We start from the raw sequence: 72,089 nt of genomic DNA on the forward strand, positions 1-72,089 counted from the left end.
TGTAAGTAAGTAAGTATCAGCCTCACAACACAGAATATGATTATGAATACTGTTCATTTATATTTTGATTAGTAGCCAGGTTCGTTTAAAGTATTTTATTTGTCAAGAATAGGTTACACTTTATTGATCAATGTGGAGGGAAATGTTCTCTCTTTATTCTGCATCCATCATTGCCCCGGGGACAACCTGTCATGAGCATCTTAAGGCTTGGTCAGGATCGACTGGAGGACTTTCCCTATTGTGCATTTAGGGCAGAGGTGTCCAAACTTTTTTCACCGAGGGCTGCATTTTGAAACTTATACGGATCAGAGGGCCACAAACAGCCCGACAATTCAAAATGTTGCATTTGACATAGTTTTGATGCACTTTCCACCTTTAATAAGACTTGGAACATTAATATTAGATTGGTATAACATCAAAATAATTTATATTTTCCAATTTTACAGTAAAAAGTAGTACTTGTTGGATGAACTTAGCAGGAAGATGGGGCCCAACCAAAATTAGTTTGAGGGCCACATTTGGCCCCCGGGCCGTAGTTTGGACATGCCTGATTTAGGGTGATGGTTGAAACTGAAGTGCCTGGAGAGAACCCACCCAGGCAACATTTACATCTAAAGCCACGTTTCAACTGGCCCCGATCCTCCAAACCTGAATTATACTTTTTAATAATGGGACCAATCCGAGCAATCGTGTTATCATTGTGCCAGCTCAGTACAACCTCCATAAGTGCTCACAGCGCCACATAAGTCTGTGGCGCTGTGAGACGTGGCTGGAGCTGGAGTAAACAAGAATAAACAGCCTTTTCATTTATTTCCCTTCTATGCGCTTCTACTGCACATTTGAATGCCTCTTTATGTAATGCATAGGTTTGGATAATGTAAAATGTAGAATACACTGGAATATTTTTGGTCTGGATACAAGTGTTGTGCATTGATCCCGATCTCGTCACTTCTTGTAGTAGATGGCACACCGCTGGAACACCAGGTGCCACAGGAGGGCGCTAGAGGAAATGTTAGAGGAAATGCTAGAGGCAAGACATTTCACCCACAATGCCCAGTAAAGCGCTTTGAGTGTGGAAAAGAGCCGTGTAAATACACTGTAATCGAAATACCAGATCAAGTCAGAGCCTGGTGAGAAATGGCTATTGTGTCTGAGTCTTTTTACCTAAATCTGTCTTATCTCTTATCCAATCATCAAAAGCATTCCGGGGAGCACATCGTTCTGGAAGCTCGTACCTCCCACGGCCCGTCGGAATCGCTTGAATAAACCAGTACTTCTCACTTAAGACAGCGGAGACGCTCTCGAAAAACAAACCACGCCAAAGTCAACCAGTGGAAACGCACCTCAACGATGATCCCCTTACACCCACAGCCCTCCTGGTCACTCCACATGGCCTTTTCTTTTTACATACAGCCCCATTATGCACGAAACACGCAAAAGGTGAGCGTGCCAGCCGAGCCGAGCGCTTTAGATCAACAACGCAAACTCATTTCTTTCCGTTTACCAGCCCGACGCGCGCGGGCCGGGTTAACACGGTTTGAATAGGAGGCCGCGCTGACATTTTAGCTGTTTACTTAGCATGCGCCGGCACACGCAATAACAGGAAGAAACAACCCCTCGAAACACATATTTTTTCCGCTTAGCCCGCATAAGGAAAGAGCCACCGCAGTATTACGGGACGTCTCGCATAATAATGGCGTGTCGGAGCAGGGCCGAGCGGGGGCACGACGGGCGGATGTCATGGCAGCTGCTCACCTTTCACTTGGGTTTGTCTTTAATTATTGTCGGGAGGGAACACACAGACCAGCTCATCAACTGGATAAATATTTGACCGCTGTTCACATAAATTGGCGCTGGGGGTTTTGTTTTAACGACGGTCCGAATGACATTATGCCACCGAGTGACGCGGCGCGAATTGGCTCTCGGCAGGTGACCGCAGCTTCGGCGCCGCGTGAGGTAAATTAAAAACTCAGATTTGGGAGGAGGGAAATGAGAGATTTTTATGCACTTCCAGAATTTGTTTAATTACGACCTATGTGGAGGCCTAATCTGGGCAGCTTAGGCGGGGCACGCAATTAATCAAGGAATAGGTGTGTTTGTGGAGCAGGGAGCAAGCGAAGGAGAGCGAGGGATGTTTAGGTCATTGTGTTTTTATTGTTGGAAAGTCTTGTGTCAGAAAAAAGAGCGATGAAAACGGCAAATTCCAAAAAAAGAAAGTCATTATTTTGGTTTTGGTTTGTTCAGGGGAAATCGGGAGGTATAGGGGATAGGGATAGCAGCTGTAGAATAAGATATACCGTATTTTCCGGACTATGAGTTACACCTTTTTTCATAGTTTTGGCCAGGGTGCGACTTATGTTTTTTTCTTCTCTATAATGCTTTTTTTTTTTTTTTCGGAAAATACGGTAATGTAGGTGGTTTTGAAAGGAAAAGTAGAGCAAAAGATAACATGGCTGACCATTCAATGATTAGTTTAAATTGCACTGTTGGACTAGATAAATAGAATCACAATGCAAATATTACATAAAAATACGTAAAATAGTAACAAATAATAACTTTTCTATGGTTCTTTGGTACAATCAATGAAAATTCACCAAAAAAAATCAAACAACTGGAGAGAAAGGTAAGATAAGATAATATAAGGTATTTTGCAGACTATAAGTTGCACCTTTTTTCATAGTTTTTGCCGGGGTGCGACTTAAACTAATATTTATACTTATATACTTATACTCCGGAGCGACTTATATGTGATATTATTTGTTATTTTCACAATTGTAACTGCATTTCATACTCCAGTGCAACTTATAAATGTTTTTTTCTTCTCTATTATGCATTTTTTGGCTTATACTCCGGTGCATCTTATAGTCCGGAAAATACGGTAACCTTTATTTGTCGCAAAATAGGGAAATTTCTATGTTGCAACACAGATCAGGCACAGAAGTATAATAATAAAGAAACAGATTTCTTATTAAAAAAAAACACTAAAAAGATAAAAATAAATAAATAAAGTTACATATTTATTAGCATTTCAATGTCTTTAATTCTTGCTCACTAGTATAAACTCGTTAAATGCACCTTTTTTGGGCGCAGTTTGATGTAGGTGACTGCTGGTGCCTTTGGGAAACGTTCGAGGGCGGTTTACCAACAGGACTTAACATCCTGATTCAATGTGAGAAGGCTCAAAGCAGGACACGCGAGGTACGAAACATCACGCCTCGCCAAATAAGCCCCCCGCCGTGAATTTAGCCACTTTAGCTCATGGTTTATGCAAATCTGCGAAGGATCATACAAATCCACGCTGTCTGACATTTTTGATTATCCTGCCACGTCCCACAACAAAGGCAACAAAGGACAAAAGTATAAGCAGCAAACTTTTTACAGACGTTTGTGTATTTTTTTCCCTTCTTTTTCCCGGAGAATTTGCGGCAACACAAATGACAACAAATGACTTTTCTCTCAGCGATCTTGACAGCGTCTCAGGGAAGAAGAAAAAAAACGCTCAGATCACGTAAAGCGGCGCGCGCAGGCGTTAGCGCTGTCACCGACTTGCGGCGTCGTATCACTTGTCACAATAATGGCGGAGTCACTAATATGCCTGTGAGCCTGAGTGGCGTTTGTGTAATGTTAAGTGGCAGGTATTAGCTCATAAATGTCAGAATGCATAATGTGTTTGTGTTGTGATGCAGGATTCACAAAGAGCCGAGCCGCTGAAGAAGGCTATAATATCATCACTCGAGATTCTATTTATAAAGCCGCGTTTCAACTATATTATCTGAGCAGCAGTCACCGGCGTCCACTGTATATCACACCGCACGATGCATCAGGGTGTTAGTGCTTCCGGAGCAGTGAAGCGTGCACGTTACAAAGTATGGATGTTCAGAGATTTATTTTATTTTTTTCCCATAAACTTTGAAACTACTGAAAGTAATGGCAGTGATTTTGAACCTGAAGTGGACTTTAATTCATTGTAATGCACATTAAAGTCCGTATGACAGGTCGGACGACTCATTGAACTAAAAATGTAGTTAGTGTAGTTAGAGATAAATATATTTTAAAATTTTGCTAATTTTTTTTTTTTTTAAATGTTATCACAGAATAAAACATTTTTAAGGTTTATAATTTTACTTCCTGGTTAGGATTGATGACATCACACTAGGAAATTACCCAGCAAACACTGGGCAAAAACTTGTTTAACATCACAATTATAAAAATATAATTATGAGAGCGCCTTGTTGAATTAACAGTTTAGTGCAGGGGTCCCCAACCACCGGGCCGGGGCCCAAAACCGGGCCCCGGGCCATCTGCTACCGGGCCCCAGAGGCAAATGCATTTTTTTTTTTTTTTTTTTAAGTCTGTTGCTAAGTCTCAATATTAGATGTATTTTAATCAAGAAAATATAGAGTAAATTACTCAAACATAAGGATTTTAAAAGAAATCTTGTGATCGTACCAGTCCTTGCGAGGAAAAAGATTGGGGACTGCTGGTTTAGAAGATCGAAGAAGTTGTTGTGTAAATTATGGATAAGTTTTGACTGGAATGAGTGTCCCAAGTAAGTGTGACGTCACTTCCTGTCACGTTTCTACAGATTTTTCGACTTTTCTCCACAAATACCTACTCGGTTGATGTAAAACTATAATGTCTATGTATTCATATACACCAAATAAAGTCAAAATTGGAAAATCATAAAAACCTGTCATACTGTCATTAAAGCCACTAGGGGCACTTTTCCACTGGATCGCTTCAGTAGTGGCTCAAAACATATGCAGAACACGGCGATGTCTTGCGTACTTTTGGCTTTCGAGCGAGATGATTGGACAAGAGAGAACGCAGACTCGGGTGAAATAAAAGACGGCACAAAATCAGATCTACGAAAAAACAAAATTCTAGCTTGATCTTGTCATAAACCGCCTGACCTAGCGCACATTATCATCAGCGGTTTCCTCTTTAACGATGCACGTCGCTTGTGTTAATGAAAAAAATATTATATTCCCAGCGCATAATGCATCCAACCTCAGCTAAACCCAATGCATAACATGAAGAGGCGCTAAAATGTGGGGTGAGGTGCAGAGACGTTACATAAATTCAGATAAATGGTCTTAAAAATACTTAATTGTCCCCTTAGGAAAACGTCTCTCCTGCAGTTTTCTCTTCCTTTTTTTGGTGCTGCTTCAACTAAACATTAATTAGCATTTTAATTCAGCACATTTCCTGTCAGATGCCCTTACCGAAGCAAACCTTTACCTCGGCTTGAAAGACCCTCTGAGACGGTTTGGTTTTATACCATGTCATTAATAAAGAAAGTCATATTTTTTTAACTTCACGCATCTTCACTTCCAAAAAATCTTAACAAGTGCGTCGCTGTATCAACTATTTGTTTGTTCTAAAAACTTGGAAGAAAGTCTTTCATATAAACCCACAAAACTATTTATCAGAAAAATCTAATCACCATCTGCTTTTTTGAGTTTTCATCAGTGCGCCAAAAAATACAAAGTCCGACAGTTTTTGACCAATAAAAGGTTTAAATGTTTTGATCAAGCCGCCTCAAACAATTCCAAAAAAGAAAAAGAAAGAAAGAAAAAAATCCCTCTGACTTTGCCATAATGCTATTAATCATGCGAGGGCGTCGGGGTTCAGCCGGAGTCACGGTCAGCTTCAAAAAGACCTTACTTATTAACTTCTGCTCACTCCGGGCTGACGCTGTGTAAAACGTTTGAAGATTTGATCAGGTACAGGTGCCGTTGCCTCGCCGTTCAAAGCCGTGGCGCATCTCGCGATCGGCCATTCAACTCCCGGCAGAAGGCCAAGCGCGGGTCACGTTTAGCATTTCTGTCGCACCGCGGAGAGAGAAAAAGCTCATTAGGTGTAATTACGGGTATTTTGTTCTTCCCCACGGCCGCGTTTCCTTTTAAGAAAAAGCCTGGAAAAAAAGTTTTTTACGCTGCAACTCGACGCAGCGGTTTGTGGAAAGTCTGCGGTGAAATGAGAGGTTTGTGGTGGCGGTCACAGGTGGAGGGACGCGAGAAAGTTGCTGCGTTTAATCCGATTTTGACTGTGGGAATTATGCCTCAATAATATTAATAACATGCATTTTTTTTATTGGTTTGACGTCTGTGTAGTTTTTTTTGTAATATTATTCATACTGCTGTTAACCAGGTTTAATTGTGCATGTAAAAAAATACAGGTGAGGAAACATGTTATAAATGTAGTCAATGGAAATCCAGTGATTAAAGGAACCCAATAAATCATTAGCAATTAAAGTAATAATTCAATATTGGAGCAGATACTCTACAGTGGCCAGACCAAACCATTAAAGAATATTTTAATGTTAATTTGCCTTAACTTGCTTTCATATTGTTGTATTATTGTGAAATAATAAAAATTAAATAAATCACAGGCCTCAAGTCTTTTCTCATCATCGGTCGCTTGTGATTTAGATCAAAATCAAACTTTCATCTGCAAAAATCTACAATATTTTTTCCTTTTTTGTGTGCAATATTTGTTCTGACAGTAACTGGCCATGTATGTCGCTGATTGGCCAATCCACCTGCCAATCAAACCCGACTGAATTCGGACACACATGACCCGACTCACATCTTCATATTGTATATTCTGTTTCCCGGGAAAACATCTAAATTTCTTAAAAAGCTGTAAATCAGACTAGAGTAGCTCTCGAACATAATCACAGAACTCACAATTAAAACAACATTTTAACGCCTGAAATGTGTTGCTTCGTCACATTTCCGGGCGCACGACTGGCAAAGGATCGACTGCTCCCATATTTGACCACTAGAGGCAGACAAAAACAGACTCAAAACGTGCAAATCAAAAACGCAACTCCGACTAAGCCAACGATGAAAAAAGTCGATACGTCTCCTTTAAATGTGCACAATCCATGTCACATTATCGAGGCGTTCTAACTTGAGCTCGACATCACAACTTCCCTGAGCTCGAAGACAGATCGGAGGATTAAACCTTGGCACATATGCGGGTGGAGGGTGTGTGTTCGGCGAGTGGCGTCTGGTGGCATTAGCGCAGTGGCGGAGACAAAGATGCATGTTTGTTTTTTGAGCCCACCATCCGAGCGAGCGAAGGGGGGATTAGGCCTGTCTGCAGCCACCGAGCCGGCGTCCCCGCTCCGCCACTAGACGCTCCGGCAAATCGGGAAGGAAGCTGCCGCCAAACAAACAGATGAAGTCAACAGAGAGATGCTTTTTTCCCCTCCTTGCGCCCGGCGAGATGTGACTGTAGCAGTGTTGACACTGGAGTTGACACCGCGTGACTGCTCCGCCGCGCATCCACAGCCGCTTTGACTCGCGGCGCAGAGGGGTTTTTGTCGGGGGGGGGGGGGGGGGGGGTCCTGACACGCCGCACTTGATCACGCCGCGGATAATGTTTGTCAGCGGCGGTGTCGCGGAGTCGACGGCGGGAAGAGGAGGTTGATTTCATGGTCGGGTCGTGTTGAGTGTGCCGCTCCGAGACGTTGGAAACTCTTTGCGCCCGAGTCGGGTAATCACCGGCCTTTTCCCGAGCGCGGGTGCGTTTGGCATTTCGGGAATATTTGCATCACCCATTATGTATCTATGGTCACGGATCTGATGCGGAATGCAACGTGAAGACAAAAAATCTAAATCAAACCAATTAGGAACGGATAAAATGTATTCTAAAATGGCTGTAAATTGAATTGTGAATACCAGCGATGCACACTGCCGTTCAGAAAGACACGGGTTAGACTGTGTGATTGCAGTATTAATCAACTGAATAATTAATGTTGAGTATTAAAAAGCACTATTCAAAAGTGATTGTTTAGAGTTTATGCAGATGACATCACAACAGTTTGCGTGTCGATGGTGAGTGAATGAGATTTTCTACTTTAAAAGCTGAAAACACATCTAAAATGTGAAAGAGCTGCTGCAGACTGAACAAATGTTTAGTTTCCCTGACATCATACAAAACAAAGTCAGTAGAAAACCAGATAAACAAACAGGAACACCACTTTGCTCACTTATCACTGATGCAGAATGTTTAATCACCTTTCCTTTCCTTAAATAATATGTTTCTGAATCCAGAGCGCTGCAAACAAACTAGTTCTCAAGTGGACTACAGTGGCTTTAAAGACGTTAGCAGTATTTAATAAGTTGGTTTGTGTAACATGAGCTTTCCAGTGCCACTCGTGTTGACTCGTGTCCTCAGCTGCAGATTGGCCTGTCCTGGAGGCGGAGAACAACTGCTTGGGCCCTGCTTGTTCCGCCTCTTCAGCACATGCACGGTTTTACATGGCAACCACACTTATTTATGTCTTGTTGATTATACTTTTTTACCTTCACAGCGCATAATTCAGACCCTGACAACAAGTAAAATACAGAAGTTGTTTTGAAATAACTGCTTCACAAGAAAGCCCAACAGTTGTGTCAAACACAAACATTTTTAAGTGTCTAAAAGTCGCCTTGACACAGTTTGGGTTAAAGTAGTTTCTTTTCTCTGCTGCTGTTTGGTTTCTGTACAAATGTCCTTAGTGATCAGGAGCTAAATTACATATATTTTAGAACATAAATTACTGACACTTTCAAAACTTCGGACGACTCATTGAACTAAAAGATAAGATAAGATATTCCTTTATTGTCCCACATGGGGAAATTTCATTGATGCAACGCAGGTAGATACAGAGGAAAAGGACAGATAACTTATAGGAAGTTTGAAAAACACTTTCAGTAGAAGATCTCCTATAAACAAAAACTCCCATAGACAAATAAATAAATACATAAATACAATTGCATGTGATCACGACAGTAATTGCACATATGACAGAATTGCACATGGTTAGGTCAGTATTGCACATGTTCAGGACTAACAGTGTTTGCTATAAAGTCTGACAGCAGCAGGAAGGAAAGACCTGTGAAAGCTTTCCTTCACACAGCGAGGGTGGATCAGTCTCTCACTGAAGCTGCTCTTCAGAGCGGACAGAGTGTCCTGCAGGGGGCGACACTCATGGTCCAGCATAGATGTGAATCTAGCCAGGACCCTCCTGTCCCCCACCTCCTGCACCGAGTCCAGAGCACAGCCCAGGACGGAGCTGGACTTCTTGATGACTCTGTCCAGCCTCTTCCTCTCCCTCTCTGTGATGCTGCTGCTCCAGCAGGCCACACCATACAGGAGGGCCGATGCCACCACAGAGTCGTAGAAGGTCTCCAGGAGTGGCCCTGTCACTCCAAAAGACCTGAGTCTCCTCAGGAGGTAGAGCCGACTCTGGCTCTTCCTGTACAGTGCGTCTGTGTTATGAGTCCAGTCCAGTTTGTGGTTCAGATGAACACCCAGGTACTTGTATGAGTCCACTCTCTCAATGTCCTGTCCCTGGATGTTCACTGGTGAGGGGGCAGTGGGGTGGCGTCTGTGGAAGTCCACCACCATCTCCTTGGTCTGCAGGTAAGATAAACATACGTAGAATTTTGTAAAAAAATTACCAAAATGTTATCCCAGAATAGCAAATTTTTTTGGTTTATAATTTCACTTCCTGTTTATAATTGATGACATCACACAATGAATACTCATCTAATGTTTCAATTTATTTTAATTTGACAAATAAACTAATATGAGAGCAGCTTTACATTGTTGAATTAATGTTTAGAGTCAAAAAAGTAGTTTTTTTTATGTAAATTATGCATTAACTGGAATGAGTGTCCCTAGTGTGATGTCACTTCCTGTTATTTTCTACATATTTTTCAAAATGTTCTCCACTAATACATGCTCAATTGACGTTAAACTATAATTTATACGTACAACAGGTATAAATACACCAAATAAAGTCAAAATTAGAAAAACATAAAAACCTGTCATACCCTTTAAGGTCGTGATGGTGATTAAAAGGCGTAATTTCGTCTCCTTGATTACACAGTGAAGTCACACTTTCTGAGCCGGGGTCAGCACACTAAAGAAAGTTTCCCACTAAACATTTATCCAGCTCTGCCTCAGTCTGCGATCGGGTTTGTATCAATTTCCAGATTTGCAATTTGATCCAATCTCGGAGGTGAGCGGCGACTGCAAGGTCAAATTCTTTTCAGGACACAATTTCGCTCTTTCTTTTCGGGGCCACATCCCTCAAATATATATATCCTGCCACCCACACCGTCGAGCTAAAGCGCCGGTTTTAACGGGAGTTCTCGGCGTCAAGCAGCTCTGCGGGCTGGAGTGAGGGAGTATCTGTATTCAGGTAATTACAGTTTGTGGGGCACCGGGGTCCTCTGTGATTACACATCAGCCTTGTAATGGATTCAACACTTATAGACGGAGAGAAAGAGAGAGAGAGCACCTACCCGTCGCTAAGGCAGGGGTGAGGCGGGGTGTAGCTAGGTATATCCGCAAGATGGATTACGCGGGGTTTGCCGAGTTCAACATTGACACAGATTCATCGTAAATCATTATGCCGGGGACCCGCAGTGATTTCTGCATTAGGAGCAGAAAATGGAGTTCAGCCAGTCAATGAGGGAGGGCATATTTCACATCAATCACCGGCGCGCTCCCGTGTTAGCCCAGCGCAAATCTCACTCACGCCGTCGCCAATGCGGTCCGATGGCCGCGGCGGCAATCAGGCAAGACGCCAACGGCGGTGGGTGCCACGTGCGGACGGAGGGGCGCGCGCTTTCGAATACGCACGGCTCTGGGCTAAAGTAGAAGCGCTGTTTCTTATTTGTAACGGTAAGTTCTGAAAGCAAAGAGCGGTTCACGGGCTGCGCGGTCGGGTCCCAAGCAAGTGAAACGATGACTTCTGCGCGCGAGAGGGTTTCTGTGACCGATTTACAGCCCGATTTGACTCTCCGAGAGTTCAGGGAGGCGTGGCCCAAGCGGCGGTTCTTAAAAGTACATATCAGACTTCAGAAAAGGTTTATTGCCAAGGAACACAATTCACAAACAGGAACGTGCTTTGGTGATTCGGTGCAGCATACGACATTGAACTAAACCTTCATTCATTCATTCATGTTCTACTGCTTCCCGTTCGGGGTCGCGGGTGACTGGAGCCTGTCCCAGAGACTTTGGGCCTTAGGCGGGGCACAGCCTGGACAGGGGCCAGCTCGTCGCAAGGTTAACACTTGAACAAAACAACTTATATAAAATAAAAAAGGCCATGCATTAAAGAAAAACGATTTAAATGTTCTATAGGATGAAAAATAGGATAGTGTAGGATGTTTGTGGTGGCACTGCTCATGTCTGTGGAATCAACGTGATTCTATTGTTGCTGTTGCAGCCAGACAAATGAAACCAACACACGTTAGTTTTATTCGTTCTAAACAAGTGCGAATCCAAACTTTTTTCACAAAGGCCGCTTTTTGAAACTTGTTCGGAGCAGAAGGCCACGAACAACCCGACAATGTTTAATTTGACAAAGTTATTAATTTACAATTTTATTTTTGGCATAGTTTCGATGCCTCCACACCTTTTATAAGACTTGTAACATTAATATTAGGTTAGTATAACATCAAAATGTTTGAATTTTTTTTCTAATTTTACAGAAATTTTACAAAATTACTACTTTTTGTTGTTTTGACCAACTTAGCAGGAAGCCGGAGGACCAACAAAAATGTGTCTGCGGGCCGCATTTGGCCCTCGGGCCGTAGTTTGGACATGCCTGCATTACGCAGTTCGATCCCGTGACACGAGTGTGTGGCTGTGCGTCATGTGAGTGTGAGACAAACAAGTGTTGCCAAATGTCTTCATGCCTGTGGTGAGCAAACTGTGTCACGTCTTAAAAGCACAGAGGATCAAAAATACTTCTTGACAGACAAAGTTTGAAGAACTATCGAGGGCAAAATATTGTCTAAGTAACAATTAAAATCTGAACATAAGAACACAACCTGGATTAGACCAAGGACTTTTCAACTTTTCATTCACTTTTTTGTACGTTTAACTGTATGAAAAACAATATGTATTTATGTGATAGAGACAGTGCATTTTAAATGAATATGTAACAGTTACAGTGTAAATATGACGAATTATAGATGGACAGAAAAGTGCTGAAACATGTCGTTAAATTGAATTGATTGAGGTTTAAGTATCAGACTAAGGAGAATAAACTATAAAATTAGGTGACGCAGAGACCATGGGCAGGTGATGCTGGGCAGGTGACGCAGAGACCCTTACAAACATGTGATTTCATAGTGGACAGTGATGGATGTTCTCTTCTTGTAAAAGGAAGAAACTAAATAAAAACAACTTTTAAAATTGTATTGAAAACAGATGCACAGTATATATATATATATATATATATATATATATATATATATATATATATATATATATATATATATACATACACTTACAGTAACAGTATGCAACTTTCATGGAGATAGACGCTGTGGATGATTATAGCCAAAGGAAGACCATTTCCATGGAAACAAGCAAGTACGAGTCAGGTTTGTGGAGATGCGAGCCTGATTGCAGTAAAGAATGCATGTTTACGTTTTTCAGTGCAATAAAAAGATCCAAAATGAAAAATGATAGATAAAGCTTCAACTACATTCTGCCGCGGGTAAATGCCATCCCCACGTGACGTCCCATGCATGCTACAAATGAATATGAACACACATCTCCAAGTGTAATAGTTAAAACACATGGGTTCTTTATGAGAAAGAGAGAGAGAGAGAGAGAGAGAGAGAGAGAGAGAGAGGCTGGAGCTTCACTGCAGGAATCCGGATATGATGAAAAAGTTTGAGAACTACAACTTTCCTCTGCAAACTGCCGCCACAGCGCGTCGAAGGCGTCGCGACGATCACTGTTGTTGTTTGTCAGCGCGTCAGCGGCGTTTCCAAGCGGCGCAGCGGCGCACGCCAAACTTCTAGAAGACTTTCTGGAGACGGGCGACTCTTTCACCTACTTTGCGTCTTTGTATCTTTTCTTTCTTTCCTTCCAAACGTTTCAGGCGCGCGTTGGAGGAAGGAAGGATGGAAATAATTCAGATTTGAAGCGAGGGAGTTGTCATGTTTGAAAGGTAAGTTCTATAAAAGTGTTATAAACAGTGCGTCCCGATGCGGCACTTCTTTCTTCTTCTTTTTTTTTGCACAAAGGGAAGCGAGGTGTGGGAACTGAAATCTGGACTGCATATGGAAACCCTCAGCACGTTTATGTAAAAAGCGAGTGAAGGGAAATTTCCACTAAGTTTTTACTGCGGCTCCACGTCACTTTGCGTGTGAATAAGCGGCTTCTTCTCCTCTCAGGGTCAGACGCGCTGCTGCTTTGTCTAAAACTCTATCAAACTCATGCTGACGCGTTGATTTTCTGTGTTTTTTGTATATATAGTGCAGACGGGTGAGGACGAGGAGGAACTGGTACTAAGCGTGTCCCCCCCCCCCCCCCGAGAGAGAGGACTGTCCCATGTCCAAGGAGAGCGCGCGTCCGCCGGATGGGCCAGCGGCGGGGCCGGGACAGGGCCCTGAGCCGGAGACGAGACCCCTGCTGTCCACTGCACACGGTGAGACCATTACACGCACCGGTCAGGAACAGAAACGTGCAGAAACTTGGTATTCCTACTCAAATGCACTGATTTTGTGAGTTACTATTGGTAAAAAGAGCATTTTCTATGGGGAAAACACAAAATAATACATAAAAGTAACATCAATGTTCACTGGGTGTTATCTTTTTCTTTTATAGTTACCAATTAGAGACATTTTTATAATTTATGGTTTTATTAGCAAACAGAACATTCATTATTTTACATCAGTGCTAGTACATGGAGAAATATGAACATTTATCAGGCTGTCTTCTGTTGTATAATGATGCTATACATGAATGCATATATTATATAGGTTGATATTCACAAAAATGAACAGGGTAATGGGTTTACATCAGAAATATTACACACAGGAGTTGGTATTCCTACTCAAACGCACTGATTTTGTGAGTTACTATTGGTAAAAGGGACAGTACAAATACAGTATGTACATTTTCTATGGGGAAAACACAAAATAATACATAAACGTAGCAACAATGTTCACTGGATGTTTGTGTTATAGCTGCAAATTAGAGACATTTTTATCATTTAGGGTTTTATTAGCAAAAATTAAAGCATTCATTATTTTACATCAGTGCTAGTGTTATTAGCAAAATGCATGGAAAATATGAACATTTATCAGGCTGTCTTCTGCTGTATAATGATGCTATACATGAATGCATATATTATATAGGTTGCTATTCACTCAAATGAACAGGGTAATGGGTTTACATCAGAAATATTACACACAGGAGTTGGTTTTCCTACTCAAATGTACAGGTTTGTGAGTTACTACTGGTAAAAAGAAACAGTACAGACACAGTATGTTCACTTTCCATGGGGAAAACACAAATTAATATGTATAAGTAGGAACTGTTTACTGTTTAGTTAAAGAAGCTGCAGATTCAAGTCGTAACTGGAATCAGAAAGTATGGTGAGGCGCCAGGACGGGGCTGTGTACTTGTGTTCTTGTGTACTTGTGTACTTGTGTACTTGTGTTCTTGTGTACTTGTGTACTTGTATACTTGTGTACTGGCAGAAAACGCTGTGTCATCGGACTTGGGCTCACACACTCCAAAACTCTTCATTTATTTATATTTTTCTGCTCACGTCACAGATTAGCACAAGATGATTTGAAAGCTACACAAGCGATTTTAAACTGCAAATAACTAAACGTGACGCTTTGTAGTTTAGCCTTCTCAATTATATACATATATATTTGGCATTATTTCAATAACGATATTCAGACTGCGCCAACTTTTACCTGTAAACGTCTCGATTGAGGTTTATGCATCACGCCAAACACCGTAAAATGAACCTCAAAATGGCCGAAATATCAGTTTAACTTATTATTTGGAGGATTACACTAGCTAGCAGTCTCTTTTTCAGGTTGTTTTTAATCGTTTTTTACTAAATACGATGCGCTCGATACCTCAAAAACAACAATCGTGTTAATATCCATTTTTCAATAGTCTTCACTGTATCTCTCGTTGGTAAATGCGCCCTAATGTCGAGAGCTGCTCGTGTTTTTGCTTTGTTCCCCGCTTCTTCCGTCCGGATAAACGCTCTGATGACTATTAACAGCAACCACAGCCAATTATACTTTTTTAATTAACTTCCCAGTTGCCCCTCAGATTATCACATGTGGCATAAGCTTATATTCCACACCCTTTTCCCCATTTTTTTCTTCAAACAAGCAACGGACCGTTAACAATCCTATTTATACCGAGCGTCATTACGGCACTGTCAAAAAATAGCAAAGTAGGACAAAGTAAGCAATCAGCGCGGCTGCCGGAGTGCCAATGGATTTTCAGTGGCCCTTCAAAGGCGCTCGTGTCGTTAAGACGGTCCCTCCGATGCTCTCCGGGGGCACGAGGATGTTTCTGAGGAGAGAGCGGTTTATTTCTAAGTGAAAAACACCGCGATGCGACTCGGGGGAGAGTGCCGTATCCGACCAGGGTCCCGACGTTCCCGCTGGCCGTCCCGTCGACCGCTCACCGACGCGACGTGCACCACTTTGGGGCGAGAGGCCGGCGAGGTGACAAGATGCCGGGTGTTGGTGTGAAAATCAGCTAGTTTTGTGATCGAAGGATTGTTAAGTTGTGTGTACATGGGTTCCAGAGCGTGTTATGAACTGGGAAAAGTTGTTTTATGACTGAAATTGAACAGTAATTCTGTGAAAATTGCGTGGAAATTGCATGTATTTGATGAAAACATTAAATTTGTCCATAAATGTGCTACACCAAGTCCACAAACAGCTTCAGTTCAGCTTCAACTAAACTCAAATGTGGTAAACAGCTTTTCATTACGTGACTTTTGCGTGCCAAACAATAATCGATTCATCAAAAAAATAAACACTAGACTAGTTGATTTAGAAAAATGTGTTAGTTGCAGCCTAAAATCCGTAAAACTAATTTAATTCAACCTACTCTGTTGCTGTCATATTGAAATTGATTAAGGTTTTGTGGGGTTACTTGTTTTGTTTTGTTTGATTAATTTACCTTTTATTTTAGGGCTGAAAAAGATTATTGAGAAAAAAATATTGAGAACGTCTAATCTGGACTGTAAACAGACTCCAAAACCTGCTGTTTATGATGAAGCAAGAATGACATCTTAATGACTCAAAAACATTTAGTGTTTGCAGTGGAAAAATTATTAGTCTTTAAGTTGTTACGTGTCAAGTTTTGTCCGTGTCTCATATTCAGGGGCTTTTTGCAAAGATAAATAAATTTACTGAAAACATATTTTTTACAGGAAAATATGTTCTTTCATTTTAGTTTCAGCCTCACGCGTTTTCTTTGCTCCGAAAACAGAATATGAAGTTTATGACAAAGCACTAACCCTAACCCTAACCCTAACCCTAACCCATTATTTATTATTATTATTAGATTTAGTCAAAGCCTCAACATCCACAGCCCTTTCTCAATCTAAACAACAAATCAATCAGAAGAAGAATCAGCGAAATGCTCATTAGCTGCAGCCCTATTTTACTTAATCGTGAGAGTCCCAATGAGATTAAAACCTGTTTTTCAAGGGAGTCCTGGCCATGATACCACAAAGTTCAACAACACACAAACAAAAACTGAAATAACGTGAACAAAATGAACAAAAAACTTTGCTCCTTGTTGAGTTTTGTCCTGTTGAAATGGTCCAAGGATTCTGGACTTTTCACCACAGCTGAGCACATCCCAAACACAGCATTCTGGGAGAAAAAAAACACAAAAAAGAATGACATGTCGCTTTCAGAGGAGTGCGACTCAAGTTCGGCTGAGTCATAGCTAAATGTTATTTCAAAGGGATAAGTTTAAGCAGGAATTTGGCACGAAACGGTGAATAAAACGACCGGCTGAACAAAGCGCTACTGTCGAATAACCAAAAAAGAGTGTTATTTTGAGGCGGACGCCGTACGGAGATGAGTGGAAGTGTCTCTCCTGCTTTTTGCGCAGCTATCAGGCTACAGCTTTGCTCACTAACTTTTTCCAATGCACATGAATGCCGCCTTTATGGCAGTAAAAAAAAAAAAAAAAAGAAGGGAGCTTGGCAGGTAGAGCACACCCGGGAGCGAGCGCGAGGAGAGAAAATGAGATCCAGATTCTGGCAGGCCTTTACCTGAACAGCCCGGGCCTCGTACTGTGCATTGTACTGTGTGTCAGACTGTTGAACAAACACATGAAACGCCACCAAAGCATCTCGCAGTCGCTCGGGGGGGAAATCATTGTCTTATCAAAGTTTGAGTTGACTATGTTGCAAATGTAACAGATTTTCACCCTCTAAAATCTTAGTGAAGTCTTGTTTTAAACTGTTTTCAGCTGTCCAAAGATACTCCTCACGTTCTCACATATTCTGAACATTATAGAAGTGATGTAGAAGCCCTTTTCTCAACTTTCAGAGGACAGAGCGAGTCAGGGGAAAGCTAACAACAACTAGCATGTTAACAACAACTAGCATGCCAACAATAACTAGTATGCTAACAACAACTAGCATGCCAACAACAACTAGCATGCTAACAACAACTAGCATGTTAACAACAACTAGCATGCCAACAACAACTAGCATGCTAACAACAACTAGCATGTTAACAACAACTAGCATGCCAACAATAACTAGTATGCTAACAACAACTAGCATGCCAACAACAACTAGCATGCTAACAACAACTAGCATGTTAACAACAACTAGCATGCCAACAACAACTAGCATGCCAACAATAACTAGTATGCTAACAACAACTAGCATGCCAACAACAACTAGCATGCTAACAACAACTAGCATGTTAACAACAACTAGCATGCCAACAACAACTAGCATGCTAACAACAACTAGCATGTTAACAACAACTAGCATGCCAACAATAACTAGTATGCTAACAACAACTAGCATGCCAACAACAACTAGCATGCTAACAACAACTAGCATGTTAACAACAACTAGCATGCCAACAACAACTAGCATGCCAACAATAACTAGTATGCTAACAACAACTAGCATGCCAACAACAACTAGCATGCTAACAACAACTAGCATGTTAACAACAACTAGCATGCCAACAACAACTAGCATGCTAACAACAACTAGCATGTTAACAACAACTAGCATGCTAACAACAACTAGCATGTTAACAACAACTAGCATGCCAACAACAACTAGCATGCTAACAACAACTAGCATGTTAACAATAACTAGCATGCCAACAATAACTAGTATGCTAACAACAACTAGCATGCCAACAACAACTAGCATGCTAACAACAACTAGCATGTTAACAACAACTAGCATGCCAACAACAACTAGCATGCTAACAACAACTAGCATGCCAATAACAACTAGCATGCTAACAACAACTAGCATGTTAACAATAACTAGCATGCCAACAATAACTAGTATGCTAACAACAACTAGCATGTTAACAACAACTAGCATGCCAACAACAACTAGCATGTTAACAACAACTAGCATGCCAACAACAACTAGCACGTTAACAACAACTAGGATGCTAACAACAACTAGCATGTTAACAACAACTAGCTTGCCAACAATAGCTAGTATGCTAACAACAACTAGCATGCCAACAACAACTAGCATGCTAACAACAACTAGCATGCTAACAACAACTAGTATGCTAACAACAACTAGAATGCCAACAACTAGTGTGCTAACAACAACTAGCATGCCAACAACAACTAGCATGCTAACAACAACTAGCATGTTAACAACAACTAGAATGCTAACAACAACTAGCATATTAACAACAACTAGGATGCTAACAACAACTAGCATGTTAACAACAACTAGCATGCCAACAATAACTAGTATGCCAACAACAACTAGTATGCTAACAACAACTAGCATGCTAAAAACGCACTTCCTGGAGATTATTAGGTTAATCGACAATTGTGATGATTTAGGTCACAATGTAATCAGAAGTACTAAAACATTATAATTGTGACTCTTTTCGAACAATAAGTCAGTTTTTCATTGTTAAAATATAAAGTATATATATATATATTTTTATTTTTAAATCTGGCTGTTTTGTCACATTTACAAACAAACGCCTTATTAACTATAATGGGCCCTTTTAACAAAACCGACTGGGCACTTCCTGTTGCCTTAAAACTGCGGCGCTCCACTTCCTGTTACATTCATTCCTTATGGGGAATTAGCAGAGTCTCGCTAAAATAAATAATTATTAATTAACACAACGCAAAGAGCGAGTTACAGATGGATAATCACAAGCAGCATGTTAATACTTCCACTGAATACTTCACCTGGAGATCTATATGTTTATAAAAGTAAGTGGTTTTGTCGCTAAGCTAATGCTAACATACAATGAATCTAATCAAAACTGTTAAAACAACTCCACAAGCTGAACTAACCTGTTTACAAAAACACTTTTATCAAGTTTGTCTGTTTTAAATTTATGTTAATGTATGTTACTCGCTCTCCGCCGTGAGATCTATTTTTATTTATTTGAGCGTGACTCGGCTAATTCCCACAGAGAATGAGCGCAAAAAGAAGTGAAGATCTGGACTTTTTAACCGCAACTGGAACTCGCCCATTGTGAAAAGCGCTACGTTTGGCGTGTATTTTGAGCGTACTTTAATCCTCCGCTGACATATAAGAAGTACAAACACGAAACTCTTTGTGTGGTTTTGTTGCTCATATCTAAATGTTCATGTTTATAAGACGTTTGGCTAATTGTCGACAATCGCGTGTGACCCTAGATGTTTCCGACATCGACTCAACTGGAAGAAGCCCGTCGTCACGGAAACCACTCTCAGAAGGTCATGTGACGGAGGAAAGGACCAATCACCGCGAGCCCATTAGAAGTAAGTTTAACAACCTGGGAAAACTGTGGGATTTCTGTGTTTTTTTACAGTAAGCAAACCACTACGGGCCGTTAAAACGTAGCGGGAGTGGTTACTGAGTACTACTACTACTTCTACTACTACTACTACTTCTACTACTACTTCTACTACTACTACTACTACTACTACTACTACCGAGTCATGTAGCGATTGACAAAGTGTGCAAGGTGTGTATTTGGGATTAGGAGCTTCTAATTTCAGCTTCCTTTTAACATTTTCCAGCTGTCGTGGTGCGTGTTGTCACACGAGAACACGCAAAGGACAGGCTGAGTTTACAGTTTAAAAAAAGACATCAACATGTTTTTGCCTTTCCTGTTAAATGGATGACTCATTAACCTAAAAAGATAAATATATTTAGAATTTTGTTATATATGTTTTGAATTGTGTTAAATATCTTTTGAGTTTTATTAAAAAGTATTCAAATATTATCACAGAATTGCAGATTTTTTAGGTCTTTAATTTTACTTCCTGGTTAGGATTGATGACATCACACCAGGAAATCACCCAGCAAACACTCGGCAAAAACTCGTCTAATGTCACAATTTCTTTAATTTGACAAATACAAAAAAATGAGTGTGACTTTATTCTGTTGAATTAATGTTAAGAAGGTCAAAAAAGTTGTTATTTTGTGTAAATTATGCATACAGTGTCCCTAGTGTGACGTCACTTCCTGTCATTTTCTACAGATTTTTCAACGTTTTATCCACAAATAACTGCTCGATTGGGGTAAAACTATAATTTATATGTACAACTGGTATAAATACGCAAGATAAAGTATAGAAACCTGTCATGGGCACTTTAAGGCCGATAATTGGGCCTATACTTGTTCACTCCTGTTCTACTAAACCTTTGATGATACTTTTTATTGCTATAGGCGACGTGCAATCTTGGCTTCTCTTGTGTTTTGGTTCGGCAAGAGAAATCTCCAATGAAACGGTTGTGAAAAAACACCTCGAAATGTTCGCAAAGAAAAGGACATTAGTTTCTTTATGTTTCTTTAAATGGAGACGAGTAAATATAAGTAAAACGCTGCATTACCATATTTTACAGACTCTAAGTAGCACCTTTTTTCATAGTTTGTCATACTCCGGAGCGACTTATATGTGATATTATTTGTTATTTTCACACTGACAACCACAAGAGGGCGCTCTAGGCTCTAAGCGACACAGACGAAGAATCAGCACTTCCTCTACCTCTGGAGTTTGTGGAGTTGTTTAGAAGTGACACAGAGGAAGAAGAATTCAATGGATTTAGTGATTTGGGGTAAAACTGATGCTTTGGTAAACTTGTTAGCATGTTCTTTATGCTATAGTTATCTGAATAACTGTTCATATGTTACGTTAACATACCAGACACTTACCACAGTTCTGTCTGTGCCTCATGTAGCTGAAGGTGTTAGCGTTAGCATACGTACACCTATTCACCATGTTCTCTCATCTGTTATTATTTTAAATTGCGTTTCAAGTTTAAAAGTCTGTTCTTGGTCTTGGATTTCATCAAATACATTTCCCCAAAAAATCCAACTTATACTCCAGTGCGACTTATATATGTTTTTTTCTTCTTTATGGAGCATTTTCTGGCTGGTGCGACTTATAGCGCGGAAAATACGGTACATTGATATTTTGCACTACGTTTTTATGCTTCTGTTGCTCCATAAAAGGGTTAAACGACTCGCTCCAAACAGCAGCTGATTGCTTCCATCAGTTTGTGGATTGCGTTTGAACTTGACGCAACAACTGCTTTTTGTTTGTTTCTCTGTTGTTAACTTTTCCAGACGGCGTTTCTTTCCTGGCTCTCCGTCGGTTTTGAAAGCCTCGCCAGTGGCTTGTTTACTGAACGACGATTTGGTTGCTAAAATGAAGCGTGCGTGTTTGAGGACGTCCCCCCCGTGGCTCCGCAGGTGTTTCTTCCGGAGGCGCGTCTTGTCTTTCATGCGAGCAGATACGGGCCTCCGCGATGACAGTTTTGTGTTGTTATTGATGTCGCCCGTCGCCGTTTACGCACACTTTTCCTGCTTCTATCGTTCGGCGGCGTCTGAGGGATTTATGATGATACAGAGATACGGAAGCTCGTGAAATATTCAACAAACCTAAGTGTAAAAGTGTGGCGTTTATTTTTGTGAGATTAAGTGGTATGAGGTGTAAGAGAAAATTGAATACGACTTGTGAAAACCGGCTGCAATGGCTGGTATTATGGATGTGCAATTACCGTATTTTCTGCACTATAAGGCGCACTTAAAAGCCTTTAATTTTCTCAAAAAACGACAGTGCGCCTTATATATGGATTAATTCTGGTTGTGCTTACTGACCTCAAGACAATTTTGTGTGGTACACGTTTTGTTTCACTTATTGCGCCTTATATATGAAAAATTTTCGAAAATATACCATTCATTGACAGTGCGCCTTATAGTGCGGAAAATACGTTAATCAAGAGCTCTAATCTTCAATGATAAACTTGGGATCTTTGCTCAGAAAAAGCATGTGGTTTGGTGTAGGTTAGTTTGTATTTTTATTTTTAATGGCAGTTTTTAAAAGTATGTCTTATTTATAATCAGGAAATGAACTCTGAAAGCCATTTTATTTGTTGTTGATAAGAGAAAATGAAATAGAATTGAAAATCGTGACTGATCAATAGGAAAAAACAAATATTATTGTTACTATTGGTGTTATATTTTGACATCCCTGACTGATATTTACTCTCCCTGTTAAAAAAGTAAAAAAAAGAAATTGAACACATTTTATTTTAATAGCTTAATGGACTTTATGGACACGTCTTGTCTTAAAATTGTTGAGCTCTTGTTTGTCTTGTACCCGATTTTGTTTTTCTCCAAAATCTGCGTTTCCCCAGTACAATACAGATATATTGTAAAAGCAGCTTCCAGGGTCAAAATGAGCCCGCAGTGCGCTGTCTGCACCTGATTACACAGCAATTTTACTTTCCGAAACCCAGGAAGTGTGCTGTTAGCAAGCTAGTTGTTATTTTCTAGCTTATCCGTGACAACATACGGCTTTTGAAAGTTGTGAAAGCGCTTACAGACTCCAATAATTACTTTGCTCGCAATATGTGAGAATGTGAGGAACACTGTATCACTACAAACTGTTTAAAAAAAATGAAAAAATAATAATAATCTAGTGCCTTTCAATAAACAAAAGGGATTTTACAGGTTGTTGTTGACATCCCTTAATTGTAAATGTGTCAAATGTGGAATGTTGTGATGAAAAACTACAGTATTATAATTATAATAGCTAAACATGTGCTTATTATGTGTCCTTAGCTCATATTTTTCACTTCTTAAGCCACACCGTTGTCATAATATGTCCTGGATATCCGCATAAGAAGGTAAACGAGTGAATAAAGCTGGTCTGTCGTCTGTGGAACGTATTTATGCCACGAGCCATAAATTTTGCTTACCATCCCAAACCATTTCCTCTCCAGGCATCTCGTAACATCCCTTGCCGACAGCGATAATTGAGCGTCTTCTTTAGCGCACAAACAGGAAATCAATAGGAAACCCTCCTCCTGCCTGAGTCGTGCCCCCCAGCGCTCTGGCTCTGAACCTGAGGGAGCGCTCGAGCCGAGAGTTGCACCACCAAAATAAATCCCGTCTAATGTTTCAATAATCCTGTTTTGACAAGCGCATTTCCTTACAAAGGGGTAAACATATAAAAAGTGTATGCGTAACTGTCCATTTTAAATTTCACCATTGACCAATTGTATAAAAACAACGAGTATAACGTAGGTTCGGCTTTCCCAGACCCGGTGGGGATGGATCATATCTTATTTATGATTATGTTGAGAAAAAAAACCCTCATTACGAGCGCCGTGAACAAACAACAGTCAATTCCTGACTTTTCTTTCATTCGCATTGTCTAAAAGATCATTTTATATCCAGTATGTGACCGTATGCCATACAAAACATAACATTTTACATTTAGGTTGATGATTTGGGGGCATAGATTGGTCTGGAAATACTATAATAATCCGGATTGTTCCTTTATAAATCCCTTTATTTGTGGAGATGACGTGTGTTTCCATCCGTTTTAAACAGTTTAAAAGTCTAAAAGCTTCAGCGTTCTCCAGATTTACACTGTAAAATACCTACAATGGGAACAATTGAATCCATGTCTTCTATGTAAGAATGCAAAGTACAAGTGACGAGTGATTTGACATGAGAAATAAAGGTGCTGTTTCATCAATAAGGCTTATTTAACTATTATTATGAGCCGATATTAACAGTAAAATGACAATATGACTTGTGAAACTGGGAATAATTAATCTGTGATATTATTCATTTTTACTTACAATAAAACTTTTTATACTCTAATGCCTGATAATCAACCTTCCATTAAATCATGCTACTTAAAGCTGCTTTGCCTGTAATGTTCCACAGTCTGGCATGAGCTGGTCATGTGTAAAGTGACGGGTCAGATCTGTGTCTAAGAGATCACTTTGTTTCCAGTATGTGACCATAGGCCATACAAAACATAACATTTTACATTTAGGTTCATGATTTGGGGGAATATATTGGTCTGGAAATACTTAATAATCCGGATTATTCCTTTGTAAATCCCTTTATTTGTGGAGAAGACGCGTTTCCTTCCGTTTTAAACAGTTTAAACGTCTAAAAGCTTCAGAGTCAGATTCTCCAGATTCACACTGTGGTTTCTTAGGGTCGGAGATCACATGAACTTTACCTGAACATAAATATGAACAAACTCCATTCTGATTCGAGCTCCTTTGGCTCTGTAATAAAACGAGACTGCGCTGCGAGTCGCCGTGAGAGAGAAAACGTCAATTTGATGAAAATGTCAGGCCCAATGTGCGCTCGAGATTGTACCAAAGTCGAAGTTGAGCGACTGCCCTTGACATAAGGTTGTGTTTAGTGGGCTTTTCCCGAGGGCTCGTTCCCACAGAGACGAGCCGAGTCTAGTGGGAGATCCAGAGATTCCTCCGGAGACCACGCTGAGCCCATATCTGCTCAAAACAGAGCCGCGAAATAAATTGGCATCAAAGAGCTTCAGTTTGCAGACTTTAATCGTCACATTATTCATTGGATTGTCGAAATAGTTGTTAGCGCTTCTGAGCTGGGTAAAGATGACCTTACAAGCGTCTTAAGAGCAGGTTTCTGTTTTTAATCTACTGCGAGAAGTGAAGAGACAGGAAAGTCAGGGAACGCTCTCTGTGGAGACAATATTCTGGCCTTTAGCGGCAAACTTGAGTGTTGAACTGAACTTCATAAGCGCAGCTTGGATATATCAATAACCCACGTGTTGTATAAAGTGTATTTCTAGTGTTAAATAAGGCATTATGCAGGGTGCAGAGGAGGTGGAGGGTTCAAATCCTCACCCGTAGCTAAAGATGATTGTGAATTGTGTCATTATAATTGTGTAATTACCCCAAGACCTTAAATGAGCATCGTCACTGACTGTTTTTAAATCTCTTTTAAAAACCTATTTTTTCAGACTTGCTTTTAACAGCTACTGAACCTGTGAAAGGACTGGAATTTTATGCCACTTTTATCTTGTCTCTTGCCTGTATTTTTGTATTTTCTGTGTGTCTGTTGTTGTCTGTTGTTTGCATTATCTTTAATCTCTTTTTCATTGTGAAGCACTTTGGATTTTAAATGTGCTATACCAGGCATGTCCAAACTATGGCCCGGGGGCCAAATGCGGCCCTCAGACTAATTTTTGATGGCCCTCCGGCTTCCTGCTGTTGGTCCAAACAACAAAAAGTAGTATTTTTACTGCAAAATTTGGAAACATTCAAGCATTGTGATGTTATACCAACTTAATATTAATGTTCCAAGTCTTATTAAAGGTGTGGAGGCGCATCCAAACAATATGTCGGTGTAATCCCTCATTCGTCCAGGCGTGTTCCATAGTAGAAAAAGCTTCAGTTGTAGTCATCTGGACTCAGTTTGAAAAAATAGACGTTTCGACTCTCATCCAAGAGTCATTGTCAATAAAAGAATTTAGATCGAGAACTCCGATATTAATACTGTTCTGTGGTAAGACCCGCCCATTGGGCGGAGCCTTCCTGAAGTAGAAAGAGTTGTTTGTTTCAACAGAAACTCCCCACTTGTATCTACCGAGCTAGCCTATTCAGAATTTTAATGGGCTATTAGAATCCTCTTTGTCTTTGTGAGACCCTGGCTCAACCACCCTGAGTACCTGATTAGCATCTAAATGTCCTGGTCCTGGTCCTCTACCTTTCCAGGGGTTCAGTAACCCATTATAAATAACAGGAAGATTAAACCTTAGCCCTCCATTTCTGTTTAAAGAAGGTCTTTCTTTTTTAACAAAAATAGCTTCCTTAACTCCTCTTTCAAACCATCTTTTCTCCCTGCTTAAAACCTTCACCTCACCGTCTTCAAACGAGTGTTTAGAGGCTTCAAGGTGGAGATGCACGGCACTCTGAGGTCCTGAACTTGTATTTCTTCTGTGCTGATAGAGCCTCTTGTGTAGAGGCTGTTTTGTTTCACCTATGTAACGTTCTTTACAGCTTTCTTCACTGCATTGGATCGAATAAACTACATTGCTCTGTTTTTGAGTCGGCAACTTGTCCTTAGGATGAATCAGTTTTTGTCTTAAAGTGTTTCCTGGTTTAAAATAAACAGGGACTTCGTGTTGTCTAAAAATTCTCTGCAGTTTTTCCGACAGTCCAGACACATAAGGGATAGAAACACCCTTCTTTCTCTGTTCAGTTTCCCTTTTGTCCTGCTTCTTGGTTCTCTTCACTCTGTTGAGAGCCCAAGCGGGGTAACCACAGGCCCTCTCAGCCTGTGGTTACCCCGCTTGGGCTCTCACCCTAAGGACAAGTTGCCGACTCAAAAACAGAGCAATGTAGTTTATTCGATCCAATGCAGTGAAGAAAGCTGTAAAGAACGTTACATAGGTGAGACGAAACAGCCTCTACACAAGAGGCTTTATCAGCACAGAAGAAATACTAGTTCAGGACCACAGAGCGCCGTGCATCTCCACCTTGAAGCCTCTAATCACTCGTTTGAAGACGGTGATGTGAAGGTTTTAAGCAGGGAGAAAAGATGGTTTGAAAGAGGAGTCAAGGAAGCTATTTTTGTTAAAAAAGAAAGACCTTCTTTAAACAGAAATGGAGGGCTAAGGTTTAATCTTCCTGTTATTTATAATGGGTTACTGAACCCCTGGAAAGGTAGAGGACATTCAGATGCTAATCAGGTACTCAGGGTGGTTGAGCCAGGGTCTCACAAAGACAAAGAGGTTTCTAATAGCCCATTAAGATTCTGAATAGGCTAGCTCGGTAGATACAAAGGGGAGTTTCTGTTGAAACAAACAACTCTTTCTACTTCAGGAAGGCTCCTCCCAATGGGCGGGTCTTACCACAGAACAGTATTAATATCAGAGTTCTCGACCTAAATTCTTTTATTGACAATGACTCTTGGATGAGAGTCGAAACGTCTATTTTTTCAAACTGAGTCCAGATGACTACAACTGAAGCTTTTTCTACTATGAGTCCAGATGACTACAACTGAAGCTTTTTCTACTATCCAAACAATATCAAATGCAAAACTTCACTTTAATAAGTAATAATTCGACATTGTCATGTTGTTTGTGGCCCTCTGCTCCGTATAAGTTTTAAAATGCGGCCCTCTGTGAAAAAGGTTTGGACATCCCTGTGCTTTACAAATAAAAATTACTTACTTACTAATTATTATTCCCAGAACTGCCGCTAGTTTGCCTTGCATCAATCTCCAAGTTCTTCAAAGTTGTTCAAAACCTTTTCACCTCGAACATTTGTCATCTATATGTGCAGATCGGTGATTGTTGTTATGCAAGATTCATAATCCTCGGCGCTTTGTCTGTGTAGAAATAATGTGTCTAAAGCGTAGCCCTATTATAAACCCAACCGTAATTTTCAAGTGATTACTTACCAGTGGGTCATGGAATCAAAAACGGTATAAATAGGGTGAAATGCTAGTGTTGGGGTTGATTAAAATGGCCATTGTAATTCTACCTCTGTTGTAATTATTTTCTCATTGTCTTGCCGCAGATAGATTTCATATGGGAAATTTCAAGTGGGTTAATTAGCATATTTTACCCGAAGTGCCCGGGCCTATTCAGCGTTAATTTTTTTGAAGATATTCAAAATACTTCAGTCCAATGATTAGATATGCATACCTCACTTCATAGGCTCTGCGCTTTCAAGAGCCTATGTCAGATAGCAGGAAGCACAGATCGCTGCAGACTCTAGTGCGCACTTTTACTTCACACAATTGCTCTGCTGAAAGTCTTTTGACCGTTTTTTTGTTTAATAAGCGGTTACTGTAAAATACCTACAATGGGAACAATTAAATCCATGTCTTGTATGTAAGAATGTAAAGTACAAGTGACGAGTAATTTGACATGAGAAATAAAGGTGCTGTTTCATCAATAAGGCTTATTTAACTATTATTATGAGCCAATATTAACAGTAAAATGACAATATGCAAGACTTGTGAAGCTGGGAATAATTTACCAACAACTTAATCTGTGATATTATTCATTTTTACTTACAATGCAACTACATCTTTTATATATTAATGCCTGATAATCAACCATACATTAAATCATGTCATTAAATCATTAAAGCTGCTTTGCCTGTAATAACTTATAGGAAGTTTAAAAAACACTCTTAATAGAAGAACTCTTATAAACAAAAACTCCTATAGACAAAACCTCTCATTTCTTAATAAGGAATGGAGTGGAAAAAATAAAGATAAAATAAAATAAAAACAGCGTAAGACAAAATAATACTACTAATAATGCTAAAGTAAACACTCTATTTACATCAGTTATATGCACATGAATTTGACATTATTGCGTGTGAGTACGACAGTAATTGCACATGAATATGACGGTATATATAAAAACGGTAATGTTCCACAGTATGGCATGAGCTGGTAATGTATAAAGTGACGGGTCAGATCTGTGGAGATTCGCCCTCGCTCACAGTAAAAGCAAACTGGATAGTGGCACGATACAAACTAAGCTTCTCGAGACCGATTTCGATACCAAAATGATGATGAAAAATGCTGTTTTTAGAGATTTTTTTTTAGACAATAGACTGACATTTTCAATACACAATTATAGTAACTTCTTGGAATAAAAAAATGTGTGCTTGCACTAGTTTTGATGAAGCTCAAGCTCATTTCATAACTGTTTTGTACTATACTTGCTCAAATGAGTATCTAATATTGAGTATCTTTTAGTTTTGACTAGTATTTGATTTACAATACTTTTAACACTCCTGATACTGCGGAATATTGCAGGCAAAGCAATAACAAGCACGCAGCGCACCTTCCACCTGTGCACATTTTAATTCACGTTTTCTTGTAGTATGACCCAAAAATGAAGCTTCTCGTGACGCCAAATGCTGATTGGGCTGCGAAATTAATTGCAATGACATCAAAATCGGCGGAATTTGAATGGACACAATTAGCAAATGTCAAAGGCAGCAGCGGTTTTGAAGCACCATCATTTCCTCCACAAACAACTAAAGAACTATAAGGTAAGCATAAAGAACACTTACCTTATAGTTTAGCTCTGTGCAAATGAAATACATGTGATTCTTTTATTAGTTTGTCAGTTTATAAGTCTATTTCAGTCTTGTCACAAACACAATCTGATCATTTCAAATCTAATCACGAAACATGTCAGGAAAATCACAATTGGATATTTCATTTTTACCCCCCCCCTCCCCCCAAAGTAACTCGACTCGATTTTGATTCTTCAACTCCAAATCCGTCACTATCTTTCACACACTAGTGAACGGAGACGCAAAAAAACCCCAAACCCAGGCAGTCGGAATGAGCGCGGCGCTGTGGGGATTACTTGGCCTCTAGCCGGGTTTTGGCACCGACATTAAGGTTAAAACCCTTTTCTATTACCCAAAGCGCTGTTGATGTTGCCCCCGCCGCTGCCCCTCCGCTGTTCGCAGGTTGAGCGGCTCAGAAAGGGGTCATTCTGACAGACCCCCCCCTGCTCGGCGATGGGTGACCGGGGAGGGGAGAGAGAGCCGGGGGGGAGAGCATCGGTAGCTCCAGACACACAGGCATCTAACGCCGACATCCCTCCCCTTCATCCCTCCTTCATCCCTCCCTTCACCTTCCCAGACTCCAGCTACAATCGATAGGGGTGTCTCCGCGTTTAAGAAGCCACTCAGGCCCTGTCCCGGAGGTTGATCTCCAGCTTAGGGCTCTGATTGGCACCGAGGACGAGTGAGCCACTGACCCACAGCTGTCCCATTAGCGCGGGGTTAATGCTCGGATTGATACGGGGGCAAATAAAGGAACTCGCGGTGCGGTGGTGGTGGTGGTGGGGGTTTGATAGACTGTCTTTACCCCGCTCCGACCCGCGGTGAGGCCGGGGGTTTTTGGCGTGACTTCAAATCTTTATCGTGAAGGGTTGAGTGGGGTTTGCAAGTGGGGCTTATTTCAATTGTTACCGTGTAGTGGGGGCCGGGACCCTACAGGGGGTCGTGAAACATGAGCTGGGGGGTCAGGAGATGACTTCAAGATATGATATTAAAATGATGACACTGTATTTTGATTGAAAACGGTCAGATTGATTGAAGTTTTGATCAGATAACACAATAAACAACTGAAATAAATACAATTAAACCTATTTTAAATGGTTTAAAAGTTGAAATTACTACAGAAATGTGTTTTCTGTGGGGGTCCCGAGTCGCTTTGATGGTTGTTTTGGGGGGTCCTGGCCTGAAAAGTTTGGGAACCCCTGGTGTAGATGCAATCGGCGTCTAAGGACACGCCCACTAACGGACCTCTGCAGGCAACAGTCAATTCATTTTAATGTGGAAGAGCTGCTTTATCACCCGCTATTCAACAATTCAACAACTACAAGAGCAAACAGTCTTTAATATATGAGGAGAAACACGTATCTCAGTTTTTTTCTTTTTGATACCATCTTTACTTTGTGTTAATACCAGTTTATTTGAGAGGAAATAGTTGGAATCATGTTTTTATTGCATTAAATTAGAGTTGGCGTTTGAAAACAATGTGATACAAAGAGTAAATTATAAGCTTTAGACTTTTTTTTAACAAATGTAACTTATTAAATTCATGTACATGGTGCCAAATACAGACACAATCTATCTGAAAATGTATTTGTTGAGGTTCATTTTATTGCTAATGGGCTCGTAAAATAACCAGAAAAGTGCTGAAAGAACCTATTTTGGAAGATTATTCTGAAAGCATTATACATTTATATTTTTGTTGTTGAGTTTTTTAATATTTACGAATGATTTAAAGTGTATCTATTACATACACTATACAGTACTTTATATTCTAATATTGTTCGCCTTCGTGACAGCAATGACCATGTTTAAGGAGACATATAATGCTCTTTTTTTCTTCTCTGGAACTTGATAGTAATAAAGTATAAAATATTTAAATCATCATTTTACATTTTGTTCATTGTTGAACTGGTAAATTGACTTCCTGTTCAAATCCGCAGACTCGATAAGCCCCGCCCCTTCATAATGACACGTCACCATAACAAATAGTGGATCGTCATTTACAGGTTTTTAGCTTTCATGTTAGAATCCCACATGTTTCATTAAGCATCTCCATCTGTCCAATATCACGACAGAGCGCGGGGATGTGGGCGGGGATAGGGGGTAGGTGAAAACAGGACTTTTCCGAGCACATGCAACTTAAAAATCTAAAATAACGCCGATGAAATGCTGTCGTAACAAGTCGTAAAAGCTCACTAAAGTTGATTTTGCACATTCTGCCCCCTTTAAACGGACACAATATTACGTTTGTCGGTTTGAAATCGAAGTTTGATCTCAGTGTTCTAGCAGAAAGGATGAACCACTGCTTTGACAAGGGGCTTATTGTGCTGGGCTTAACTGGGTCAGAACACAACTACTTTTTTGTTTTCAATCTTAGCGCTTTTCAGTGGCCAACGCATCATTTCAAATCCGAGGAAAGAACCGGATCGTCGCCGCGCTCACCATTCAAACATGGCGAGCACTAAAGCCGGCTTGTTCTAACCGTTCAGCTCGTAGTGGTTGTTTCTTAAGTCCGCATCTGCAGCGCATCTCTCTGTACGACTCGACCGGCGCGTGGCCAACCGCTGAATTTCCAAAAAACAAGCGACTTTCCCCGAGATTTCGAAGCCGGTGGAATCTCTGAGTCATCGACGTAACTGAAAATACCCCGACTTTGCGCCTCCCGCTCGCCCTCGTCCGCCGCTCGCCTCACTCTGTTGCTTTTTTTGCTTTTTGCGTGGCGAGTTGTCGTCGGTCGGCGCGGGGCGGAGCTCTTTTTTGGGAGAGTATAGAATCTGGCAGCTTCTCCTTCTCTGAGTCACGTCGTAATTGATCTTTCGAGCACGGGGCTAAAACCTCCGCAAGATGTGCTTGATTTTCAACGATCTAGCAGTCGCGGCACGCGCTCGTCCCATCGTGGATGTGAAGACGCCAAACCGATGAGAGGAAGTGGAAGTGCAGATTTGGCAAAACTAGTTGAAGTTGCAGTTTGTTTGTGGAATAGAGATTAAGCTCAAAGTGGTTTTTGATAAGGCTATTTGAGTATAGAACAAACGGCGATAAACAAAAATCGTTGTCGAGTGTCGGGCCGTAAGATGAATCGTAATCATAAGCACTTAAAAAATTGAGATTTTTCAATTCCACCATTTAGATATTATCTATATTATCTAAATAGATATTATCTAAATGGTGGAATTGAAAAATCTAAATTTTTTAAATGCCGCAATTTCCTCCACAAACAACAAAACGTCTTATTCTGCATAAACGCTGCCGGTTTAGATCCGTACACACATGTTCTGAGTCGTTTTGTCAATCCTCCAGTACAAAAAAAAAAAAACAGATCTCGCTTATTAAAACAGACAAGTTCTGCTCTATTATTAAGATTGTCTGGGTTATAACTGAAGTATTTGTTCAAAAACTGTCAAAAATATACCTGTACAGCAAGTATAAGCTTATTGTTCCTTCATCATATTTTGTGATTCATGTTTTAAAAGCTTTTCTGTAGATTTTGCGGCGCAGAACCAGTGCCAAATAATGTCCCTTTCATTCATAAACGGAGCAGTATGATTCACACCATTCAGCTGTAATCGACATTGTGCAAGAATAGAACAAAACAAACAGTAACACGATACAAGCTGCGAGTTGCCGAGTGACATTCTTCCAAAAGAAGCAAAGAAACAAAACCAAAAGCTAAATATGCTGTGCAAAACGTGCGTGAGCAGATGGAACCGTCCCGCTCTGAACGCCGCCCGATGTCGTACGTTCTGCCGCATTAGAAGCCTCAAATTAGTGGCGTGTTAAATTCCACACAGCAGTGAGCGGAGACTCGTGCTGCTCCAGAGTCTGCGGCTGTCCTCTGCACCTCATCGCTCATGTCTGACAAAACGGGAAATATCAATGGAAATATCAGCATTTTTAGACCCGACTAATCAGGAAATATGGGTTTGGATGCATTTTATAGCTCAAAATGTGGATTTGATCACATTTTATGCACATTAGTATCATTTTAATATGTAATTAAAAGGTGTTTGAAACTTCTGAGAGTTCACACGTCACTGCGATTGGTTGAATGGACCTGTCACTCACTCTGAGACTTACAGAGGCTGACCAATGGGAGGAGTGGGCGGGGAAAGTGTCTGTGTTTGAGTGTAGAGCTGCACAATTCTATACTTATCTTCATTTTGCCCAGCTCTATTGTTATTTGTTTTCGATTTTACAATATCTACAGAACGATGAATACAAAACAGTTCTTCATCCACGTTGATAATATGGTTTATTTGATGTCCACGTTGTATCTGGCCTTCTGCAGGGTTTTGATCGGCGAATCTCAAACATGACTAAAGTTTCTAAATTCAATTAAATCAGACTTATCCAAGTATTACAAGAGGTACCGGCACTGCAGTTTGAGAAGCACAGTAGATAAACATAATATGTATTACTGTTTTTTCCAGACTACCGTATTTTCTGGACTATAAGTCGCACTGGAGTATAAGTCGCACCAGCCAAAAAATGCATAATGGAGAAGAAAAAAAACATATATAAGTTGCACTGGAGTATGAAATAAGGTTGCAAATGTGAAAATAACAAATTATATCACATATAAGTCGCACCAGGGTGTAAGTATATAAGTATAAATATATAAGTCGTACCCCGGCCAAAACTATGAAAAAAGGTGCGACTTATAGTCCAGAAAATACGGTATAACTAGTATAAATCGCACCAGCCAAAAAATGCATAATAGAGAAGAAGAAACTGGAGTATGAAATGCGGTTGCAAGTGTGAAAATAACAAATAATATCACATATAAGTCGCACCGGAGTATAAGTATATAAGTGTAAATATAAGTCGCACTCCGGCCAAAACTATGAAATAAGGTGTGACTTATAGTCCAGAAAATACGGTTTAACTAGTTTAAATCGCACCAGCCAAAAAAAATTCATAATAAAGAAAAAAACAAGTCTCACTGGAGTACAAGTCGCATTTTTGGGTATGCATGTGATATAACGTGATATGCAGCTGCCAGTGTGAAAATAACGAATAATATCACATATAAGTCGCTCTGGAGTATAAGTATATAAGTATAAATATAAGTATACGTCGCACCCCGGCCAAAACTATGAAAAAAGGTGCGACTTATAGTCTGGAAAATACGGTACATTTAGTCTTATAAAGTGATCAATTATTATCTCTGCTATTTGAGCTACGGCTGCGCCAATAAACATCCGATAGTATCACATCAGTATAATTTAGCAAAGTAAATTTTGCTATTAAACAATTCTGACAAAAAACAACTTGATATGTTCGCGGTTCATTCACGATGTGCAGAGCGTGTTCACTACAGCACAGCCTCTCGCTGTCAAATCAGGCTCTTTTCTTTCAAGTTGCCGTTGCCACCGCAAAATGTAATTAAGCAGAACAAGGTCCGAGGGGGTTATTTTTCCACTCAATCAGCAGCAAATTTCGAAATGACTAAATCCCTTACGCCCGACTCCCCATCCATCAGGAGGAGGGAGTGTTGGCGGCGGCGGAGGGGGTTGGAAAATAATATTAATCTGCGTCTTCAAGTATCACTTAAAGAAACCAAATATGGACGACTGTCTGAGAATTAGATGCGCTTAAGACACGCGTGATGGAGCTCTGTGACCCCGCCCCGCCCCGCCCTCCCCGAAGTCCACAAGTAAAATACACAATCATTTTTCACTTCCACTACTGTATTATGCTAAATTGACCACGTTATAACATTCTTCCCTCATCAAAAACATACCTGGAGTTGTTTTTAGCTCAATTTATGCTAGTTTCATGAATGTTATTCATTATACAATGAGTCCTCTCCCTTGAGCCTCAAAAAACACTCAGTTTCAAATTTCCCAGATCCGCGATGTCAACAGTAGAGATTCTAAGGTCTCCTGCTCTGTTTTTAAATCTACAAATCATGGCCGCTCATTACAACTGCATGCTTGTATTGGCTATTGACTATTTCTGTCATAGCAGGAGTAAGTATCCATGATCTAGGCCTTTGGCATGGGCCAGGGCACCCACATGTTTGGTCCAACAGTTAATAATAAGACCAATAATAATAATATTCCGATGCGAAAACAATGTATCCCATTTTTAAAATATCATAAACTATACATTTTCGGAAAGAAAAGCGCTTGCGCTTTCCTACCCCATGGTGTGGGTCAACCATGATGACAACCTTCATCCCTATATAAAGTGCTCTTTTAGTGCACACTTTTGCACGGGCTTCGCCCGTTTACAACGGTAATGTTCCATTTTCCTACTACTAATTAGTATGCACGGGGCGTGCGTGAGTGGAGGAGTGCGTTAGTGAGTGTTTGGAAGTGGGCGAGCGCCTTGCGCTGGATTTTGTGCGCACTTTTGCAGCCGTGCTTTGCACGGCCTTACGGGACTAATAGGCGTCTCAGCTTGTCGTGCTCGGGCCTAATAATTGAACATAAATAAAAACGATTGAAATCACGGGACAGCACGAGGGAGGTTTAGTCGGCCTGATAGGTGAACTTAAAGTAGATAATGTCCGGCCCAAATGAGGCGGTCCACAGTGTGATGGGACTTGACAGGTGGCGACAGCTTGTAGATTTGTGTTGCGCTTCGCCGAAACACGGCCCCACCGCAAACGTGAAGAGCTTGTCACTTTGGCTGATGAGGATCCAATATTGAAGCTAATTTAGCCATCGTCCCCGTGTCATCATCGTCGCCATCATCATCGTCGTGGTCGTGGCCATGTCTTCATCTTTATGTATGTCGTTACGGTTTGAACGCATGCAAATCACGGCGAGGACTGACAGGCCCAGGATTGCAGCGTGATGATCAGGGCAGTTTCAGATTTACTGGGACAAATGATATAGTATTTTGTGCGGGTTGAAAGCACGTTTCCTGCTCTTCGACCTCCTCGTGCTGCAAGGTCTAAGCTAACGGTTAAGTCGCTATGTCGTCTTGGGTTGTCGCTAACGATTACTTTGGTTGTCGACTTGTCAAACGGTCACTTCTGTTGAATATTGAGACTTTTGAAATACTTTTTTAACCAAATAAAGTCGAATTATGCTGACTGACGGCTTTTAGATAGAGAATATGTACAAAAAGTACGAATGTGTTTATTCTTTTTTTGACGTATGTGTTTTATATTCCGTATAGTACAGATAACGATTACAGTTATCAAAAGAAGATCACAGTTTCCTTATCATAGTTGAATAGCCATGATTAGTTGACTTATCGTTGCAGTCCTAATGCTGTCAATTTCACAAATCTGAAGTATTCATTGCCATATTTTGCCCTTTCTGAGTAGACAGTTTGACTATGGTAAACAGGTGAGCTATGTAGTCTCTGCTTTTACTGGTTTGAATAGGTATAATACAGTCCCAAGTGAACCTGAGTTGCCAGAGCCTAATGCTGCAGCTCAGGACAAATACACCTTGTTCTGCTTCTCAGTTTATGTTCAGGCCACGGCTCACGTTCAGCTCCTTTCCAGAATTCCAGACTCACTGAGCCGCAGAGGCCAAACTAGCTCGGGCTTCACGATTAGAGCGGGAGCTGGGCTTTAGGCGGTGACATTCAGATCCGAGGGAAGGACACAACGGAAGCTTTAAAACAACTGGATTCAGGCTTTGGAACTGGCAACGCAAATGAGAATCTAACACTTGTTCTACTTTCTGAAGGAGCTCGAGAACCAACTATGACGAATTTGACCGTCGCGTCCAATGTTTCCCTCGTATTTGAGGATAAAAGTCATGTTCAAGAAATACCGTATTTTCCGGAGTATAAGTCGCACTGGAGCCAAAAAATGCATAATAGAGAATTAAAAAACATATATAAGTCGCACTGGAGTATGAAATGCAGCTGCAAGTGTGAAAATAACAAATATTATCACATATAAGTCGCTCCGGAGTATAAGTATATAAGTATAAATATAAGTCGCACCAGCCAAAAAATGCATAATAGAGAAGAAAAAAACACATATAAGTCGCACTGGAGTCGCACCCCGGCCAAAACTATGAAAAAAGGTGCGATTTATCGTCCGGAAAATACGGTGCGTTTGCTGGTGTCAATAAACGATTTACAAAACTACAAATCAATCACAGTCACTGAAATGTGAGCGAACGTGCACCGTCTGAGTCAAATAAACAACTCAAATGGAAAAGTCTCAATTCAATTTACAAACGTTTTACCCGCCAATATCTAGATAATAACGACATCTTTAACCACTCCATCCACTTGTACTTTCTAAACAGTGACGTGGCGGGTACAGTACATATTCTGGCGCATCCTATTAGACAATAAAAGTCCTTGTGCCGGAGTTTGGAAGGTCAAACGGTAAACGAGGCTTTGATACGCCCAAGGAAAATTTCAATCAGAAGCATTTGTAATAACATTCATTGTACTTCTTCTGCTCGCTCGGCCCCGTCTCCCTCTCTGTGCCGCATAATTCCCCTGGTTTTGCGTCTATAAATATGGACAGGCGAGATGTATAATTTCTAATGAGAAAATATATCCCTTTGGATTGAAGGCCGGGGCTGCTGTTTGTTGGGGAGGAGAGATGACACCCCGGGCTGTTTTTGGCGGAGTCGCGGGGCCCCGGTTAAGAGCGGCCCCGCCTAGGTCATTGCACATTTCACAAATTAGCATTTCAATCATCCAGGTACACGGCCAGTCAAGCAGAAAATATACATGTTTTTCTAATTCGCGCCGCGTCAAGATAAACAATATAATGGTAGCGATGCTGAAAGGAGAAAAGGCAGCTATTTATCTTGTTTGAAAGCGTTGAAAGCGCCGCCGCCGCCACATTCACGCCACAACAAACCCAAACTCCTGCTTTTGTGTAATAGCGGTTATTAGCAGATGAACGGCGGATGCGTGTTTATTTGTCCGACGTGACGTGACATTTGAATAACCGTTCCGCTCCGTCTGACGGGCGTTCTAATAAGCCTGGGCAAACACCGGCCCGGGCGCTCCTCTCCTCCCGTCTCCTCCTCTCCGTCCTCATCTCGGGGGCATTAATATTAAAAAGCAGCGAGCTTCAGAGGCAAGCTTCGTGCTCTTTTTTTTTTCTTCGTCGAAGTCGGCTCGCAGTCCTGTACCTGCGACTGTAGAGGAGGCGCCGTGCAAATGAGGATCTCCTCGCTCGCCCCGTTTGACCTCTGCATTATATTTTCATGTCCGGGACGGTTTTAGATGCTTGTTTATACGGCTCTGATGCGGTTTTGACGCGCATGCATATTACCGCCGGCTTAGGGAGCTTCGCCGAGCTCTGACACGCGCACACACACACACACACACGCACACACACACACACACACACACACACACACACACACACTACACACACTACGGCTCCCTCTCCCTGTCTTTTGGGTGCAATTTCCGCTCCCTCCTCTAGGACCTATTTCCCTGACACAAACGGAGGTGTTTATGCGCCGCGTTTTACATAGCGCCCCCCCCCCCCGACGCGGTGGAACCCGGCGCCGTGGCCCCCTGTGTGGCGGCGGACGCTCAACGCGCGGTGACAAATGGCAATTATATTTGTGTGTTCTTCATGAATCCATCAAACACTGGCCTTTTAAAAGTGTTCCCCAGATATTTGAGGCTGTCAGCCACCGCGAGACACCGGGACCAAATTGGGATGCTGCTTAGACCGTCAAGAAGCACTCAGCCCCTAGTTTCCCCTGTGATGTGTGTGACAGCGTGTGTAGGGGGAAAGCATGTTTTATTCAACTACAAATGTACACCCGCAACAGTTGTTGATGGGCTGGAAATAGGGCGCTTACAAGTCCAATTCTGAGATGTGTACGCGTCCGGTTCCTGCAGCACACACGTGTTTTAATGCGACCTGTCAGGCTCAGTGATGTCCCGGCGCGAGCGTGGTGAGCCCCGGGCCGGCACAAACCCGCACAAACCCGCACCGGATAAAAATAAACCGATTGGAAGTTGTTCTGATCAGATGCGTTTTCGTGGCAGCGAGGTTTGTCACAATAGCGAACTCAGAAGTGTGATTGTCGGTGGGCGATGTTGACAAAAGTGTAATTATCGGATGGTGTTGTGTCAGTGCAAAAGAAATGTAGGAAAACATGTCTGTAAAGGTACGAGTCGAGTTAATTATCAGGCAAATGTGAAATGTCTGTCAAAGGAATCACAAAAGTTCAGACATATTACACTTAGTTGACAAGTTTACATAACTTTTTTCTTTCTTTTTTTCAACTTTTCCTTTTTAATTGTTTTTTTTTTTTAGTTTTTCTTTTTAGCATTCCCCTCCTATAAATGATAAAGTCAATATTCGAAACAACATTCACAATATTATTTAAAATTTGATCTATTGTCCACCCGTAATTGCCACTTTTAATGAGATTTTTGTTTCAGGATGAAATAATAAAATTGGCATCTTTACTTTGAGAACAATATAAAATGTAAAGATCGACCGATATGTTTTTATGCAATATGCTACTTTAAAGTTCTGCAATATTGATATTATTGCTGGATTTGAATATACATTTTGACACAATAATTTTAGTTGTATTAAAACAAATGCCTTGCCTTAATGTAAAACTCAAACTTTGTCAAAATTGAAACTTAGCAGAAACAAAATCTTTAAAAAATCAACCTTTTTCAATATATTTTATTAGGAAAAGACCTTTTTGTTATTACAATACATAATTCATTTGTTGCGATATTGATTATTGCATTAGCCATTATGTACTGTGCAGCCTTATTTAGAATTCAGAGGTATCAATGACCGATTTTGATAATTTCCCCCAAAATATGTAATTTAAATGTACTACAAACAAACTCAAGACAACAGTGTAGTCCTATTTTGTGCTGCCTCACACTAAAGCCTTAAAATAAAGTATTACGTGTATTTTTTGGTCGGACGACTCATGGAACTAGAATGGAGTTACGATAAATATACTTTCAATTGTTTTTAAATCACAGAATAGCACTTTTTTTTTTTAGATTTATCATTTCACTTCCTGTTTGTAATTGATGACATCACACAAGGAAATTACCCAGCAAACACTGGGCAAAAAATCATCTAATGTCACAATTTATTTTATATAACAAATACAAATATATTGGAGCAGTTTTATTTAGTTTTATTAATGTTTAAAGAGTCAAAAAATGTGTCTCTTTATGTAAATTGTGCATAAACTTTGACTGGAATGAGAAATGTTATGTCACTTCCTGTCATTTTATACAGTTTTTCCTAGTTTTCTCCACAAATACTTACTTGATTGGTGTAAAACTATAATGTATATGTACAACACATATAAATACACCAAAAAAATTCTAAATCGTAAAAATCTGTCATACCCCACTTATACCACAATACCGATAACTAAAGACTAAAAAAGCACAAATAATATCTGCCCACTACAGTATATCGGCCCAACATATTTATCATTCTCAAACAAAACGCACGCACTTGTAAATCACGTCTGGCATTTTTGCAGTTTCTATCCGGCGCACTCCAGTCAATTGATTATACAGTAAAAAGTGTTTCATTTTTATGAGAGCTGACTAATTCGGCTTTTCTCATTATTTCTTCATTTGTCTGGCGGTGGCCGTACACGTCTGTCACTGCCATCTCTGACAGTATCGTCATTATTATGATCAATGATTATGAATATTACCCCATTGTGACTATTCGTCTTTGTCAACGTGTTCATCAGGATAAAAATAAGCCTTGCAACAGCTCAGCCCATCCATACAGTGACGGCTACACTCCGTCTCCGGCGTCGTCCTCCTGAGTCACGGCCTCTGTCCTTCCCTTTAAGTACCGGTTTCCCATTCCTCCTGTTCCTGACTATTTATGCTAGTGAAGGCTACACTTCCACTGTAATTATGCCCTTCGATCCACGCTGGCCTTTTGGAGCACGATTGTAAAGCTTTGTGTGCATGTGTGGCCAAAAGGAAGACGCAGATGTTGCACGCTAGAAAAGACTTAGAGCGCATGTGGAAGCAAGTATCATAGCGAGGATAGTTCATGAACTTGTACTGTATAAAGGGGCGGTGACTAACGGTTATTTTAGTAGTACATTTAAATACATTATCAACCAAATAAAGGCTGATTTTAGTGACTTAAGGCATCTGAATAGGGAATATGTACGACTTAAGTGTATTATTGATGAAAAAAAGAAGAATTTACCGTATTTTCCGGACTATATGTCGCACTATAAGTATATAAGTATAAGTCGCACCCCGGCCAAAACAATGAAAATAGTCCGGAAAATACGGTGTTCTTTGATTGTTATTTTGATTCAATAATGTCACTGTTATTTAGTATTAAAGTATTTTAGAGTCTGCATTGTACAAATAACAATTAATTTGTATTTTTTTGTATTAAGGGGTGGGCAATATATCAAAATGTAGATACATTTGAATATCTTTTTTATTTTTTTATTTTTTAAGAGCTGATTAAAAAATAACAATTGAAAAAGTGATCTTGTAAACTTTCAAATAAGCATATAAGGGGATATTTCTGCACTTTTGTGATTTATTTCACAGACTATTCCCATTTGTCTATTAATCAAACCTCAACTAATACATTTAAAGACATATTTTAACACATTTCTGTCTGAATATCATTTTAAAAAACTCAAGATTCAGAATTTTTGTCAATTTTTCCCACCACTTTTACAATGATTAGTATTAGTATTTTATTGTTGACTGGTCACGACTAATCGCTGCGGCCCTTGTTTACTTTATATATTGTACAACCCCATTTGCCGGGATGATATAGTTTATAGATCTCCTTGTTAGTCGATGTCAGTCCCACCACACACGCTCATGGCGCGGCGTTTGTTTTTAAAGCTTAATCCAGGTCTGCTTTTAAATCACAGCATAATGAATTCGATCCGGTGGCGCCGCGTCTAATTCAAATGCCACGGCGCTCTGATCTCTTAAGTCTATATTTGTTTATCGAAGCCGCGTGCAGAAGAGTGAATGAAGAGAAGTGAGGGCTGCTGTGTTTTTAATTGCTTTGTTTTAGATCCTGGTCCACGTCGGGCGATCTCCCGGGGCGATGGGCTGAGAAAGACCCCCCGCACTAGCCCCCCGCTCCTCTCAGTTTCCTTGCGTTTGTTGTTTGAGCATCGACACACAGAAACTTAAAGCTTTTTCAGTTGTTTTTGCTAGTAATTCATGTATTTTTTAATTTTAGCAATTTTTCCAATGGACAATGGGCTGTATTAGAAAGGGCAGTTGGTAGAGTGCACTGAGGATGACGATTAAAGAGGGACAATTAGCAAACTGTCTCCTTGGCCATGATGCTGGAAAAAAAAAACCTTAGGTCATTTTATGTGGATTGTGGAAAAGAATGAAAATTATTACTATTGTCAGTAAAAAGTAAAAAAAAAAGACATTCTGCAATTTGGTTTTATACAGATAATGTTCAGAACTAGGCGACTTTCGATGGATTCTCTGCTAGTTTATTGTCGAAAAAGGTTGTATTTTTTAACTATTTATATCAATACTGTATTTGATATTAAGTAGGGATGGGTTATGTATTGATTCCAGTAACGGGTGATACCGGAAGATCAATATTTGAATAGATGAGCAATGAGGTTAAAGTAGGGTGACCAGGCATCTCTTTTTACCCGGGACAGTCCCAGTTTTGAGCCCTGTGTCCCATGTCCCAGCAGATGTATCCAAAACCATTGATGTGTCCCAGTTTTATACAAGACATGTTCCAGTTGTCCCAGTTTTTGACCACTTTGAGACCCACCAACAGTAAAGAATGGAATATATTGTTGTTTCTTTAGCCAAAATAAAGAAATCTGGCTTTAGAATAACAAAAAAACACTCATTTCCACTGATTGAAGACTCTCAGATTACAATATACTGTAACGTACATAATGACCTGCACTTTTTACAATTTTACCAGTGTGTCGCCCAGTTTTGAAACATGAAAACAGAACTTTAAACATTAATTTTAAACACTTTACAGCTCCACATGTATTCCTCACTTTCCTAATGCATTCCCAGCCTCCTAAATATTGACCACGATATAGTTTATCAGCACTTTTCACAAGCCCAGATTGAGTTTTTCCATCGCGGGTAAAGCTAACAAACGTTAGCATGCTAATGCCGCAATTCCTGCTTCTCAGAGAATAAAACCCTTTAAATGTAGATGCAGAGAAAGCACTCTGGTCTCATTTTCACCCATATAGATGCTTTAACAATGCATCTGTACCGGGGCAAAACTGATTTGACTTTATTACATGCACAAACTACTTCTGTTTTTTTTTCGGCCAATGGGCTTTATCGGACGGGACAGCTGAGCGTAAAAAAGGGATGAAAGATGCAGGATATTTGTAAATTGAGCCGGGATTCGAACTCTGTCGCGGGTGATGCCGCCGTAACCACTAGACCACCGGGCAGCACAAACTAGTTCTGTTTTTCAGAAAAAGAGTAAAAATCAAGTACAGCGCCTTTAACAGTGCCTGTCTGCATACACGATCACGGCAAAAATAATGAATCCCAGTTTTACTAAAGTGAAAAGTCCATTTGTGAGCTTTACTTTCATTTAAGGTAGATGTGTGGGCCTTGCTAAGGATTTTAAAAGCTTTTATATCGGAAAGTATCGGTTATCATACAGGGAAGCATGGAATAATGGATACCAGCATCATCTAAAAAAATCGGACCGTGCCAAATATCAAGACTTTTGGATCAACCATGTCGAACCTCTTGGTCGTGACAAACTAGTTTCCATAGTTTACTTACACTTACACAAACCACATCAAAATCGGGACTAAAGCAGAACCAAACCTGAACTGCACCAGGACCAAAACATCAGCGCTAAACCGGGATCAAAGCAGGACCACACCAAGACAACTGAGCAGCTTTTGACTCCATTTTCTACTGATTACACCTTTCTTTGTTCTTTATAATAGCCTTCCAAAAACCACGTCAGTACTCTTCTAACTCCTCGGTACATTTATCAAGCTTTCCCCATCTGTTTAACGTATGTATATATATATATATATATATATATATATATATATATATATATATATATATATATATATATATATATATATATATATATATATATATATATATAAAAATATGTATTGCAAAAGTATGCCGAATAGCTACGGTTAACAGAGTCAGACTTTAAAAAGAATGAATAATTCAAATCTAAAGGTTGCTCATGCAGTGGCGGCGCTTGCAGGAGCCGGGGCTGTGATCTGGAGTGAAGGTAATGTCGGGGAGTCCCAGTAGAGCTGAATTTGCAGGTGCTCGTCTCGGGGAAATGCCACCTCCTTTTCCTCACTCACTTCTCCCTTATCAGACAGGTCGCTGCTGTCTCCGAGCGTCTGTGGCTGTCAAAAAGACTAGTTCGGGCCATCTCCGAGCTTCAACAGAGGAGAAGATCATTACGGCGGCAGACAGCAGCGGTTTTGTATGTGCACACTATCACAGGATCCACTTCTCTCTTCTCTCTGCATTAATCTGCCGTTCCCCGGTTCTTAACTCACCTCCGTCGCTCGCGCCTTTTCCACAAACGCGACTGCCGCCTACGGGGTCGGATTTCTTGTTTCTCTCGTCTCAGTGCGTTCAGTCGTTCCCCCGATTGAAACGTTCGCCGCGTAATCGATATTCGTGACGAGACAGGATTTGCTGAGGATGATTTTGTTTCCAGGTTCACTTTGTGCGAACAGAGCGCCGACTTACACGTGTGGAGTGACGGCGAAGGCGCAGACGAAAGTTTAAAAGTCTAAAAAAAGTAAACGGTTTTCTTTCTTTCGCAGCTCAGCCTCGATCCGACTCCCAGCCGTCGACGGGAGCCGCTCAGAGAGATGAGAGCGGGGACAACACGACCGCCTTGAGCAACGGCAACAGGGTCCACGCCGGGGTCCACTCTGGGGTCCACGCCGGGGCGGGGGGCGGGCGTCCGTGCAACTGCGGCAACGACGTCGGGCGGAACGGCAAGGCGTCGGGGCCCCGGACGGCGATGGTCCACTCCTCGACCATGACGGAGCAGCCCCGGCCCGCCACCTCCTCCGGGTCCGTGTCCCAAAAGATGCAGAGGAAGCTCCGGTCCAGCCTGTCGGTCAACAGTGACAGCAGCCGCCGCAGTAAGGGCAGTTCCACCAGCTCGACCAAGCCGCCTCTGCCCGAAGGTACGCCAGGGCACAGTACAGCCGGAGACACATACAAGCAGAAAAACAAGCACACAAACCAGCAATGGACATAAAAACAAGACAGTAAAAGTACCAAGAAACATTTTGGCGCTGCGAAATAAGCAAACGAAACAAGAAGCACGTTCACCCTGCCCAACATTGTCCACATTATTGAATCCTTCCACTCTTTCAAAATGGGCCCTGCAGGCACAGTTTGTAACTTGAGCAGGTCACATGGTAACCGGCCTTGCATAAAGTCCAGCACTTTCCGCTAAATCGGAGAAACCAAATGCTAGTCCCACAGAGCAGTGCTTTTCAATCGTTCTTGAGCATTCACAGAGCACGTTTAGTGTTGAAAAGATTACGCAGCGAGCCAGCTGCTAAAATGTGACCTGTCTTTTGGGCAAACGTGTATTTATACAGGGGAAAACAGTAAAGCAGGCATGTCCAAACTGCGGCCCTGGGGCCAATTTTTGTTGGCCCTCTACTTCCTGCCAAGTTGGTCCAAACAGTACTTTTTACTGTAAAATTTGAAAAAAATTCTTGATGTTGTACCAACCTAATATTCATGTTCCGAGTATTATTAAAAGGTGTGGAGGTGCATTGAAACTATGTCAAATGCAAAATTTCCATTGATTCACTTTGTCCTTCAACAAATTTGACAAAGTTGGGTTGTTTGTGGCCCCTGCTCTGTGTAAGTTTCAAAATGTGTCCCTCTGTGAAAAATGTTTGGACACCCCTGCAGTAAAGAGTCGTGCTCCCGGTAACACAAGGGTTATGACACAATTACAGTGTCGAATAAATACAATCAAACACAAACAATCACATCAAGCCATGTACATTTGTCAATTAATACGGTTTTCAAAAGACATTTGAAATGATCAACAGAAGGAAGTTTGCAAAGTTCAACAATACTTTGCATGTTTTTCCACCTGTATGGATAAAATGAAAAGTTAATTTGACCTAATTGTGTCTAGAATAAAGTGCAGAACTGTATTTTTCCACGTGTTTCCTGCCAAACAGGCTGAAACTCAACACCTGGGCGCACATAAAAGCACCTGTGGCACTTTGACCTGTCCAGCATGGATCATTCCTGTTTGTTAGTCACGACACTGACATCTGCATAGAAGGCTTATTATAGTCTGACACTTTGTACGAAGCTCTGGAATTGAAAAGCAATTTAGAAACCATATAGCTCTTTCTCCAAAATCATGCATTTCATTTGTAGCATATTGATAATACAAGCCCACCTTCTCTCACCTTTTAATGACGAGAGAGCGCGACCTCTCGTTTTCATCGTTCCTGTCAGGCGTCCGGCATCTCGCGCGGCTCCCGGGGCTTTTATTTGCCTTAACAACAAGTCAAATGGAGTGTTTGCGATGCAGGGAGGCCGTCACATTGTCAGGTGCGAGGCCGTTGGCGAGTCCAGTAATGAAGGTGGTCGGCCGGGCTCTCTGCATTCAGGAGATAGGTGTGACCATCTAACGAGTCCGCCGAGCACAGGGGGCCCATTAAAAGTCCTGTTGGGCCCCTGAGTGCCCCTCACACCTCCGCGGGCCCTCTCTGACGTGCTTACATCCCGTCAGTATCATTAACGCCGCCTCGGCATCTGTTTTGGCGGAGATGCCTGCGATGATCTGTTGTTCGTTCCTGGTGATACTTCAGAGAGTCTGTTTTTGCTTCTCATTCTTAGTGAAAATGTGGCGCGCTACGTTGCTATACGTAAAGCTTAACTCGAGTTTGAAATATGCACGTCGAGCTGTACGCAAAAAAAAACAGAGTGGCCGCGCTAATATTCCAGACACGTTGTTTGCGACGTCTTAATTCGTAAAGAACAGAGGAAGCGAGAGTGCAAAAACAACTGCTCAACAAGTCCCTCTCATTACGGCTTTTGTCTTCCTATTTGCAGACAGCACCTCTCCAAATCAATATGTTCACTCTCAACTGTTTATTTCCCCCCGGAAAACAGGCAAGCTGTTGTGTTTGAATGTTTACATGGATTAACATAATCTGTTTGCCTGTGAAATTAGCCTCCTAAACAGCCCCTGAACACTGGAAATAAAAGGCATAAGCTAGCAGGGGTTAGCTCAGGGGACTGGGCCGATCCCTGTGTTTCTTGGCACACGCTGCTGGCACCAGAGCCAGGCTGTGATAACACCCGGCTGCTTTGTTTTAATTGTGTGTAATCACATTCAGCCGCGACGTAAACTACAGAGCAAATACACAATTATCCTTCTCTAATAATGAACTTGGCGCTTCTGGCTTGAGTTTCTCCTCGTTGATTATGCGGCGCTCTGACGGTGCATGGAGTGGACCTCACTGCAGTCCACTGACCAGACTCTGTATGCGCCCTGACCACTTCCTTGGCCACCAAGGCTTTGCCTGATCAATCTCTCTGTGCGTTGATGTCTAGCTGTCTTGCACTTCCTCTTCTCTTTGTGAGTTTGACTGTTTTGCACAGCTTGCTGCTCTGAGGCCCATCCAGCTTGTTTTGTGTCATGCTGCTCTCTTTTTTTGATGTTAGCTTTCCAGATGTCTCAAACTATTTCCTCAGAGGCGCCGGACTGTTTTTGGCCCTGGATATTGTGGACTTCATAGTGGCGCTGACATTAAACAGCAGCAGTGTCAGCCGCTCGCCTGTCTGCTGCTTGGATTCACCCTGTCTCTCCTTCTGTACATCTGTCCGTCCGCTGCTCTCTGTTTTCCTGAAGATGTGCCTGGTGTCCATCTCTCTTGTGTACAGTGTACTGCCCCCCCGCTCCTCTCCTTCTCTCTCTCGGCTTCTCTAAGATCCACTGTAATCACTGGTGTTGAATTATACATCCAAGTGAATAGCAGAGCCGGCCAGCTGCTGTTTAATGCCTATGGTCTGTGTTTAGATGGTGTTGGCAGCCGACTGTAACATTGTGAATGCTGCCATGGCTATGCCCTCTGGGCCCTCAAAGTTTGTTATTCTGAACTTTGAGGTTTTGTGCTCGGAGCTGCCGGGGCACTGTTCATTATTCCCATTGGCATTTTGTAGACGTTCAGATGGCGGTATACACAGCAGAAACAGAGTGAAGTTTTTCGCCATCTTGAAACATCTCCTAATGCAGGGTCAGTGTGATCTGACTGAGATGCTGAGGAAGTGGGATTCATTGTAATGCATCCCCCGTCACCGGCGTTACGGCCTCCGATAAGGATAATAAGATGCATTCAAACTTGAGGCAGGAGGCGCACACTGTAGCTCGTTTCATGTTCCATATCTATCTTGTTTGTATCACAGGCAGCGAGTGCTTCTGGTCAGCGCCGCAGCCCTGAGCATTGAAGAAGCAGCGGAGAAAAAAAAAGTGCTCTACTTTGATTAATCAAACATGAGCATCCTGCGGTCGTCGGCCCGCTTTAGCACGCCGTCCTCCAGCTCGCCTCCTTCACTTTCCCTCCAACCCAATCAGTAACAGCCCCGTCTGACAGCTCCAGATGGGCTGATGAAAGTTATGCAAATGCTCCCTGTTTGTAATGCTATTTTTCTGCATCCGTCCACGCCGTGTTTTTCACGCGCAGACCAGTGGCAGGAACTTGGAGAGGATTAAAGGAGACGCGCTGGCTCCAAGAGAGAGGCTCAGGATCGAGTTAACCAGCGCTTTCGTGTCTGAGATTTGCCAATACGACTACGGCTATTCGAATTGTGATTTCAGTTTCATTGTGATTCATCTTCAGCGCGCACAGTGTAACTTTTAATATTTTCACATCAAACTTGTCGGTTTCCATGGAGACAAGCACGTCTCCAGGCCGAGTTACGGGTCAGGTTTGCGTAGAGGCGAGCCCACTCACAGTCACACAGTTTGAATACATGGTTTTGCTGCGATATCAACGTTATTGGAATATTTGAACATATTTTGTGACTATTCATTCTTTCAGTTTTATCGTGTCAAAAATGTCCATGTCTGAATGTATTAGTCTAACTGCAAAATATAAACTTAACCAAAACAGAGGCTAAATCAAGGCTAATTTGTACTGATTAAGAAAAATGAACAATTTTCATTTGCATCTGTCAGACTGAACTTCTTGGTGTTATTGTAATATTACGATCTGTACTTTCGCTTAATATTGTGCTCCCTGTTTTTCAATGTATTTTTGAGCTTTAAAAGACATGTAAGTGAGTAAATGTAAGATATATAAGTTATAAGATAAGATAAGATCCTTTATTGTCCACACATGGGGAAATTTCATTGATACAACGCAGTAGATACAGAGGAAAAGGACACATAACAGATTATAGGAAGTTTAAAAAACACTCTTAATAGAAGAACTCTTATAAACAAAAACTCTTATAGACAAATCCTCCCATTTCCCAAAAAGGGATGGAAGGGAAAAATTAGGATGTCCGCCGGGATAACGTGACGATCTCCGGGTAAGACGATGGTTCTCAGCAGTTTCATGAGTTCCTCCTTTGTATAAACGCGAACCGGCGCCGTTACGTACGGCGGCGGTGGGGCCAGGGGGCGCGGTGGGGCTAGCTCGGACCTATCGCACATCACGACGACACAACGAAAAACACTCATTAAATATATTGTGGAACATTCCAGGCAAAGCAATAAGATCTCCATGGAGACAAGCAGGTGGCAAACCCCCCATCAGGGGGGTGCGACTTATACTTGATATTATTTGCTATTTTCACACTGACAACCACAAGAGGGCGCTCTAGGCTCTGAGCGACGCAGAAGAAGAATCTGCACTTCCTCTGGAGTTTGTGGAGTTGTTTAGAAGTGACACAGAGGAAGAAGAATTCAATGGATTTAGTGATTTGGGGTAAAACTGATGCTTTGGTAAACTTGTTAGCATGTTCTTTATGCTATAGTTATCTGAATAACTGTTAATATGTTACGTTAACATACCAGACACTTACCACAGTTCAGTCTGTGCGTCATGTAGCTGAAGGTGTTAGCGTTAGCATACGTACACCTATTCACCATGTTCTCTAATCTGTTATTATTTTAAACTGCATTTCAAGATTAAATGTTCTTGGTCCTGGATTTTATCAAATACATTTCCCCAAAAAATGCGACTTGTATATGTTTTTTTTCCCCTCTATTCTTTATTTTTTGGCTGATGCGACTTGTGTTTTCAGTCAAACTGTTTGGACAAAGCAAATTCACATTCCGTGCCGTGTCCCACAGACGGAGAGTGGGGAGGTCAGACGTTAATGTGCGGCGTGAGTCTCCGAAGTATTAAGCCCCCATTTGCCAGAGACACTGTCGGACTGCGTCTAATCATTTTAGTGCGATGGTGCCGGCAGTTTGCATGATAATGTCACAATTATTCAACATGCTGCTAATCACTGCAACAGGACAGGGATCAGCGCATTGAATGTCTCTCATTTCACTTTACCCCCCGCATGCACTCACCGCAACTGCCCTTTTTGTAGATAATTATATTTTAGAAACACTTCTGATGTTGTTTGTTTTTTGTGTACGGTATTCTTTTTGTAGTATTTTTTAATTCGATATAAATACAGATTATTATTATTATTATTAATATATTGTGATTTGTTCGGAGTTAAACAAATTTACTGTGTTTTTAGTGGATTCAATTTTATTACCGTATTTTCCGGACTATAAGCCGCACCTTTTTTCAGAGTTTTGGCCGGGGTGCGACTTGTACTTATATTTATACTTATATACTTATACTCCGAAGCGACTTATGATATTATTTTTCACACTTGCAACTGCATTTCATACTCCAGTGTGACTTATATATGTTTTTTTCTTCTCTGTTATGCATTTTTGGGCTGGTGCGACTTATACTCTGGTGCGACTTATAGGCGGGAAAATACGGTACTTAAATATCCCCTACGTTTTTTATTGTTTTATTATAATACACACAAAAACTAAATAAGACTAAACAGAACAGAACACATATGCACACAGAAATATGACAAAAACAAACAAAGTAGAACGTCAGTCTGTCACTTTTTGTCTTGTTTGTCCAAGTGTCTTTGTCCATTTTCAAATTCAGTGCAAAAGTTAGTCTTTTTATGAAATTATAAATGTTATTTCAGTCCAGTCCTTGAGCGTCGGCTCCGTCCTCTTCATCCATTTCCTTTTTTTTTTTTGCTGCAGCCAAAAGTACATCCTCAGGCATCTATCTTTTGTTTCCATTGCTTGAGTTTTACATCCAGTGTCTCTTTCATCTCAGCCCAGTACTTTTAATACTTTCAGAACACATGATAGTGATGAGCCACTTCACAGCCACAGATTCCAGATTCCAACAATTAGTACTTTCCTGTGAATAATGTGCACTTTAACATGATGTTATAAAATATATATGATATACTTTTCCAAATAATTCCTCCCAAATATGATTCTGTGGTCCTCTATTGGGATGTGCATGTATGTTCCCATTCTTCATCAGTTCTAATACAATTTCCAAAATGAGTAATGTATAGAATAGTATATTGTTAGCATTTTCTCCGACAAATATTGCAATTATGATTAGATTTGATTAGATTTGAAATACAAATTGTAAACAACTCCAGGAGCATTAACATTTGAGAGGACTGAAAAATGAACTCAAAACCCTGAAAAAGAGATTCTACTGGAGTGGGTCTTTCCTGTTACATAAAGGTCAATGAAAGTCACATGTCGAGATCACATGGATTTCAGAAGTGGAGGATTCCAAGTATATATATCCACAAAAATGAACGTCTCAATATATTTTGGATTATTGGCAGTAATTTAACATAATTTGAATGGACCATAAAATTACCACAAAAGTGCAGAAATATCACCTTATACCCTTTATTATGTTTCTGTCTCTTTTTGAGGTAATTTAGCACATCTCCAAAACAACTATTGTGATATTTTACAATATTGCAGTCTTTTTTATTTAATAATGGCACATACTTAAATTGTGATTTAAATAAAAAATCTCTATAAGTATGAATAATTTCGCTTTTATTGAGACTAACAAACAATAACGACATATATATATATATATATATATATGTATTTTTTTAATAATAAAAATATACATACAATCAATAATGGAAATAAAATCAATAATTGAAATAAAATCAATAATTGATATACAAATAAAATAAATAAAAAAATAAATAAAATAAAAAAATAAATAAAATAAATAAAATAAATAAAATAAATAAAATAAATAAAATAAATAAAATAAATAAAATAAATAAAATAAATAAAATAAATAATAATAAATAAAGGGGTGCACGGTGGCAAATGCGGTTAGCGCTCTTGCCTCCCAAGAAGGAGATCATGGGTTCGATTCCTGGACCAGACCAACATCACATGATCTCTCTGGGTGGAGTTTGCATGTTCTCCCCGTGTTACCGTGGGTTCTCTCCGGGTTCTCCGGCTTCCTCCCACCGTCCAAAGACATGTATGTGTCAGGCAAAATTGGTGACTCTAAATTGGCCCTAGTGAATGAATGTGAGAGTGAACTGTCTGTAATGTCTATGTCTCTGTGTTGGCCCTGCGACAAGTTGGCCACTGTCCAGGGTGTACCCCGCCTAAGGCCCGAAGTCACTGGGATAGGCTCCAGTCACCCGCGACCCCGAAAGGGAACAAGCGGTAGAAAATGGATGGATGGAAAATAAATAAAATAAATAAAATAAATAAAATAAATAAAATACAATAAAATAAATAAAATACAATAAAATAAATACATACAATACAATAAATACAACAACATAAAATGGGTAAATGGTGGTGAAGGATAGGGGTACTCTGAACTGTACCCCTATCCTATATTGTACATGGTAAATTGTAACAACTTCTTCTTTGGTGTTGTGAACGTCTGTGTTGTTGTTGTGTGTGCAGACTGCTGCGTGCACTGCATCCTGGCCTGCCTGTTCTGTGAGTTCCTGACCCTGTGTAACATGGTGGTGACTCAGGCGTCCTGCGGCACGTGCACCTCGGAGGCGTGCTGCTGCTGCTGCGCCGGCGACGAGCTGGGCGACGACTGTAACTGCCCCTGTGACATGGACTGTGGCATCATGGACGCCTGCTGCGAGTCGTCCGACTGCCTGGAGATCTGCATGGAGTGCTGCGGCATCTGTTTCCCCACATAGACTCTGGGGCAGGAGGCGGGACGGCGGGACAATGGAGAGAAGGGAAAAAGTGAAGAACGGTGCTGAAGTGACTGAAAACAATGTGGACGGACGATTTTGTGCTTCTCAAAATACACAAAACTAGAATACGTTTCCCATAATAATTAGGCCTGTCACTATAACACATTTTGAAGATATATCGAAGAAAGTTGTCATGAACGATAATATTGAAAATACTTGGGCGCTGTACCTCATTTTTACCTTCTTAAAAAGGAACTAGGTTTGTTTTTCACATTTTCAACTCTCTCCGCAGTCCACTTGTATTTCTATCATACTTAACGCATTCAGATAATCCAAATTATTCACAGCTTTTCATGTTAAACCTCACAACAACTAGCATGCTAACAGCACACTTCACTTCCTGCTAGGCGGAGAATAAAACAGTCTATAATTAATTCATTTTCACCCAAACAGATGCTGTTCCAATATATTTGCACTGTGGCAAAACAGATTTTAAATTATTACATGAAAAGAATTGCCACTGACACAATAAAAGCAGCATCAGTAACACTTACACAGAGTCATAGAAGTTACTTATTTGAACCTCTACAGCTCAAATGTGTTCCTGCTACAAAAGGAACCTGACGTTTTCTGCTATTGCAAACATATTCAAATGATTATTCCCTCTTTCACACACTGCCTGTTCAAAAAACCATCACCACAGAAAAAAGGGGAACACACTGTAATACTTTGCTGGACCTCCTTTAGCTTTGTAATCAAACATTCGCTGTGGCATAGTTTCAATAAGCTTCTGAAATATTCAAAGACTTATTTCCATCCAATGTGTCATTATTTCTCGCCCAGATGTGAGAGTGACCGCTGCACAAAGCCTTCTCCAGCTCCAAACACTCTCACCGGGGTTCAGATCTGTACTACATTAGCCTCTGCTTCTCCATGACCACGGGATTCGTCTTTCCACACGGTTGTTTCAGAAAGCCACTCACCGCATCAGTCGGGTTTAAATAACGTGTTGCGGCTGAAAGATCATCACCTGCAGCAGTTTTCCAGCAGAAGGAGGGTATTGAGAGAACTGTATTTACTTAGCTGAATCCACTTTTGTTTTGGTCCGGTATTGTATGTTGAACATCAAAGTAGTAGTTATACTGACATGCCTAATAATAATAATTCTAACTGTACTGGCCTACTCAAAGCCTCATCAAATACTCCCAACTACTCCCAATCAGAATGTTATTGACAATATGACCGATACCAAGATGTACGTGCGCAAAATGAACGGGAAATGAACCCACAACCTTCTGGTTAGTGGGTCTGCCTTCTGGAATATTGGAGCAGGAAGAACGTACGATGAGGTCAGCCTTCGAGCTCACGACTGAAGATTGTTTGGACGGTATATGTAGAGAGACGCCCGAATAAAGAGCATGTTTTCTGTTTATTTTGTGAAAAAACTTTACATTTTTAGATAAGTATGTTTAACAGGAAATCTAATTATATTGTATTCGTTTTTGTTTCGCATTTGCAAGTCTGATATGTACACGTAACATAGTCTACTCGCCCTTTTTTTTTCTTCTTCACTTTAATGGATCTTCACTCTCTTGGAAGATGCACAGAGTCAAAACTTTACAACACTGTAGGTTTCTGGAGCCGCCTGTCACATGTCCATTTATCAGCCAATTTAATTCAAATATTTATCAAGTAACAAAGTAACGAAAAGCTTAGATGTATGTATAGTGCTGTTTTTTTTTTTTCAATTTTTTCAATTTTATTTTCTCTAAGCACTGTATGTGACAAACAGAATCCATATGCAATAGAACACTTGTTGTCTTACTAAATCACTGTTATAGCACTGTAGAACAAACTTGTGAAATGTCAATCAGGGCAAAGTAGAAAAACGTCACAACTTTTTCTCGCATCACTTCATTGCAATTTTGTGTACAATTTTGGAATATTTGTTTTATTTTTTCGGGTAGTTTTACACAGTTGTCAGCCGTGTCGGACAGGAAGCAGGGTCGATCGACAGATGAAATGTACAATATGACTACCGTATTTTCCGGAGTATAAGTCGCACTGGAGTATAAGTCGCACCAGCCAAAAAAATGCATAATAGAGAAGAAAAAAACATGTATAAGTTGCACTGGAGTATGAAATGTAGTTGCAAGTGTGAAAATAACAAACAATATCACATATAAGTCGCTCCGGAGTATAAGTATATAAGTATAAATATAAGTATAAGTCGCACCCCGGCCAAAACTATGAAAAATGATGCGACCGGAAAATACGGTATAACTACAGTAGGAATCAACCAGGAACTTTGATATTTGAATCTAAAACTGAACATTTATGAATCTAAAACTGAACATTTATGAATCTAAAACTGGACATATATAAATCTAAAACTGGACATATATGAATCTAAAACTGGACATTTATGAATCTAAAACTGGACATATATGAATCTAAAACTGGACATTTATGAATCTAAAACTGGACATATATGAAAACATCTCACTCCAAGTCCGCTGTCAAACTGGAAAAAACGATAGACGCGTTAGTGATCGTTTTCTGAATAAACTCTCAGTCGTTTGTATCTATTATCGCGCCACCGAGAGTGTGATAGGAATTTAAAAAAACGTTGTGGTCAGTTGCTTCATAAGTGACTTTCGGGCATGACTCATGACTCAGAGGAATCAGAAAGTGTCACATTGTAATTTAGTTGTTTCCGGTCGAGTCTTGTGATCCTCTTTTTGGGAGTTTATTTTGAATACGAAACAGAACAAAGTGCCCCCCTTTATGCAGTACTGAAACACACGTCCGCTGTCGTGTACGTCTTTTATCAGGCCGAATACGAGATTGTTCTGAACACGGCAAACCTCATTTTCTGTTTATGGTGAACCGCTGTGTCACTGGTTCTAAAGGTTCAAGCAGATAATGTGAAGAGTTATCCAAAAGAACAATTATAGACGTTTCTACAGTTTATGACCTATAGTAAATATAATTATACAGACACTTGATTCTTCTTTATAGATTTAAAAAAAAAAAGTATGAAACATGTACATATTACAAAAAAAAAAATCTAAATAAATGAAAACAAAATTAAGTTACAAAAGTGTGTGTGTGATTTTTTTGTCTTGACATTTCCTGGTGATTTAAAAGTTGCATGAAATGATTTGTATCTTGACACCACTGTCCCACTCAATTTCAGAACAATGTATTTGGGCCTCAAAACCTCTGCCATGGACACAATAAATGGATACTTTTGGAACGTGCTTTTGGAAGCTGGGGGAAAAGACCATCACGGAGAAATGGATGACACAAACTGCGCCCACGTTTAAAGAACTGGACCGACATACGGAAAATGGATTTTTTTTAAATGAAAAATTCCATATAAACACAACTTCAATGAAAAATGTGAGGGAAAATGAACAGAAACTGGACTCTTATTCTGTACTTTGTGTCTTTCTTCTTCTTTGGATGCCTCATTTCCTAAATTCTTATATTTGAATTGTACCTAATTTGTTTCTCTCTGTTCTCGTCTTGTTTTTGTTGTTTTATGTCTTTATTTTTATATTGAAAAAAGTGAATAATGGGGAAGATTTTTTTATCTTTTTTTTTTTTTTTTTACCACATACACATTTATAAATAAGAAATCAACTACCAAAGACCCTCAGGGGCTCCTCAGGGTTCTTAGAAAATATGTCAAAACTAGATTGTGGGGATTTTGATGTGAATTGCTTCTCCACAGTATTTTATAATAATTGCTTGCAGCTTTATTAACCATGAGAAAATCTTGGTACACTAATTTGACTTGTATTTCACTAGCATGGACCACAACCCCAGCTACAATGCAAAGTGTTTTTTGGCAGGCAAGAAACATGAACAACACAAATGTACAGAAGTTGATGCCGTTTTGGGGCTGAAGGCTCCCGGGCCTCGATACCCCCATCTAGGAGATAAATTAGAATCATTAGAACAATTAAAAAGAGGGTGGGAGGGAGGGGCACGACGTCATGAACACAGGCGTATGTGATCCGGATGATTCAATAGTGTAGCCGCAGGAAGGGGCGTGGTCCTGCTCCCGAACTTAAAGGCGTAATGGACGATTTTTTGGCCCAAATCTGAGTCTCATTTCCTCGTGGCGTGGACAGCCGATTAGTCCTGCCATACACACACACGCCCCGATCCCGTACACACACACACCCCGATCCCCGTACACACACACACCCCGATCCCCGTACACACACACACCCCGATCCCCGCACACATACACCCCGATCCCCGTACACACACACACCCCGATCCCCGCACACACATCCCCCGATCCCTGTACACACACACACCCCGATCCCCGCACACACACCCCCCGATCCCCGTACACACACACACCCCGATCCCCGCACACACACACGCCCCGATCGCGGTACACGGTCCCTCTGGTCTGCCGTGTGTGGCCCCGCTGTTCACCTGCAGCACCATTATCCCGACACGAGTCTCACACCTCTGCTGTGAACCGGGGCCTCGGAGAGCACGGACCTCCCGCTGCTCGGTAACGGCGGTCTGACCTTCTGCCGACACCACCCCCTGTTAACCCCTCAATTAACCCCCGTACGCCCACCACCACCTCCGCTCTCCCCCGCCGCACCTATCTTTATTTCCTTTTATCATTTTCTGCCTGGATACACCCTGGGCACGGGAAATTACCATCTTATTTCGCTAATGCGTTTGGGAAAATATCACCCGTCCCGAAAAGTCTGTAATCACTGAGGAGTTGGACTTTTTTTTTATTTCTTACACTTTTCACTTTATTCCTTCAACATGTGCGCTTGGGAGGGTCGGGAATATTAAAATGCTCAGGTGGAGAGTGCGGTGACCTTTTCACAAAGTCGCCCACCTCTCCACTCGTCCAATCAGGCGCCCTCTGATCAGTCACTGTGCGGCGGATTGTAATGTCTCAATTAGGACGGCCTCATTGTTTCTGTTTGGCGCTCCTGTGATCTCAAGGTCATTTGTCTTTACCATATTTAAAACATGGTCAGGCTCCTCCCCTCGCATGGCCTTTCTGCGGGGAACATACTTTTGCGCTAGAGGCAGGGGAAAGTAGACCTGGCTTCAAGTTTTGTATCACATCTATAAGATAAGATAAGATAAGATAAGATAAGATATTCCTTTATTGTCCCACATGGGGAAATTTCATTGGTGCAACGCAGGTAGATACAGAGGTAGATACAGAAGAACAGATCACTTATAGGAAGTCTGAAAAACACTTTCAGTAGAAGATCTCCTATAAATAAATAAAAACTCCCATAGACAAATAAATAAATAAATACATAAATACCATTGCATGTGATCCCGACAGTAATTGCACATGAATATGTGTCACGACAGCACATAGATTGCACATGAATTGCACATGAATTCCAACAGCAATTGCACATACGACAGAATTGCACATCAGTATTAGGTTAGGTCAGTATTGCGACGGGATAACGTGACAATCTCCGGGTAAGACGACTGTTCTCCGCAGTTTCATGAGTTCCTCCTTTGTGGAAACGCGGTACGGCGCCGGCCGGGGGGCGGGGCCGGAGCCGGGGGACTCAGAGCCAAGACACATCGCCACGACACGACGAAAACACTCAATCCAGCCGAATAAAGTCAAAACAAGTTAATTTAAAGCGATTCCAGTGCGTGTCTCGATCGTTCGTGAAGTTCCTCTTTCATATAAACGTGTATATAAACGTGTACCGACGACACGCCGTACTTTAGCGCGGCCGGAGGGCGCGGGGAGGGGCTGGTGGGCTCGCTCGGAACTAGCTCACGTCACAACAACACAACGAACGCAACGAAAAACGCTCAAATCCAGCCGAAAAAAGTCAAAAACAGTTGAATTAAAAAACTATTCCAGCGCGTGTCCCTATCGTACAGTAAAATAGAAAAAATATACTAACTATATTTACAAAATATAGGAGATAAAGCACAATAAGTGTGAGAAAGAAGAGAGAGCGTTTACACCGGGCTGCCAGCTGTACCAGCGCCTTATGACGTAATATCAACACGTGTTTAGTAGAGAAATCAGCAGCAGTGATCAATTATTGTGGAAAACATTACACATTTGAATCGCAAAAATGTGAAGATGCTGTATGTTCCGGACTATAAGTCGCACCTTTTTTCATAGTATTGGCCGGGGTGCGACTTATACTGATATCTATACTTATATACTTATACTCCGGAGCGACTTATATGTGATATTATTTGTTATTTTTTCATTTGCAACCACATTTCATACTCCAGTGCGACTTATATATGTTTTTTCTTTTCTATTATGCATTTTTTGGCTGGTGCGACTTATACTCCGGAAAATACGGTATACTCATGAGCTAACCTGGCAGCATGTGTAGAACTGTGAAATTTGTTCTAGACATAAATCAATCAGGAAAGGCTCTCATTGATGACGTGGATTGTTTTAAGCATTGCAACAGCAGAAGAATAAAGTTTGTTAAATCCAGTTCAGAGAAAAGAAAATACATCTTTCCTGTCCACAAAGGCACTTTTCTTTGCACAGTTTTACCCAAATCACAATGCTGTTGATTGGTCCAGTCTCACACCACTATGATGGGCAGATTGACACAAAACATCAATATATCAATACTGACAGAGGTATCAAAATGTATCAATTATCGAGCAAAAATATTGATACCTAAAATTTCTCCCAACATTTTTCATATTGGCGTCGATATTGCAATATTCACGTTAGTATTACTGGGTATCAGATCAAATATCCAATAATATCCAATATTTGTCACTCTAAAAGCAGAAAAGGCAAGTCATTCATAGCTTCCTCATACAAACCCTCAACATGTGTATATGTTTTTTTAATATAATTACACTTGATTAACTTGTTTTCTTCCACTATCACAGTCTCTCTCTCTCTCTCCTCCTATTCATCCTGCGCAGTTTTAACAACAAATGAAATGGTTCGTGTGAAAAAGCAGATGGCAGCACATTATTGCCCGCGTTTCCGTCCCCTTCTGTTCACACTTCTGCTTGTTGTGTATTTAGTGGCCATAATACGACTAATTAAACAGGACAAGAAGGGGAGTCTGTAATGTGCAACCCTCTTTTATTCACCATCTGTTTATTTCATACATGTAACATCAATGCGGCTTTTGATCAGCAACGGGAAACGTGGCCAAACGAGCCCTCATCCGTCCATATACCCGCACACTGTGTAATAGCCGTCATTAGCGGGCTGTTAGCATGGAGGTGATTCACTTTGATACATTTCATATATTTAGAATAGTGTTTTAAATCATACACATAATTGCCTTCATTATGACATGTGCCAGATTGGATTGTCAACACGGTTCTGCTTATGGGTTTTAACGCAGCACGTCGAGACCGCCGTGGTGTCTTAACGATGTAATAGTCGAACGTAAAACAGAAAGTATGTCCAGATGTGTGTACAATGAATACATATATGCAATTATACACGGTGTGCATCATAATTAATGAAAGGTTCCTGAGAAAGATTGTTCGCAGAGTCCGTCAATCATTTTTAGACCATTTAATCAAGAAATCTTACTCCCTGAATATGTTTTCATGAGGGGAAATATTAAATTAGTACTAGTAACTGCACACTTTTGCAAATCATCTAGCGTTTTCAGTTCCAATACTGATGTTTTATGGTTTTGAGTATCTGCTAATTCCTGATCAATACAAAGATTGAAATTGTGCTCCTTAAAACGCAATAAACCTACAAGAAAACGTATACAAATGTGTTATGGAATATCATTTATTCTTCATGTAACTAGAAAATTTTGGATGAATAAAAGATCAAAGGTGAGACATTCTGGGCCAACCAGTGAATTATCTTATTACGTCACTTTGTAGGCCAAACAGGACATTGACTAAAACAATATTGTGGAATCGATACTAAGGACCACGCCCCAACAACTTCTTCTTCTTCTTCTTTGGTGTTTTATGGCAGTTGGTATTCATAGTGTTACATTACCGCCACCTACTGTAGTTGTACGTCTTCATAGTCTTTTTTTCCCCATCCAACCCTCTCTGCACGCGCCGACGTCGATGAAAGATGGATTAGAGTTGGCTGGGTAGAGACTCAGGATGGGGGCTCCGTCTCAGGTGATAAGTCCAGCCGATTGGGAACCTCCAAAGATGATTTGGAATGAGCAAGAATGATCTGGATCTCAGCGTAATAGCCCGGCTGAAAATGAAGATGTTAAACTGTGTTGCACGAGAGAAGAGGTGCTGAACAGTTGAGGACTCTCTGAAGAGCAGCTGGATCTAGAAGCTGTCCGCCCATTACTAGAAGAGAACTAGATCATTGCTGGTGGAGTTAATAGAGGTTTGAATGCGTTTGGGCGATGCGTTTTGAAGTACGGAGAGGGAAGTGCGATAGAGTTGACGATAAAACGAGTGCGATGATACAGTCACAAGTCAAAGAGATGGAGTTGAAGAGAATGAGGTAAAATCTGTTGACAAGGTTTGTAGCCAATGGGAACAAATAAGATGTAAGCGTGAGCTGAGGATTAGGTTTGTACGAACAATCATCGTAGTGGAGTTGCCTTGCCCCGGAGATTGAGAACGGAATCCTTATGTACTATTTGAAGTTCGAGTTGACGAATATTGTAATGTCGTCACTATGAGCGATGGATGAGAGAACTTAATGGTAAAACAGGGCTGAATGAGATTGAGAAGGGTAGTCTGATTCAAGATGGTTGCTGAAGATCAAAGAAGCAGAACGGGACGGTCGTCGAAGTTCGATACCGAGCGTCTGAGTATATGTAGTTCGGATGACGGATTGATAGAGGAGAGGCCGAGTCTAGAGAACTAACGGGATCTCCATCACTGATCTTCTAGAGGTGTTGTCGAATGAGTGCCTTCTGCCTAATCGATCCCCCAAAAGAATGTCTGGAATGATAGTGGGGTGTAATTCAAACGGACATAGAGGATGCATTAGAGTGTGAGCTCAAGGCTGCACAGAAGCGAGCTGTCTTCCCTTGAAAGCCTTGGACCAAGTGAAGGAACCACGTCAGTGAGGAGTTCACTGGTCACAGGAAAGAAGTTTAATAAGAAATGCTGTTGAATCTATTCTACTGTGTGCATTGACTTGAGAGGTGCACTAGAGCTAGACGAGAAGCCGAATCTTGGTCTGAAATCTAGAAGGACTTGCCCTGTAGGATGAAGAAAGAAAGACTGAGCACTCGAGGACTGTCTCTAGTGCGTACGGCAGCTGGAATCAGTTGGAAGCAGCTGGAGTGTGCTGAGCGGTCTTCAGTGCATCACTTGATGCATGAGGGATTGAGGAGCAGGCTGAGAGATGTCTCCTCTGAGAAAGAAACAGAAAAAAAAACTCACGGGAGTGATTAAATTGGCAGTTGGAGGAAGAACGATTTAGATTGTCGAGTTCAATGCGTCCTGATAGAAGATGAGACGTATGTCTGCACCTCTGAAAATGATTACAGAAGGGTTGAGAGCATGGATCTACTATATTATCTAGATAGGGTGTGGCTAGCCTCAACAAGTCACAAACAGCCCCAGTGGCCACTCCATTGGTACTGCAGCCAAAAAAACGTGCGACCCAGAAAGCTTTTTTTTCCATAGAGCGCAATTTAAGGATATACTGCTCGTGTTCGGCTGACAGGGACCTACAGCTGGCAAAAATGTCAGATATAGCAGTCAAGTAATTTTTTACCTATTTTTGGGTCATTAACTTTTCTCAGTTTAAAATTCTTCAGTTGTCTTTAAAACGCATTTTTAGCTGTTAGCTTTGGCTACGCTCTAGCGCGCTGCTCTGACCTAGCTCGTGTGCTGATTGGTCAGAGCGGTGACCAGACCAATCAGTGCGTGTAGGTAATGAACCTCATGTGTCAAACTATGGATCCATGGGTTTAATAACATAATAGATCATCGAACTAATGACCACAATGGACCTGAGGGCCATGGACCTGAGGACCATGGATCTGAGGGCCGTGGATCTGAGGGCTGTGGATCTGAGGGCCGTGGATCTGAGGGCCGTGGATCTGAGGGCCGTGGATCTGAGGGCCGTGGACTTGAGGGCCGTGGATCTATTACTCAGAAGTGTTGTCTGGAAATGTTTATACCTAAAACTGAAGAACATATGAAATGCTACGTAAGGAAAGCGGCGTGGGTGCCTCTGAGGCCGCTGCAGCAGAAAGAGGGGGAGAAGCGCGAGGAGGCCTGGGAACAGAGACTCTAATTGAAAACGTGATCCGCGTTCGAGAAAGCGCTCACTGACTGAGAGACAACCAGATGCTGGAACAGGCCTGTAAATATAAGATGAGATAAGATAAGCCTTTATTTGTCCCACAATGGGGAAATTCCAGTGTTGCAACACAAAGTAGGTACAGAAGTAAACAACAAAGAACAGATAACTTATAAAAAAAACACTCTTAATGGAAAAGCTCTTATAAAAACTCTTATAAAAATAATAATAATAACAATAGTAACACTCTTATTTACAGCCGTTATATGGATGGAGAATATTGCACCAATAGGATTGACATTATGTCAGAGTATTGCTCATGACAGTATTGCACATGAGATGGGGTGGTTTAACTTTAGCTCTTAGACCATATGGCGTTGCACTCCACCGTGGCGTCATGGGTTTGATTCCCGGCCTTGACACATTTGCCAAATGTCTACTAAAAGAAGCGGATGCCGCATGACGCATTTTTTTTGTAATGTGAACGAGCAAATAGGAAAATCAGATTCAAAAATATATCTGACAGCCTGACAACAGAAACAAGTACTTTAAAAGCAGTGGTATATTTTTGATAAAGAACACTTTTATAACATGTTTAAAAGCTCATAAAAGTACATTTTGCATAATATGTCCCCTTTAAAAATAAATAAGCTTATGTAAGATACGACCCGTTAGGAAAAGTTGTCTGCTGCATTTAACCCGTGCTCAAGACCTGGAGCTTTGAATGACTTTAGTTTATTATTCAACTTAGCAACTCTGACTCCAAGCACCTTTTTATTCAAGCGAGCGTATCGAACAAAGTTTAAAAGTTAACCTCAAGTGGCTGCACCCTCTTCAACGCAGCTCTTTATCCAACACTCCACCTCTCCATTTGTGTCAAAGTTTGAGGAGACATGACCTCCTTGTTTAGACTCTCGGCTCGACATTAAAATTAGATGAGCTGATCTTAGAGAGGAGCTGTGCCGGAGTTCAGCCCGTGTCACTTCCAATTAATCTGCCGAGGTAGTGGCCCCATTAGCCCTCGCGCACGCCGCCTGGTTTACAATGCAAATAGGGTCATTACCTGTGGAGCATAATTGACTTTGACAAGCGGCTGTAGACGCGGGCCTCCTTATTCTGCATTTTATTTGTTTACTTATTATTTCGCAAATAATTGATGAGCCGCCCGATGTCGCCGAGCATAAAAATTGCATTTAGTGTGACGAGCGGCAGAGGAGAAGTGTCTCGTAGAAAACATGATGAAAATATCAAGTTTTTTTTTAATACAATTTCAACACTCGCACACAATGAAATGTAAATGATTTCCGAGCGAAACATTTGTATTCTTTGTTCCGGCGTCGTCTTTGGGTAACGACGTGTGATCGTGCTCACACCTTAAATAATTAAAGACCCCCTTTTGCTAAAGCTTTGCTGCGGTACACGGGGCCCTCCGACTGTCTCTAATCTCGACGTTACCTTGAGGCATCACCGCGGCGATGGCAAGATACACTTAGCTCTTTAGCATCGCATCGCACCCCCCCTCCTCCGGAAGCGGGCAGAAGGCGAGGTTCAAAGTTTCACGAGAAGATGCTGTTGACAACGCGCGCCCGGGAGAACCTGACAACCCGATATGAAACGAGAAGACACATGTTTTCAAATCATTCCCTTTTTTTTTGTGTCGCCGCGCACCAAACTCCCGCTGTTCCGGGCTCAGATCCCGCTTGTTCTGATGTGACGGCAACTAAACTGTGCGTGTAAGTGAATATTTCTCTTCAGTCGTGCGTGTTGTTGTTTTTTTCCCATAGATGCCTTCACACCTTTTCAGAGATCTCGTGCAGTTTTTGGATTTCCCCAGAGCGGTGTCTGGGAGGCGGCAGAGGCGGAGTAAGGCCAGGGATGCCAGTTTATTTGCTTGTAGATGCAGCTTGTGCTATAAATGAGATGTCAGCGTTGTTACATGTCATTGGCGGATGTGAGCGTTGATGTTCTTTGTGTTGTTTCTTCTTAATGTTGCTTAAATGAACACGGTCTCTGCTGCCCTCCAGTCACTTTGATATGAGCTTTGACTGACAGCCGGTTTGGGAGGAACACAGTTTATGATATTAGTGTTTATGTTGAGCGTGGATAAAACAATGGCTGCGTGATTAGAAGTCCACTGGCGTCCTTTTGCACGCTTCGCCCAATAATATATAGCCCAAGTATTTGTTTACTAGATGCCAACTATGGACTTCAAGATGTTAGTGTCGCAATTATTGTGAGGAAAAACATCAAGATTCAACGATTATTCACGATTATTGAGACCGTGACCGAACAACAGCGAAATCTTTACAAAACAAAAACTTTCTGAAAAAACAAAATATATAAAATTGGCACCAAAAAAAGCTATTTAGGTCTATTTTTTGGATGAGAGATTGAACTTAAAATACATAATTTTGCCTCTAAAGTTGCCACGATTATTATTTTTTGGCTCTTACGATTATATTGTGATATACTCAAACAAAACGAATAATCGTGACATCCCTAATGCGAACATATATGGAGGGAAAGCTAACAGGAGGTACTGCTCTGTCTGAAACTCATGTTAGACGTAGGTTTGGGCAATGCTTGGACACAATCTGACCACAAAGAACTGACTTGGTTGACACTACAGGTGAGCGGATATGTGCATTTAGAATAAGACATTTCCAGGACTGACGTGCATAGGAATAGCTGCAACGTTCTGTACCATTCATTTTAATAAAACTAAATAAAAACATTCATTTTGATGTCTGTTGGTCGTTGTTGTCATCTAAATTCTTGTTCCATGTTTTTTTGTGGTGGGATAGTTTGGCGGCTAACAGGGTTAGCGTTATATCCTAAAGTATATGATGCTACCAGCTTTTAGAGTACAAGCGTTGGGTTCACAAACACCGCAGGAGTCTATGAAGACATAAGAGTGTAAACCAACAGTTTTCAAGCCTTTTTGTTGTTGAAAATCAAACGGCTAAGGAGCAGCAGGCGACTTCAGAGCAAAACAACCGAAGCAACCGAAGTATGCAAAGGAAACCCCGTGCAAAATCAACTCCGCCCAGTCTGGTAATTGAACGAGAAAAAGAGTGACGAATACTTGCAAAGTTTCTGGAGCATTTTGCAGCATAGCAATTGCCATTCCCTAATACATTTCCTGCATACTGTACGCACGTTGCAAAGCCTGTATTTTAAGTCAAAATGGTGATCACCCTCCCTAACCCCCTCCAAAAAAAAGGTCCAAGCAGCACACAAGGTCTTAATAACACCAGCCTCTGTGGCAAATCTCCGGGACTTAACTTTCCGCTTGGCTCCGCTTCTTCACGTTGAGTTAACATGAGTGACAGTCGGCGCCGTACACAAACACGCTCCTCCGCAACACAACACGAGATCAAACACCGAGCCATAAACCTTTTTTTTCTTCCTTCCCTCCAATTCAACTCGAGAAAAAAGCCAGAGTTTGTCTCTTTCCATCACACATAAACAATCATTGACGTAATTGTTTGTCGGCTCTGTTTACTCCGAGCTGTGTTCCATCGCAGGTCCTGTCTCGCGGTAACATACGCCGCACTTCTGAGACCATTACAAAGTGTTTATTTCCGTGTCGGTTTAGTTTAATTGTTTCACGCGCTACCGACGAACGCGTCCCGTCGAATGCCTGTTTACACGCCAGACAAAGCCGCGCAGATTAAAGCGCCGCGATATTGTTTTGTTCACGATCGCCGCGGGGAATAAGACGAGCGGAGAAAGTTAACAGGTGCGAGCCGGCAACATCGGCGCGCATCCGGAACGCTGAAGAAGACGGAAGTTTGTAAAGCGTAAATTAAACACGATGGGGTTGATGGTGTGACCGCGGCGCTGCTTCACACGTGCGATTAGCACGTTTGAGACGAGATGTTGTTGGTTTATTTTGTGATTCTATAGAAGATGCCAAGTTTGTGTTCAGCGGGAACTTCCGGTGCGTTAAGGATTGTTTGCAGCTCTAGCGAGATTTGCGTCACGATGCAGAAGTCGCTGAATAGCGGGCAGTCTCATCTCCATTTCAGGCTATACTGTTCTGTCTAATAAGATTGTTATTTTTATTAAGAATTCCCTGTTTTTTATTATTATACTTCCGTGCCTAATCTGTTTCTGTACCTTTCTCCATTGTGGGACAAATAAAGGTTATCTTATCTTAAAGGAATAATAGAGGATTGTTGAGAACTCAAAGAGACTGTTTGTCCCTTTTTTTAAAAATGCGCATGCGTGCACTCACCTCCCACCCTCCTGTTGTTTCCAAGAGGCCGCCCACCATCAAACCTCAGCCTCGCCGCTACACATGCGTTTGTTTATTAGCGCGACGGATTGGTAACCACAGATTTCCGTCTCTTCTGAGCTTGAACTCAGTCTTTCTCTGTCGTCATTTTGTACTGTGCACTGAAGGAATTCACAAAACACACGCATCAACCACACATGTGCAGCCAGGGAAACGTGCTGCTATCCTGGGAACGAGGCTGCAGGTGTGCAATAGAACGCAGGGAATAATTGACATGTGGGAGAACTACTTGGCTGTCCACGCCACGAAGAAATGAGACTCAGATTGCGCTTTTGAGTTTTAGTTTTTATTATCTTTGTAGATACTCTTTTAAGCCATCAATAATGATACGTATTTTGTTGATTTTATGTTGCAGCGTCAGAAGTTGTGTGTTGGTTGTATGCAAATGTTAAAATACACATTGTGTACTCCAGTTAGCATATGTGGAATGTACAAGGAACACCGAGTCCATCGATTATTTATTTCTTATAATCAACATACCATTTGTTAATCTTGTAATTGTATAGTTTTGTACATCATTATTGTTTGTATTTTAGCATTGTTGTTTTAATCTGTGAACCGCCTTGTGACTTTTTCACTGTGAAAGGCAAATAACATTGACTTAGTTACTCACTTACTTGTACCGTATTTTGCAGAGTATAAGTAGCACCAGCCAAAAAATTCATAATAGAGAAAAAAAAATATATATAAGTCGCACTGGAGAATAAATACTTTTTTTGGGGGGAAATTTTTTTGAAAAAATCCAAGACCAAGAACAGACATTTAATTTTGGAATGCATTTTAAAATAATAATAGATTAGAGAACATGGTGAATAGGTGTACGTATGCTAACGCTAACACCTTCAGCTACATGAGGCACAGACAGAACTGTGGTAAGTGTCTGGTATGTTAACGTAACATATTAACAGTTATTCAGATAACTATAGCATAAAGAACATGCTAACAAGTTTACCAAAGCATCAGTATTACCCCAAATCACTAAATCCATTGAATTCTTCTTCCTCTGTGTCACTTCTAAACAACTCCACAAACTCCAGAGGTAGAGGAAGTGCTGATTCTTCTTCTGCGTCGCTTAGAGCCTAGAGCGCCCTCTTGTGGTTGCCAAAAAACTATCAAAAAATGTGCGTCTTATAGTCCGGAAAATACGGTATCTCCATCTTACGTCGCACCGTGAGCTCACCGGGACAAACTTTTACCCAACAGCGACGTGAAAATGCGGTTTTCTGAGAGAAACTAGGATTGTTCCAACAAATTTCCGAATAATTCTCTCGTCAAAACAATATTATCATTACGGTTTAAGCCACGTGCAATACTGCTGAATAACTCATCAATGGCTCGTATCAATAGTGAATGCGCGTGCTCTTGTGCCATCTAAACAAGCCGGCGCCGCGGCATTTGAAGTGCGCTGCCTCTTTGAGCCGCCGAGGAGGAGGAGGCTGCACATCCGCGCCGCCACATCTCATATGTTACAAGGTGATAAAGTGCTCCATCTGCCCTTAAAGAATACGTGCCCTGCGGCCGTGCCAGTTTTATGCGTATTCCTCCCTTTTTTTCAAACCCTATTCTTCAACATTCAAACACGCCGCAACAAAAGGTGGTTTGAAATATCCCCAGCCCCCCGAAAGAATATTCAAGACGACTGAGCTAGCAGGTTAAAAATGTATATGCAAATGCCGGCTACATTAGAGCATGCACAGGTTGTTAATAAATTAACACGTGGCAGAAATAATTCAGTTTAGCGTGATAATTCTTGGGTGCGAGCTGTCGGCTGTGGCATTGTTCCGGATAGAGAGTGACGCCGGAATGGCAACAGGAGCGTTGAACTGTGATGTTTTAGTGTACCGCGCTCTTCACTGTGACGAGCTGACACAATAACTGCCTTTTTGCTCGCTTGCCTCGGCTTTTTTTTGTCAATTTGGAAGAACAAAAGGTTTAATTAAGGATGCCTTTCAAGGACTGGTTGACATTATGCTTGCACGCACACATACACCGCTGTGCAAATACAAGACTGTGAAAAAAAGTGAAAAAAAATGACACGTTTCCTTTCAAGTCAAACCAACTTGGGAACTTATCTCTGAAACTTTCTTTTGTAAGTAAAGCCACTCCTTTTGTTCTCCAAGGCAAAAAAAAAAATCAAAACATTGCGAATGATTCCTTTGCTATTGATTAAAAACAATTATGCCTAATACTTATGATACTGCGTTGGATGTATATAGCACCTTTCAAGACTCGAATAGCGCTTTGCAATGCAGTATTCGTTCACTCCTCATCCAATGGTGGTAAACTACGACTGAAACCACACCTGCCCCGGAGAACGCAGCCAATCTGCGCCATCTGACCACCACTCATCACTCACACACCATCAGTCAGTGGTTTAATAGTGGTCTGTGGTCTACAATCAGTGGTTCCCAACCCTTTTCACCCAGTAAGCCCTGTTTTACACGTGGATATGTTGACGACCCCAACATCCTTTTTCTTACCTGAGATGCTTCTGCCTAATGATATATCTCTGGTTAATAACAATGGAACAGAACAGTGTAATGTTTTTCTACAATGGAACACTCCTGGACGAATGAGGGATCACACCGACAGGAACAGAACAGTATTGATTATAACATACTTTAAAGAAGCAATTAGCATGCCATCCATTAAAATCACACAATTATTGTATATAATTTTTTTTTTATTACTACGTTGTATTTATACAGCACTTTTCCACCTTCAGAGCACTTTACTAGGCATGTAGGTGAAGTGTCTTGCCTAAGGACACAACAGCATTCCCTCTAGCGCCCCACTGTGGCACAATCTAGCTTGAACATCTTGTCTAAAAACCCTTAGAGACCGGATGAGACTTTGACCCCCAGGTTTGGAATGACAGGGCCACATGTTCACACGGTAACTGACCGTTTATTGGGAAAAGCTGGCAGGGGGGGGTCCGGTCAAATCTGCAGCTCTCAAAGCCTGTGACCGCTTCTATCCTCCATAACTGATTCTCCACTGCTGTCCTGCCTGTTCGTTGGTGTAACTTTTTGAACGATTGCAAGTAAGTACAACCGTGGGCGGGGATAGGTGAGTTTGAAGGTTAACGATAAGTGTTTTCGCATTTTGTTTCCTTTTTAAATTCAACAGACCAGCCACTTCCTAATCTCAATCAACATCCACATCTATTTATTACAATATTGCATCTATTTCTACAGTCAACCTTTGCCCACCACCATTTTTTTTGTTCCATTTCTGTCAAAGCTAAAGCCCTGGCAACTTTCTTTCGAAGAGTTTAATTTCTCCTTTGCCTGAAAAACATTGATAATGACTTGAGTGGAGTGATGTTGTTGCGCCGCCGTGAGATAGTAGATGCTATGTTTCCAGATGCTTCGGGCGCTAAGCCGCTTTACGGAGTGCGCGCGCCGCCTCTCTCCGCGGCTCATCTGTGAGATTTGCATAGCGGGAACCCAGGGAGCTGACACAGTGTTTATGTAGCTGAAGGTGCAGGGATATGCCAGGTGTCAAGTGACTCAGAGTCAAGTTTTTAATAAGTGCCATTTGTTCAATCTGCTGGTTAAACAGTCCCGCCGTCTCTCTCCATATCCTTAAAGACTGTATGCCCTGCTATCTTTTAATTAAGTCCCGGGCTAATGTGCCACTTAATTGACTAATCGGAGAGATTTTGTTTTCTCTAATTTACTTGGAAAAACCACTGGCAGTTAAGCTTTTTAATATCGGAGTGATGAGTGCAGACACTTGAAGGGTGCGTCGGATTCGAGAGCAGGGAAAGAGGGACTTCTTCGGGGGAAACAAAGTGGCATTAATGCTGGATCATTCCCATTGGGTTTGACTCAAGGCTGTTCTCGGGCTGGAAGGAATGTTCTGTTGAGTAACGCTGGAATATCCATACATTTAAATAATGCTGGGTATACATTTGTAGAGGCAGACCACTGTTTAGTTAGCGTTTTTCCAATCCAGCTTTGTTTGCAGGACGTTTTCATC

The 72,089-nt window shown here is 41.1% G+C and overlaps 1 protein-coding gene across 1 annotated transcript; it reads left to right on the forward strand.

Moving 5' to 3' along the window:
* Positions 1-12,688: 12,688 nt before the first annotated feature.
* Positions 12,689-56,644, forward strand: mdfic (MyoD family inhibitor domain containing). Its single transcript, XM_072454850.1, has 5 exons — positions 12,689-12,976; positions 13,285-13,456; positions 19,696-19,800; positions 45,123-45,494; positions 53,318-56,644. Exons 2-5 carry the CDS (start codon positions 13,360-13,362, stop codon positions 53,566-53,568), a joined length of 825 nt encoding a protein of 274 aa, XP_072310951.1. The 5' UTR covers positions 12,689-12,976; positions 13,285-13,359; the 3' UTR covers positions 53,569-56,644.
* The last annotated feature ends 15,445 nt before the right edge of the window (positions 56,645-72,089 follow it).

This window comes from Eucyclogobius newberryi, unplaced genomic scaffold, assembly GCF_026437365.1.
Source record: "Eucyclogobius newberryi isolate DKJ021-1_F unplaced genomic scaffold, fEucNew1.0.hap1 SCAF_2, whole genome shotgun sequence".
NCBI classification, from domain to species: Eukaryota; Metazoa; Chordata; class Actinopteri; order Gobiiformes; family Gobiidae; genus Eucyclogobius; species Eucyclogobius newberryi.

Coding starts and splice junctions, on each gene's coding strand:
- mdfic (XM_072454850.1), top strand. CDS start 13,360: ATGTCCAAGGAGAGCGCGCGTCCGCCGGATGGGCCAGCGGCGGGGCCG. Junction 13,457..19,695: donor CCTGCTGTCCACTGCACACG/GTGAGACCATTA, acceptor GTGTGACCCTAG/ATGTTTCCGACATCGACTCA. Junction 45,495..53,317: donor CAAGCCGCCTCTGCCCGAAG/GTACGCCAGGGC, acceptor TTGTGTGTGCAG/ACTGCTGCGTGCACTGCATC.